Source organism: Muntiacus reevesi, chromosome 18 (assembly GCF_963930625.1).
Source record: "Muntiacus reevesi chromosome 18, mMunRee1.1, whole genome shotgun sequence".
NCBI classification, from domain to species: Eukaryota; Metazoa; Chordata; class Mammalia; order Artiodactyla; family Cervidae; genus Muntiacus; species Muntiacus reevesi.
In genome coordinates, this window is record NC_089266.1 from 11,949,401 (window position 1) to 12,014,706 (window position 65,306).

The 65,306-nt window shown below is 53.7% G+C and overlaps 8 protein-coding genes across 21 annotated transcripts in view; 2 read left to right on the top strand and 6 right to left on the bottom strand.

Annotated features, from left to right (window-relative positions):
• Window positions 1-2,905, bottom strand: part of ARHGDIA (Rho GDP dissociation inhibitor alpha) — a 6,319-nt gene extending 3,414 nt beyond the window's left edge. For both annotated transcript variants that reach the window (XM_065909417.1, XM_065909416.1), the window contains exons 1-6: window positions 2,757-2,905; window positions 1,023-1,239; window positions 838-921; window positions 434-510; window positions 292-355; window positions 1-176 (exon numbers count right to left, since the gene is read on the bottom strand). The exon at window positions 1-176 is cut by the window's left edge. In XM_065909417.1, coding sequence (XP_065765489.1) covers window positions 1-176; window positions 292-355; window positions 434-510; window positions 838-921; window positions 1,023-1,212 — 591 coding nt within the window. In that variant the 5' untranslated portion in view covers window positions 1,213-1,239; window positions 2,757-2,905. The remainder of the gene's footprint in view (window positions 177-291; window positions 356-433; window positions 511-837; window positions 922-1,022; window positions 1,240-2,756) is intronic.
• Window positions 2,906-21,574: 18,669 nt separating this feature from the next.
• Window positions 21,575-25,386, bottom strand: ALYREF (Aly/REF export factor). Its single transcript, XM_065910122.1, has 6 exons — window positions 25,097-25,386; window positions 24,493-24,624; window positions 22,868-23,015; window positions 22,252-22,315; window positions 21,974-22,151; window positions 21,575-21,880 (listed from the first exon to the last, which is right to left on the bottom strand). Exons 1-6 carry the CDS (start codon window positions 25,331-25,333, stop codon window positions 21,866-21,868), a joined length of 774 nt encoding a protein of 257 aa, XP_065766194.1. The 5' UTR covers window positions 25,334-25,386; the 3' UTR covers window positions 21,575-21,865.
• An 88-nt stretch (window positions 25,387-25,474) lies between these two features.
• On the top strand, window positions 25,475-30,844 carry ANAPC11 (anaphase promoting complex subunit 11). 2 transcript variants are annotated; one of them, XM_065910124.1, is made up of 3 exons: window positions 25,475-25,716; window positions 26,050-26,224; window positions 30,497-30,844. In XM_065910124.1, the coding sequence occupies exons 2-3, from the start codon at window positions 26,116-26,118 to the stop codon at window positions 30,640-30,642; spliced, it is 255 nt and encodes an 84-aa protein (XP_065766196.1). In that variant the 5' UTR covers window positions 25,475-25,716; window positions 26,050-26,115; the 3' UTR covers window positions 30,643-30,844. The 2 variants fall into 2 exon arrangements, with proteins under 2 accessions (XP_065766196.1, XP_065766195.1); XM_065910123.1 differs by having other exon boundaries at window positions 26,104-26,224.
• Window positions 30,845-33,091: 2,247 nt separating this feature from the next.
• On the top strand, window positions 33,092-33,670 carry NPB (neuropeptide B). The gene is made up of 2 exons (XM_065911130.1): window positions 33,092-33,346; window positions 33,427-33,670. The coding sequence occupies exons 1-2, from the start codon at window positions 33,104-33,106 to the stop codon at window positions 33,553-33,555; spliced, it is 372 nt and encodes a 123-aa protein (XP_065767202.1). The 5' UTR covers window positions 33,092-33,103; the 3' UTR covers window positions 33,556-33,670.
• Window positions 33,671-35,784: 2,114 nt separating this feature from the next.
• PCYT2 (phosphate cytidylyltransferase 2, ethanolamine) lies at window positions 35,785-43,138 on the bottom strand. 3 transcript variants are annotated; one of them, XM_065910598.1, is made up of 14 exons: window positions 42,960-43,138; window positions 40,935-41,023; window positions 40,196-40,357; window positions 39,872-39,938; window positions 39,126-39,210; window positions 38,944-38,988; window positions 38,611-38,751; window positions 38,120-38,258; window positions 37,784-37,866; window positions 37,449-37,526; window positions 37,201-37,266; window positions 36,977-37,042; window positions 36,613-36,701; window positions 35,785-36,527 (listed from the first exon to the last, which is right to left on the bottom strand). In XM_065910598.1, the coding sequence occupies exons 1-14, from the start codon at window positions 43,046-43,048 to the stop codon at window positions 36,416-36,418; spliced, it is 1,311 nt and encodes a 436-aa protein (XP_065766670.1). In that variant the 5' UTR covers window positions 43,049-43,138; the 3' UTR covers window positions 35,785-36,415. The 3 variants fall into 3 exon arrangements, with proteins under 3 accessions (XP_065766670.1, XP_065766671.1, XP_065766672.1); XM_065910599.1 differs by having other exon boundaries at window positions 38,698-38,751; window positions 42,960-43,137; XM_065910600.1 differs by lacking the exon at window positions 38,611-38,751 and having other exon boundaries at window positions 42,960-43,136.
• A 254-nt stretch (window positions 43,139-43,392) lies between these two features.
• On the bottom strand, window positions 43,393-49,676 carry SIRT7 (sirtuin 7). Of its 3 annotated transcripts, none has more exons than XM_065911167.1 (10): window positions 49,516-49,676; window positions 49,308-49,445; window positions 49,122-49,226; window positions 47,335-47,405; window positions 47,166-47,241; window positions 46,006-46,104; window positions 45,698-45,934; window positions 45,484-45,564; window positions 45,194-45,300; window positions 43,393-44,081 (listed from the first exon to the last, which is right to left on the bottom strand). In XM_065911167.1, the coding sequence occupies exons 1-10, from the start codon at window positions 49,666-49,668 to the stop codon at window positions 43,883-43,885; spliced, it is 1,266 nt and encodes a 421-aa protein (XP_065767239.1). In that variant the 5' UTR covers window positions 49,669-49,676; the 3' UTR covers window positions 43,393-43,882. The 3 variants fall into 3 exon arrangements, with proteins under 3 accessions (XP_065767239.1, XP_065767240.1, XP_065767241.1); XM_065911168.1 differs by having other exon boundaries at window positions 47,166-47,238; window positions 49,516-49,674; XM_065911169.1 differs by lacking the exons at window positions 47,166-47,241; window positions 47,335-47,405.
• Window positions 49,677-49,780: 104 nt separating this feature from the next.
• On the bottom strand, window positions 49,781-58,741 carry MAFG (MAF bZIP transcription factor G). Of its 4 annotated transcripts, none has more exons than XM_065911172.1 (3): window positions 58,475-58,741; window positions 54,652-54,715; window positions 49,781-54,554 (listed from the first exon to the last, which is right to left on the bottom strand). In XM_065911172.1, exons 2-3 carry the CDS (start codon window positions 54,685-54,687, stop codon window positions 54,102-54,104), a joined length of 489 nt encoding a protein of 162 aa, XP_065767244.1. In that variant the 5' UTR covers window positions 54,688-54,715; window positions 58,475-58,741; the 3' UTR covers window positions 49,781-54,101. The 4 variants fall into 4 exon arrangements, with proteins under 4 accessions (XP_065767244.1, XP_065767242.1, XP_065767245.1 ...); XM_065911170.1 differs by having other exon boundaries at window positions 58,471-58,740; XM_065911173.1 differs by lacking the exon at window positions 58,475-58,741 and adding an exon at window positions 57,373-57,980.
• Window positions 58,742-62,680: 3,939 nt separating this feature from the next.
• Window positions 62,681-65,306, bottom strand: part of PYCR1 (pyrroline-5-carboxylate reductase 1) — a 4,683-nt gene continuing 2,057 nt past the window's right edge. For 4 of the 5 annotated variants that reach the window (XM_065909068.1, XM_065909070.1, XM_065909071.1 and 1 more), the window contains 4 exons: window positions 65,036-65,257; window positions 64,633-64,725; window positions 64,320-64,483; window positions 62,681-63,495 (listed from right to left, as the gene is read on the bottom strand). In XM_065909068.1, the coding sequence (XP_065765140.1) occupies window positions 63,330-63,495; window positions 64,320-64,483; window positions 64,633-64,725; window positions 65,036-65,257 (645 nt within the window). In that variant the 3' untranslated portion in view covers window positions 62,681-63,329. The remainder of the gene's footprint in view (window positions 63,496-64,319; window positions 64,484-64,632; window positions 64,726-65,035; window positions 65,258-65,306) is intronic. The other variant, XM_065909072.1, reaches the window with a different exon arrangement.

Here is a 65,306-nt window from a genome sequence, read left to right on the forward strand (position 1 = left end):
GGTGAGATTCCACTCCCAGGACAGGTGGTCAGTCCTGTCATCGTCTGTGAAGCGGGACTTGATGTTGTAGCTGCCTCGAGCCAGCATGCCCTTGGGCGCCTCCTCCATGGGGGTCAGGAACTCATACTCCTCCGCCCGGGGCCCATAGCTCCCCACCATGTAGTCGGTCTTGTCAACTGCGGGGTGCAGGGAGGGCGTCCGTCAGGGAGCAGAGCCCGGCCTTCCCCCGCTCCCTCCCATGCCCCGTGAGCCCCTGGGTGGCCGCCTCCCTCCTGGTGCCCCCCCACTCACTCTTCACGCCTTTCCTGTACGTGTGCTGGATGTACTTCATGCCGGACACGATCTCTCGGTTCACCTGCAAGGAGGCACCCAAGCGGGCTCAGCCAGACTCTCCAGTCCGAGCCCCCAGCGCCCCCATGAGCCTCCTCCTTACCCGGAAGGAGATTTTTATCCGATATTCCACACCTTCCTTCAGCACAAAGGACTGCTTCTTGAAGCTCTCCAGATCACCTGCGTTTGAGAAGAACGCCATACTAGGAGGTTCAGGTAGGGGAAGCCACTCCGGTGGGGTGCCCCGTCTACCCCTCTCACACCCCCACCCCCTGGCATCCCAGGCCACACCAAACACACACACACACACCTTGGCACCCCAGGCCAGACACACCCAGACCCACCCCACCCCTAATCCCAGGCCACACCAAAGCCAGAGCCTTAAGACCACTTGGTTGCACTTCCTATGCTCCCCACAAGAGGGCACCAGCACCTCAACAAATTATTTTTAGCGGAAGCCGCAGGGTGCCAGGCAGCCCCAGCCAGGGACCTGGAGATGCCACTCACCTGTCAGGTCCAGCTCCAGGGGGCCCGGGGCAGTGCTACACACCAGGGTCAGTCGGGTCACCACAACATTGGGGACATTGGGGTCTGCAGAGTGACAGCAAGTTAGAGCTCCTCCAGCGGGGGAAGTAGTGGCGGACACCCAGAAAAGCGACAGGTGTCCACACACCCCACCAGAGCCCACTCACCAGCAGACACAGCCACACGGCCCAAGAGGGCCTCCTTGTACTTGCGCAGACTCTCGTCGTCCTTGTCCAGCTCCTGGATCTCCTGGATGCTCTTCTGGGCTGGGGGCTTGTAGTTGACTGAGTGCTCGTCCTCCTCGTTCTCCGCAGCAATCTGTGCCAGCTGCTCAGCTGTGGGCTCCTGCTCAGCCATACTCACCTCTAGCTGGATGTGAGACACCTGTGAGCAGGGTAGCAGGGGCTGTGGCAGCCTGGAGGGACCCACAGTGTGTCCCCATCTGCCCTTCTGCAGGACCTGCAAGTGATCTGCACTGGCTCTCTGCAGGTGGCCAAGCCCCCAACCTGGGCCCAAGGGGAGGTGCATGTTCTGTAACAGGAAGGCAGTTGACAGCCAGAACTTCGAAAAGGGCCCAGACACAGGCTCCTGAAGCCCAAAGGGGCCACCTCCTCGCCCTGCCCACCTCACAGGACCCTCACCCCAGCATCCAGAGCTAAATGAAAGCTGTAGCCTGCTCTCAGAGGGAACCTAGCTCCCCTGCTGCCCAGGAAGCAGCAGCACCTGGGTCCAACCACGAAGCATCAGAACCAAGTGCTGCTTCCTGCTCTGAGCTGCTCAGGACCTCCGCTTGAAGAACCCCTCTTGCTGGGTTCTCTCTGACCAGCCTGTTCCTTCGAAAACGCCTCAGCTACAAACCAAGGCCTTTGTGCAGGACATGGGTCAGTCATGTCTCACTCCAACCCAAACACAGGGCTCTCCTAGGGCTCAGATGACGGGGCTAGCCTAAGTCCCACAGGTAAGTCCTAAAATGGCCTGAAAGACACTACCTGTCTGACAAACCAATCTCTTAACTGTGAGGGTCTGTGACCTAAAATTTGGAAACTGCTGCAGCCATGTGATGGGTAGTCTCAAGATCCTCCTTCCGCCCCGGCCCCAGAAGAGCCCAGAGCAGTGCTGTCAAAGCGAGAAGTGATGGGGCAGCCACAGGACTGCCTTAGCTCAGGATGACCGTCGCACCCCATAGAATCCCTGAGGAGTATCTAAGACCGACTCAGACTAGACCCGGCGGTGTGGGAGGTGGGTCAGGGCCACCGGTTGCCAGTAAAGACAGCCAATGCCGGGACGTGCATGAGGACCAGATCTTACAAAGGGCCGCTGAGGACCCGGAACCGCCCGGCCGCCACAAGCAGGGTGGGGCCGGCTCGTTTTTCCAAGCTTCCTTGCAGCTTCCTCTGGAATTCCTCTAGAAGGCTCACGCCCTAACGTCACCCAAGCGCGGCCGCAGGCGACAAAATCATTTAAGTGCGATGGCGGGGCCCGCACTTCCGCAGGGCCTGCAATCTGGGCCAGGCGAGGCCCGGCAAGCAGGGTGGGGCGCAGGGACCTCACCTCCCAGGAGAGGAGGCGTCCCTCTTGGCCCCGGTCCGCGCGCACCAGCGAGGAGGGGGCTGCCGGGTACGAGCAGCGACCACAAAAGAGGTCTGCACAGACCCCGGCTCCCACCCCCGGCACCCGCGCCCCCCGCCTCCAGATCTCCGCGCCCCCGATCGCACGTGGGCCCGCCCTGCGCCCGGGGCGCCGCCCGCTGTCAATGCCGCCCCCGCCCTGCGCAGATTCCCCCAGCGGGACTGGCGGGCGGGGCGGGAAGCGAGAACAAAGGCGAGGCCGCGGCCTCCTTTTCCGCGGCCGCCTCGCCCGCCGTGCCCACCGCGTTCGCTGGCCCCGCCGCCCGCACTCACCGGAGGATCGTCCGCGCCGCTCTCGCGCTCCCTCCCGCACAGAATGACGAACGTCGCCGCCCCGCCCGCGCGCGCCCTGCCGGCCACTTCCGGGGTCACGCGACTTCCGCTCGCGCCGGGCGGGCCGCGGATAGCGCATGTGCGAGGAGCTGCCGGCCGCGCGCCGCCGCCATCTTGCGGACCGGCCTTGTGGGTGCGTCCGTTTGGGCAGCACAGCAGAGGAGACTGATGCAGTTGGGACTTCTGTGCCTTTTGCCACAGGCGTTTCTTAGTCCCGGGTATCCCCAGGAGTCAGCCGGCAAGCTGAAGGGGTCGGGAAGTGAGACGGTCTCGCCGAGCCCGACGGGAAACCTGGGCGCGGCATGGAATTTCTGCGAGGTGCTGGGACGCGGCGTGTGTCAGGGGCGCGTCTCCATCAGCGGGCATCTCTCCCCCCGAGGGCACGCAGCCATCACGCCGCGGGGACGAGCCGGCACAGCCGGTCCCCTCAAGGAACCGGGGTCCGCGAGTGGCAGCCGTCCAGCCTTAGGCTACCTTCGCGCCCACTCGCCGCTGTCCGCCGGAAGTTATCGTTGGACGTTCATCCACGGGTGTTCAAATAGCTCTCTCCAGGCCTTTCCCCTTCCAGACTAAGTCAGCATGCGGTCGCCCTTTAGGGAGCTCCTGGCCCAGACGCCACCCGGCGTGGCGACTGTCGGACACATCCCCACGCGTTCAACCAGCGAGCATTTTAGAGCCCGAAGCAGGGCCTATGATTTGTAGCCAGCCTGGCGGAGCCTGCGCTCCCGACGCCGGTCTAGCACGCATCTCTTCTTCGCCTCCTCTCGGAGTGCAGGACCTCAAATGCTTCACACCCGAGTCATCACAAACACACACCCCTGGATTGCGCGTGGTGGGGGGCCTTTTAGGTCACAGAACCTAATGTGAAATATTGACCTTGGTAGCTTTTGGAAATGTCTTAATTTGGGGGGAATATTTGCGAGTTTTCTGTAAGTAAGAGCCACATGGTCAGCTTAACATGTAGAAAATTGAATTGGCCAAAGGCAGAGCATTCCTATCTTGTATTTATTCCATACACGCTTTTGAGGCTTCCTGTTGGCGCACCTGAAAAGCGCGCCGCTAGACCCGGCCGCCCTCATCCTCCGTGCTACACTGCAGAATTGCTGACTGAGCAAAGTTTGTTTTTCGATAACCTAAGTGCTTTTTGAAAACTATCAAACTCTGTTATATTAGTCACCTATTGCTGTGTAAAAACATAATCTTGGAGTTTAGCAGCTTAGAACGACCAATATACACTGTCTTCACCAAGGATCAGGGAGCGCTCTGCTGGGTGTTTCTGGCTCCAGTCTAGTGAGGTTGTGGTTAAACTGTGAGCCAGGGCCCTGGTTTCAGGATCTGCAGGAATTCCAAGCTTATGCACGTGCTGTGGGCAGGAGGCTCTGATCCTCACAGGCTGTTGGTTGGAGGATTTAGTTCCCTGCTGCCCACAGCTTCTGGCTTCTCTGTAAGGCAGCTGGCTTTCCCCAGTGAGGCCTCAGAGAATTCAAGCCAGGGAAACAGCAAGTGTCCAAGACAAAGCCACAGTGCCCTTTACAACCTAGTATCAGAGGTGCCATTGCTTCTACTCTCCTGCTGGTCACGTGGAGCTTTCCCAGTACAGTGCTGGAGGGGACCACAGGGACATGAGGACAAGGAGACGTGCCGGGTCATTCAGCCATCTTGGAGGTGGCCCACCACATGGATGAAGGTAGAAAGAATGGGAAGCCCAGAGTATATACCGTCAGCTTCTGTAGGTGCCCTCCAGCTTTTCTCCAACCCTGTGTCACGGGTTTGCCCTCATCTCCTTACCACATGAGTGAGTTTGAAGCAAACCTCAAATGTCACTTTTACCATATATATTTTCGCATATATTTCTACACACAATATTCTAAGTAAAAAGGTCCTTTGGGAGTTAATAACAGCGGTACCATCATCCCACCTGCTATGTAACAAACCACTCCAGAACTTCCCTGGTGGTCCAGTGGTTAAGATTCTGAGCTGCCAATGCAGGGGGAACGGGTTCAATTCCTGGTCGGGGAACTAAGATCCCATATGCTGCTTGAAGTGATAAAATGAAAACAATAACAAAAAGATGACTATGTTGCATAGCGCTCAGCCTGGGCTGTTGGACTTCCCACGTGGCTCCTGCGGTATTTTGGCCACTGGGACTTCAAAAACAAATGTTCCAAGAAACCTGTTTTCTGTGCCTGAAGGAAGGACAGGGCCCAGCAGTAAGAGCAGGTGAGAATCAGAAATAGAGATATATGAAACAATAGCCAACATTGAGTTCACAGATCACTCAGTTTATTACACACAATTACAAAACAGGGACTAGGGGGTAGTGAACCACTCCAGGGAGAAGCTTGAGACGGAGCCCTCTAAGGATGATCTGCGTCTTTAGGCCCAGAGCCATAGGTCTCAAGACAAACATGAATGGGAAGTTGCCTTCTGCTCCAGCAGGACCTCTGGCAGTGTCCGAAATAGCTGGAACAGCTCTCAGCAGTATGGAGTAGGTTCCTCCACAGAAAGAATCTTCAAAGTAACGGGTGTAGTGGTCTCTTCTTAAGAAGCAGCAGTTAACCCTAGGGGTAGGGGTCTTGACTCTTAACAGTTGTTTTTTTTCCTTTGAGTGACATACATCATCCTTCAAGCTTCTTATCTAAAGTAATACTCTTAGTTTATCACTTAAGATACAGTGCTACAGCAGACATTTCAAAACAACTAACATGGAAGTTCACATTGGCCAGTGTGACTCTTATTTTTAACTACTTCACATATCTTCAGATAGCTTAAATCCCATGAGTTTCACACAAGGTGAATAGTAATCATAACAGAAATCACTTCATAACAGATTAGATTCCACCTCTCAATGGGAAGAGAAGCACAGGATGATGTGTGGCCTTCTACCACACACTACCTCTCAGGACCCCCCAAAGTCTCATCCCATCATGGTTTCTGGTCAGGACTCAGGTGAGGATGAATCTGGGGGTGTGGCTTCTCTTAATCTGAAAATGGGGGCTGAAGACCCAGAAGACCTGCTTTATGGCACGAGGCAAACCTATATCATCTCACTCCCTGACCATCAGAATTGTGACCATAATAAAATGTGTGTTTCACGCCAAATTTTGTAGTAATTTATAGAGCAGTAAGTACCTGGAATATCAACCAAGAAAATTTTAAAATTCTTTTTTAAAAATTATCTGTATTAAGTTTTGATTGCATGGGGTCTTCATTGCTGCCTGTGGGCTTTCTCTAGTGGCAGGCAGGGGCTACTCTTCGCTGTGATGCATGGGCTCACTGCGGCAGCTTCTCTTGTTCGGGAGCTCAGGCTGTAGGCACACAGGCTTCAGTACTTGAATCACGCAGGCTTTAGTTTCTCCCCAGCATGTGGGATCTTCCTGCACCAGGGATTGATCCCATGTCCCCTACATTGGCAGGGGGATTCCTATCCACTGTACCACCAGGGAAATCCAACAAATTTATCTCTAAAGATCTAAACATTATTTTCCTTGATTGTACTGAGTGGTTTTACTTTTGGTTAGAGCTTTGTACATGGCATTAGTTGTACTAGTATATTCATAATAGGATCATCGTCTCTGCTCCTTGCAGTGTCCTGTTGAAGGACCAGGGTCACTGGTCCTTCGAGTCTCCCACAACCCTCTCTGGATGGCAACACAACATCCAGAACTGACATTGTGTCCCTGCCCTCCATCCTTTCTGAAGGTGCAGGTTGGACTGGGAGGAGCTGGACCCTTTTGGAATGTGACACATTTCTGGGGGAGGGAGGGATGACACTGTTTTGAACGTTTTGTCAGATTAGCAAAGAATCTTAAGAGATGTGACATGACATGGCGTGGCCACACCCCAGGCACCCAGTGTGGCTGGGGAGGGCTGTGACAGTATACCTTGAACCTTAACAGTATTCTGAGGAAAGAACTGTGGCTGTGTGCAAAGATGTACTTACAAGGACTTTAAAAATATGTATATTTATTTGGCTGCGATGGGTCTTAGTTGTGACCTGCAGGAGCTTCGATCTTCCTTGCAGTGTGCAGGTTCTTTTAGATGTGGCTTGTGGGATCTAGTTCCCTGACCAAGAATTGAACCCAGACCCCTTGCATTGGGAGCAAGGAGTCTTAGCCAATGGACCACCAGGGAAGTCCCAAACATAAGGACATTTATTTCAGCATTTTCACAGTATCAAATGTTTTCATAACAAGGATCTGAAAAGCAGAGGAGATCACTGAGCAGACCCAGAGCATCTGCTGCTGCTGCTGCTAAGTCACCTCAGTCGTGTCCGACTCTGTGCAACCCCAGAGCATCTACACTTAATAAATAAACATATTAATTTAAAAACCCTGTGATGAACTAAAATTTTTACATTATTCAAATAAAAATATTTAAGACATAGAAAGTCAGCTTTACTGAGGCAGAATTTAAAAAAATCCATCAGTTCAAAGTTGACAATTCAATTATTTTTTAGTAAATTTGTAGAAGGGCATAATCCTCAGGCCAAGAAAGTTTCCCTTGCACTGTTTGTAGTTGTGCCTACTCTAAGCCCTCTTTTCCCCCAGACTCTGGCAACCACTGTCCTGCTTTCTGCATCTGTACATTTGTCTTTCCTGGACAGTTAATGTTAGTGGAATCACACAATATATAACCTTCTGGTGTCTTGTGATTTCACCTAAGGTTTTGCAGTCCATCTATAGTGTAGAATGTATACTTTGTCTTGTTTATTGTATAAGTATGGCATATTTTGTTTTGTATTCACCTGTCAGTTGATGCACTTTTGGTTTCCTTTTTGTGTGTTATGAACATTTACATTTGTTTTTGCATGAATGTTTGGTTTGCTCGTTATCTTGGGTAGATTGCTAAGAGTGGATTTCCCTGTGTTTTCCAAGGTGTGTGCATGCGTGCTAAGTGGCTTCAGTTGTGTCCAATTCTTTGTGATCCTATGGATTATATAGCCCACCAGGCTCCTCTGTCCATGGGATTCTCCAGTCAGTAATACTGGAGTGGGTTGCCAGACCCTCCTCCAGGGCATCTTCCCAACCCAGGGATTGAACTTGTGCCTCTTATATCTCCTGCATTGGCAAGTGGGTTCTTTACCTCTAGCGCCAATTGGAAAACCTTTTTTCCAAGGTAGGAAGGTACCATTTTACAGTCCTGACAGCAATGTGGAAAAGTTCCAGTTGGGCACACCCTTGCCAACACTTGTCATTGTCTGTATTTTTGATTAAAGCTGTCCTAGTGGGTGGGACATGATATTTGTGGCTTTGATTTGCATTTCCTTGATGAGTCTTTTTTGGTACAACATCTATTGAAGTTTTTTGTCCACTTTAAAATTGGGTTGTGCTATTCAGTTGCACAAGACTACTAATGGGTCCTGGATAGGAGTCCTTTGTCAGATGTATCTCTGTTACTTGACGTTGTTTTTCTTTGTGTTTTGTTTTTAAGATATATTTATTTATTTTATCATTATTATTATTTTTGTCTGTGGTGGGTCTTGGTTGCTGCACTTGGGCTTTCTCTACTTGTGGCAAGTGTGAGTTACTCTCTAGTTGTGGTGCATAGGCTTCTCATTGCAATGGCTTCTCTTGTTGGGGGGCATGGGCTCTAGGCGCAAGGGCTTCAGTAGTTGCAGCACGTGAGCTCAGTAGTTGTGGCAGACTGACTTAGTTGCTCTGTGACATGTGGAATCTTCTTGGCCCAGGTATAGAACTGTTGTTCCTTGCATTCCAGAGTGTATTCTTAACCACTGGACCACCAGGGAAGCCCAACATTGTTTTTCTTAATGACATCATTTGAAGGGCAACCTTTTAGTGAATTCTAACATCAGTTTTTTTTTCATGGCTCATGCTTTTGACGCTGTGTCTCAGAACTCTTTGCCAAAGCCAAAACTGTAAAGGTTTTCTCCTATAGTTTCTTTTATTATATGTATAATTTCAGCTTCCATTTAAGTCTACACTCTATCTTGAATTAATGTTTGTGTATAACCGAGTTAAGAGTTGAAAAGATTAATAGTTTTCACCCATTGAACTGTCTTGGCACCTTTGTTGAAATTTTATTCATCATAAACTTAAGGCTTTATTTGTCGACTCAATTCTGTTTTGTAACCTATATGTCACAACCTCTTGATAACCATAGCTTTGTAGTAAGTTTTGAAACCTGGCAGTATAGGTTCTCAACTTTATTCTTCTTCTCAAAATTGTTTTGGCTATTCGAGGTCCTTTGAATTTTCATATAAATCTTAAAATCTGTTTTCAGTTTCTACAAAAGCACTTACTCATAGGGATTGTTGTTTAGTTGCTGATTCCATGGACTGTAGCCCCAGCAGACCCCTCTCTCCATGCTATTTACCGGGCAAGAATACTGAAGTGGGTTGTCATTTCCTTCAAGGGTCTTCCCAGTGCAGGGGTCAGCCTGTGTCTCTTGCGTTGGCAGGTGGATTCTTTACCACTGAGCCACCTGGGACGCTCCATTACACTGAATCTATAGAGCAATTTGGGGAGAGTTGCCATTTTAACAATATTAAATGTTTCAACCCAAAACATGAGGTTTCTATGCATGTATTTATTTATTTATTTAAAGAAAAAAAATTTTTTGGACCAAGCCACATGGCACACTGGATCTTAGTTCCTTGACCAAGGATTGAACCTGTGCTCCAGGTAGTGGAAGCAGGGACTCTTAACCACTGTACTACCAGGGAAGTCCATTAATTAATTTTTTAACTGAAGTATAGTTGATTAACAGTGTTGTGTTTATTTTTGCTATATAGCAAAGTGACTGAGTTGTACCCATATACACATTCTTTTTAATATTCTTTTCCACTACGGTTAATTCCCAGGATATTGAATATAGTTGCCTATGCTATATAGTAGGACCTTGTTGTTTATCCATTCTATGTGTAATAGTTTGCATCTACTAACTCCAAACTCCCAGTCTATCCCTCCCCGATCCCACCCCAGGCATCTATTTAATCTTTAGTTTCTTTGTGTAGAATTTCATAGTTTTCAGTGCGCCTGTGTGCAGGTCTTGTACTTTTATTGTTAAATTTGTTCCTAAGGCTTTTTTTTTTTTTTTTGACTGCCTTGTGTGGGGCATGTGGTATCTTAGTTCCCCTACCAGGGATGGAACCCACACCCCTGCATTAGAAGCATGGAATCCTAACCACTGGACCACTGGGAAATTTTTAAGTTATTTTTAACATAACAATATCATTAACGCACTTACCAAAATTAACAATGCTTTCTAATATTATCTAATAGTTCATGTTCAATTTTTCTATCTCAAAGCTCTTATCTCAGGGGAGTTGAGGGATGGATTGGGAGTTTGGGATTCACAGATGCAAACTATTATAGATAGAATGGGTAAATAGCATTCTGTATACTGTACAGCACAAGGAAGTATAGTTGGTATTCTATAATAAATCATAATGGAAAAGAATATGAAAAAGAATATATAGGAAAATCCCTGGCAGTCCAGTGGTTGTGCATGTTCAGTTGCTCAGTCATGTCCAACTCTTTGCAACCCCATGGACTGTAGCCTGCCAGACTCCTCTATTCATGGAATTTTTCCAGGCAAGAATACTGGAGTGGGTTGGCATTTCCTACTCCAGGGAATCTTCCCAACCCAGGGATCGAACCCACATCTTTTGTGTCTGTCTCCTGCATCAGAAGGCAGATTCTTTACCACTGTGCCCCCCAAGACTGCAGTTTCACTGCTGAGGCCCCAGGTTCAGTCCTTGATCAGGGAACCAAGAAACTAAGACTCTATAAGCCCTGTGGCACAACAACAATACATGTATAAAACAGAATCATTTTGCTGTATAGCAGAAATTAACACAACATTGTAAAACAACTGTATTTAATAAAATACCTTAAAAAGGAAAAACAGAACAACCCTCTCATTTCAGTTGGTTTATTCACATCAGGATCCAGATGGAGTCCACACTACACACTTGGATGGTGTGCCACTGAGAGGTTTCTTCTCATACCAGCTGTCTGAAACCACACATCAGTGAAATTCTGACTGCTAACTGGAGTGACCCTGCAGGTTGAGAGTTCACTCCAAAGACTATCCCTGCTTCAGGCCCCAGTCATGAGCTACCCACATTTTTTGCCAACAGATTACAAATTCAGAGGCTCCCTTCACTGCTTCCTCAGGTTCAACAAACAACTCAGAACTCAGGAAAATGATTTACTTCCAAATATCCATTTATTATAAGTGATACAACTGAGGAACAGCCAAAGGGAGGAGATGTTTAGGACAAGGTATAGGGTGGGGGATGTTCCTGATGTTTCTGTGCCGTCTCCAGTTGCACCATCCTCCAAGCATTATGATGTTTGCCGACCCGGAAGCTCTTTAAACCCCATGGTTTAGAGGTTTTTCAGTACAAGGCATGACTGATTAAATCATTGGCCACTGGTGATTGACTCAATCTCCAACCCCTCTCCTCTCTGCAGAGGTCAGGGGGTAGGGGGTGGGGCTGAGAGTTCCAACCATATGTCTTTCTGGTGACCAGCACCCACCCTAAAACTATTTAGGGGCCCACCAAGAGTCATTCATTAACATAAATTGAAAAGGCGTTATTATGAATAACAAAAGAGGATCCTATCACTCAGGAAATCTCAAGGGATTTAGGAGCTCTGTTCCGGGAACAAAGAACAAAGATCAATTTATATAGTTATTATACCACATTCACTTTTTTTTTCACATTCACTTTTGATTCGTTTTCTATGCTTGTGGCACTTAGGTGAGAAGTTCCCATGGGCACTTGTGGATTTGCCAGGTGAATCCTCTAGTGTGACGTAGTGTGGGTAGTGTGGTATGTCTTCTGTTCCCCTTACATCTCAGGGGGGATGAGTCCCAGGTCAGTCTGAGGAAGTGCTGTAGGCTTCCCAGTGCTTCATCTCAGGGGACACTCTGCTGGTCCTACCTGCAGTGAGGTATGGTAGGCTCTAGGGACTGCCTGGACCACTACTGTCTATCATCACATCAGCTGCTGAGGACTCATCCCAACATGCATCATTTTATTAAGCATCACAAAATGGTAATTTTTTTTCTAACACTTTTGTGTTTCTTTTATTTATTTGACGGTGCCCGTTAGCTGCAACACATAGGACCTTCAATCTTCATTGTGTCCTGCAGGATCTTTAGTTTCAGCACATGGGATCTATGTCCCTGACCAGAGATGGAACCCAGGCAGGCCCCCTGCTGTGGGAGCTCAGAGTGTTAGCCACTGGACCACCAGGGAAGTCCCTTAGCTGGATTTCTTTTTAAAAAACCTCCAGTCATCAGCTACTTAATCCCTTCAAACTACAGTTTGTATAGAAAAAATATTTGTTTCTTTCCTTTTATTGGCCAATTTTTAGAATGAATTAGTGCTCAAGTAACCTCCAGAGGTGAACAGTAGATTTTTTTAAGTATCATTATGAACTCTTGGATGTTTATTTATTTGACCAAAAAAAAAGAAATATTAATTCTATTAAACCACTAATGGTAATCTGAATGGCTTGTTTATGATGGATTTGTATATTTAAAAAACTGGAATGCTCACACTGACTTTTATATAGATACTAATTTACAATTAGTTAACATGCTAAAACATTGTATAATTTGTTTCTACAACCTGCACAGAGAACATAAAAATTAACTCTGGCATAATTTAGACAAGATGATATATTTTAAACTAATGAGATTATCTCATTAATGGCTTATTTTCACATTAAATTTTTATTGATTTATATTGTTTATTGCTACATGCATGCTAAATAATTTCAGTCGTGTCTGACTCAGTGCAACCACATGGATTGTAACCCACCAGGCTCTTCTGTCCATGGGATTCTTCAGACAAGAATACTGGAATGAGTTGCCATTTCCTCCATGGTATCTTCCCGACACAGGGATGGAACCTATGTCTCTTATGTCTCTTGCATTGGCAGGTGGGTTCTTTACCTTTATTGCCACTTTCCCCTAAATGGTCAGTTGATTCCAGAACGACTCATTAATAATGACAGGTAATTAATGTAAACCATATAAATTTCTATGAAAATTATACAGTCCTATGTAATTCCATGACAAGTAATAAATGTAAATTACAAAAAAAAAACAGGATATGTGGGAAAGGCACAATAGAATACATAGTGTAGCAAAAGAAACTAATTGTAGTACAAATTACTCTGAAAGGGGTAGAAGAGAAGGCCTTGCCTAAGCAACTTCAGAAACTGGTACTTTCACTGAAAATCAGTACTCTATGGCTCAACAACATGGATAAACCCAATACTGTACCCAAGTTAGTAAATGCTTCTCACAGGGGTGTATGTTAGCAGTTCTAAAATCAGGCTAGGTGGATACTTAAAGGACTGACATCATTTAAGCAAATCATGTTGATAGTGAGACCCAGGTTTCTTATTGCCAGGGAAAGAATTTACAAATAAGGGGAGATGAGAATGAATCCTATGGAATTGGGTTGGAATCAGAGAACAGTAAAAACTCATGTTTTTTTTTTAAATGCATATATTCAGCTAAAAACAGAGGTGAATATTGATGTATATGCATAAATTAGTATATATATTTCCTAGCTTTGTCCTGAGAGTGCCCAGAAGCAACGACAGTCCAGTAGCAATGAGCATACCCAACACCCAGATCTTGGTTGTTAAATACCAGTCTCCTCGAAAGGAGCCAGGGAGTAGAAGGTGAGCCTGGAACCTCTTCTGGGGCCAGCAAGTCAGGAAGTCCTTTAAAAAACAAGCTCCCCTGGCAGTCCAGCGATTAAATTTGACTCTGCTTCAACTGCAAGGGGCACTGGTTCAATCCCTGGTTGAACTAAGATCCTACATGATATACACAGTGCAGCCAAAACATTTTTAAAAAAAACTTTTTTTTAAAGGAAAAAAAAAACATAAAAAAGGACATGGCATGTCAAAAAGGCATAAGTGTGGAGAAGGCAATGGCAACACACTCCAATATTCTTGTCTGCAGAATCCCATGGACAGAGGAGCCAGGCTGGCTACAAGTCCATGGGGTCTTGAGAGTTGAACACAACCTAGCGACTAAACCACCACCCAGGTGGGTGAGCTGAGAACTAGAGTCACCTGGAAGTTAAGTGGGAGGTTGGAGGGGGGTGCAGAGTTCTGTCTGGGGGAGAAAGTAGCCTTGAACTAACTGGGGCAGGGAGCTGCCAGAGAGACAGCTCAAGAAGTTGTTCCCAACAGGAGAAAGATCGAGTTCAGATGTAGGGTTAGGAAAATAGGTAATTTGACCAAAGGCAGCAGAACAAGCCAACCCAACTGGTTCACAAATGTAATTTAATTAAATGAATCCAGATGGGAACAAAAATAGACTTAGGGACCACAGAGAGATTGGAGCAGTGGAGAAGGCTCAACAGGGTCTGGCTGACCTCACCTGAAGGCTAGGTGAGGAATCTAGGACCAGGCAGAGAAGGGCTGTGAAGGCAATTGGAAAGTAGTTTCGGGAGGTTTTGGAAGGCAATCTGACTTCTCTTTGGAGGAAGTTTGAGCTGGTTGGGTTAGCAGTCAAGAGAAATGGGATTGAAAATGGAATTGGGGCCTCGGTACCCTTGGTATTGGCCCAGCAAATATTTCTTAGTTGCCACCAGACTGAAGAATCTATGTTGTAAACTCTTTGATTCCTTTAATTATGTGCTCTATATCCTTTTTTCCTATTTCTTAATAAATTATTTTGAAAAATGTGAAGAAAAAAAAAGGCATAGGAGGAACCCTAATGTCTGAGCAACAGAGTTTATCAGATTGTGACTCATAGAATCACATAAATTATAATCAGTTATCAGATTATGACTCATAGATTCAAATAGGTACAAGTCCATACTGACTGAAATAAATAACTGAATAAATGGTGAAGGGACTGTTCTTAGAATTCCAATTAATGTTGAGAGAATAGGGGAAATACAAAAAATGCAACATTAAACACTACAATAATAATTATCACACCATGAAAGTGAAAAAAAAGTGAAAGTGAAAATCCCTCAGTTGTGTCTGACACTATACATGGACTGTATAGTCCACAGAATTCCAGGCCAGAATACTGGAGTGAGTAGCCTTTTCCTTTTCCAGGGGATCTTTCCAACCCAGGGATCGAACCCAGGTCTCCCACATTGCAGGGAGATTCTTTACCAGCTGAGCCACAAGGGAAGCCCAAGAATACTGGAGTGGGTAGCCTATCCCTTCTCCAGCAGAGAATTGATACCGGGGTCTCCTGCATTGCAGGTAAACTATTTACCAACTGAGGTATCAGGGAACCCCTTATTGCACCATAGGAGGCTAAAATTAGCAGGCAAAATGGTGAGAAACAAGTATTCACTTAGTCTCAAAGTTCTTCTCCAAAAAATTTATAGATTACAAAGGAGAGAATAACTCTTCCTTCTTTATGGAGAAACCTGGCAGCTCCCACTGAATCATGCAAGCGAGGTTATAAGATGGGTAATGAGAGAGACAGACCACCATGCTGGACCCCATGGGAAACCCTTCCAATGATAATTTTGCTTGGAGTATGTAACCTTGGTCTAATCATAACAAAGCAAGACAATCCCCAATGGGACTGATCTTCAAAAAGTGCCAAGGTCATGAAAGACATGAAAAGGCTAAAAGCACTACCAGTTGAAGATGACTAGACATCTTTAGCTCAAGGCAGTGGTCCAGACATTCCTTTCCCATGTAGACGGGGAAAAGCCTTTACAACATAGACTATTAGGACAGCTGGCTAAACGTGAATAGTGAATAAGGATATGGTTCAGATAATGGTATTGTTATCAGTGTTCACATCTGATTATGTAAGATGATGCATTTGTTTTTAAAGACATTCATGTGAAAGGATTTAGGGGTAAAGTGGCACCCGCTGCAACTTACTCTCTATCAGTTTAGAAGAAACAGAGAATGAAAAGGAGTGGGGTTCCATCTGGTGGTCTGGGTGACAATCCAGGAATTCTTTGATTATCACTTCTTTTCTATACATCTGACTATATTGTCACCCTGCTTATTTAACTTATATGCAGAGTACATCATGAGAAATGAACTGGATGAAGCACAAGCTGGAATCAAGATTGCTGGGAGAAATATCAATAACCTCAGATATGCAGATAACATCACCCTTATGGCAGAAAGTGAAGAACTAAAGAACCTCTTGGATGAAAGTAAAAGAGGAGAGTGAAAAAGTTGGCTTAAAACTCAACATTCAGAAAACTAAGGTAATAGCATCTGGTTCCATCACTTCATGGCAAATAGATAGGGAAACAGTGACAGACTTTATTTTTTTGGGCTCCAGAATCACTGCAGATGGTGAGTGCAACCATGAAATTAAAAGACGCTTGCTTCTTGGAAGGAAAGTTATGACCAACCTAGACAGCATATTAAAAAACAGAGACATTACTTTGCCAACAAAGGTCCATCTTGTCAAAGCTATGGTTTTTCCAGTGGTCATGTATGGATGTGAGAGTTGGACTATAAAGAAAGCTGAGCGCCAAAGAATTGGTTTTTGAACTGTGGTGTTGGAGAAGACTCTTGAGAGTCCCTTGGACGGCAAGGAGATCCAACCAGCCCATCCTAAAGGAAATCAGTCCTGAATATTCATTGGAAGGACTGATGCTGAAGCTGAAACTCCAATACTTTGACCACCTGATGTGAAGAACTGACTTATTTGAAAAGACTCTGATGCTGGGAAAGATTGAAGGTGGGAAGAGAAGAGGGCGACAGAGGGTGAGATGGTTAGATGGCATCACCAACTCAATAGGCATGAGTTTGAGTAAACTCCGGGAGTTGGTGATGGACATGGAGGCCTGGCGTGCTGCAGTCCATAGGGTTGCAAAGAATTGGACACTGAGCGACTGAACTATCAAAATTACAAACTGACACTTGAGAACATTCCCAGTTAAATGGAGAAGTAGGCTGATGTTAATAGAAATGATTAGGGAAGATCAAACTGGGGTCTCCTGCATTGCAGGCTGATTCTTTACCAACTGAGCTATCAGGGAAGCAAACTTAGTTGCTTTATGATCCAGCAATTCTACTCCAAAACCACTGAAAACTATCTCCACACAAAAATGTGTACCTCCAAAAAAAAAAAAAAAAATGTGTACCTCAATGCTCACAGCGGCATTATTTCAATAGCCAAAAAGCAGATATAACCCAAATGTCCATCAACTGATGAATGGACAAAACAAAACGTGAACTATCCACATTTGCAGGAACAAGGGTTTCATTTGGACTGGATACTGACACAGGCTATAACAAGAGAACCTCAAAGACTGTGCTGAGTAAAGAAGCCAGACACTGAAGTCACAGATTGTATAAATCCATTTATATGAAGTGTCCAGAACAGGCAAATCCACAGAAGGTGGACAAGTGAAGGCTGAGGAACGGGAACAGTGGCATGATGGCTAAGTGGGTTTCTTTTTGGGGTGATGAGAATATCCTGGAATTTGAATGTGGAGGTGCATTTGTGACTTGGTGAATAGAGTAAAATTACTGTAAATGGGTTAACTCCATGGTATGTCAACTATATGTTAATAAAGCTCTTATTAAGAAAAACAACCTGCAGTAACAAGGGTCTCATTTGGATGGTGCTGGGAAGGTTATTCTGTATACATGGTTATCTCAAATTTTGTACTGACTGTTATTTTTTCAGATAAAAAGCCAGTGTTCTTAAGAGTATTTCACATTCCACATTCATTGAAACAGAAACACAGAAGCCCACTCCATGGCTCTGTCTTTTCAGTTATTGTTTATGGATGTCCCCCATGCCAGTCCCTAAATGCTCAGTCCTGGCAGTCCCTCCCCAGGTCAGGCTGCACCTCTGGTTGATGCCCTTCCTTCGAAGCCCAGCACAGAGGCCCCATGACCTCTGCCCTCTCCACCATCCACAGTGGGGCTCTGGCTTGTCCAGTGTTCTCACCCTAGGACCTTTACACTTGCTCTTCTCTCTGCCAGCAAGGCTCCCCTCCAAATATCCATGTGCTCACAAACTCCAGCTCACCAGCAAGGCCTTTCCCTACTCCTTAGCATCCACTGCTCTGTTTTCCTCCACAGCCTGTTACCACCTGACATCTTGTATTTCACTTTTCCCATCTTTCCCCCACTGGAATGTATATTGCAGAACAGAAAATGCTCTATGTCCTGCTTCACTTATTTCTATTGCAGTTGTTACACTATTATCGTCATTTCTTATTGTTGTTTCCTGTATTAGAGCCTTAGCTCCCTGCAAGCAAGAACACAAAACCCTTGTTGTTTAGAGAAAGCAACATTCCTCTTCTGGTCTTTCAGACCACAACGGAGTGTGACAACCGTTCAACGACTCTGGCACTTTGACTCCTGCTGGATTTCACACAATCTGCCAAGGGATAGGGCTTTCCTGCTTATCCAAGTTGCTCTGTAAACCACGTGTATCTGTGCTCAGCCAAGCAAACCAGAACACACCTGGAGCTGAGAGGCTCCTCTTCACATAACCATCCTGTCAGAGTCCAGGAACCCCAGGCCCTGTGGACATGCCACCCTCTTCCCTGGCGCTGGCTTCCTCAACATCTTTGAGATTCCTAAAGACTGATTGACTGGATGAGGCATGTGCCCACTCCTGGACAGATCATTGAACTTTCCACTCAGACCACAAGGTGGGAGGTGAGCTGGGGTACGTTCCAGTGCCCTGCAAGTGGGACAGCCCCATCCACCTGGTCTGCGAGACTGCAATCCAGCATTTGAGAAAAGAACATGAAGGAGAAACCAAGCAAAAGCACCAAGTCCATCTCATCCTTTCACTCACTCGTTCTGTACTTTCAGGGATGAAGTGCTGGCCATTGCAGGGATACCCAGCACTGCCCTCAGGTAACCAGAGCCTGGTTTGCCTTGGAGCACAGAAGCTGCCCCTACACACTTACCACCCAAGAGCACTTCCTCCCAAGCGCACCCCCACAAGAACAGCAGAGCGCATGGCCCACCTTGATATAATGCATGGTTTCCCTTTTCACAGTTAAGGAGATTGAGGATTAAAGTGGTGGGGAGGGACTTCCCCGTGGTCCAGTGGTTAAGAATCTGCCTGCCAATGTAGGGGACAGGGGTTCAATCCCTGGTCAGGGACAATTCTACATGCTGTGGGGCAACTAAGCCCATGCGCCACAACTACTGAGCCTGTGCTCTAGAGCCCGTGCTCTGCAACTACAAAGTAGCCCCCACTCGCTGCAACTAGAGAAAAGCCCATGCCCAGCAACAAGACCCAGTGCAGCCAAAAATTATTTAAAAATAAAGTGATGGGGAGGTTTCTCTCAGCTCCCTGCCAAATTGCAAGGTTTTCTGACTCGGTCACCTTCCCACCACAGGCTTCCAGCAAATATGATGTCACCCCTCCCCACTCCTGTCACCTCCAGCCCCATATCCCTACCTTTACCTGCAGTGTCCACACGTCAAGTTCCAGCTCGCAGACATCCAGCTGATAGCAACCCTTGTATGGGTCCACATCTGGATGCCTATCCACATCCGGTGTTTCTCTCTCTTAGACCCAACACTGAGCACAGCCCGTCCTTTGCCTGTTTTCTTCCTGGGACTTTCCCTTCACTAATGACACCCTCCGCCCATGTGACACCTTGGCCACCCCTTACCATGCCCCACAAGCCCCCGATTCCCAGTCATCACTCCCTCCAAACACCAGAGCCAACATCCAGAAAGCAGTCTCCCTGCCTGGCATGTGCCTGCTTAACCCAAGGCCACCTCATCAGAGAAGGCTGCCTGGCTCTGTCCAGATGGTCTGACCTCTACCAGCCACCCCTCACCACACTGCAGCTAAAGCTGAGCCCTGGCTGACCCCTTCCCATTAAGACTGGGCGAGAGGTAGGGATGAGTCACCTCAACCATCTTTCTATCAGTGCCTGGCATGGCTCAGATGGTTGAAATGGCAGCTGCTGGCTCTGCAGTGACGGCACATTAACTGACTGTTAAAGGGCCACCCCTTAATCACACTCCTTCCTTGTGACTCACTCCAGCCTTATCCCAAACATGGAAGCCATCTGAGCTGCGGACCATGGCAGCTGCTTCCGGAAGAGCCAAGGCACCGGCTGCTATTAAGGCTGGGGTGACTCTCCTGGCCCCTACTTACCCCTCCCCCTAGTCCCTATTCTCAAAAGGCTATCACCATCCCCCTCTCCTCCTGCCGCCTGTCTTTCCCAGCATCAGGGTCTTTCCCAATGAGTTGGCTCTTTGCATCAGGTGGGCATAGTACTGGAGCTTCAGCTTCAGCATCAGTCCTTCCAGTGAATATTCAGGGTTGATTTCCGTTAGGATTGACTGCTTTGATCTTGCTGTCCAACGGACTCTCAAGTCTCCAGCACAATTTGAAAACATCAGTTCTTCGGGGCTCAGCTTTATGGTCCAACTCATATCTGTACCCGATTACTGGAAAAACCATAGCTTTGACTATATGGATCTTTATCAGCAAAGTGATGTCTCTCTCTGCTTTTCAATAAGCTGTCCAGGTCTATCATAGCTTTTCTTCCAAGGAGTGTCTTTTAACATCAGAGCTGCAGTCACTGTCTACAGTGATTATGGAGCCCAAGAAAATAAAATGTTACTGTTTCCACTTTTTCCTCTTTTGTTTGCCATTAAGTGATAGAACCAGATGCCATGACCTTTCTTTTTTGAATGTTGAGTTTTAACTTTTTTCACTCTTTCACCCTCAAGGTTTTTTAGTTCCTCTTCACTTAAGACATTAGAGTGGTATATTTGCATATCTGAGGTTGTTGATATTTCTCCCAGCAATCTTGATTCCAGTTTATCCAACCCAGCATTTTGCGTGATGTACTCTGCATGTAAGTTAAATACGCAGAGTGGCAGAGTGACAGCATACAGCCTTGATAGTACTCCTTTCCCAATTTTGAACTAGTCTGTTTTTCCATGTCTTGTTCTGTTGCTTCTTGGCCTGTATACAGGTTTCTCAGGAGACAGGTAAGGGTGGTCTGGTATTGCCATCTCTTTAAGAATTTTCCAGTTTCCCTCTTGCTGGGTTGTAGGCATAACTGAGTGGCTCAAAGGCATGTCCTCAGGAGGGGAGGCCCAAAGAGATGTCCATGCCCTGCACCCCACAGGGATCTTGGCCCCTCTTGAACCATAGGAACTGCATGGCAGGTCACACTAGCATTCGGGCAAGTAACATGACCATCCTGCTCTAGTCTGTCCCAGGAGAGGTCCAGATGGGTACCAGTGTCTGCCCGCCTCCCCCAGTTCCCTGTGGGTCAAATGAGATTCTACCACAGCTCCCACTAGCTACATCACCAAGTACATAATTAAGAAAACACTGACACAGTGATCTTTCCTTTGTGACACAAAAGATGAAAAACACACGGGGATTATGTTGCAAAGTCACAACTACTAAACCCAGATTTCTGAGAACCAGAGCACCAGAAGGAAAGGAACAGCTCAACCCAGCAGTCACCTGAAATCAGCCAGAAACACAGGGCACCCCCACCTTGCCCCGCCCCTCACCTGGCAGTACAGGCAATGAACAGGTGGCTGCGTGTGGAGGACCACTGCTCCACATCCTCCCACCCAGGGGGGATGAGGGGGTGAGAAAAAGGGGTTTGGATCTGCGGGAACAGTGTGGCAGCCAGCACCCTCCTGCAGAACTCTAACCCACAGGCCAGGTGCCATGTGCCCGGCAGGCCTGCCTCATTTCCTCCTCAGATCCCACATCCCTCCCGCCAACCAGATCACACCAGCATGCTGGCTCGGGTGAGGACCCTGAGAATGGGATGAATTAAACAGTTCCAGTTCTACACACATTTCTATTTTATTATGGCAAAGGTGAAAACGCCACCTTCTCCACAACAACAACCAGTAAAATTTATCCCAAAAATAACTCAGTACAAAACAGGTCTGTTTCAGAATTTAAAAAAAAAAAAAGGGAAAAAGAAACCTTTACATGAATTTTAAATCCTATTTTAAAACATAAAAGAAACAAATCCATCATTGGCCACACAGCCCCAGTCTGTCACCCCCTCCCGCCAGGGAGCACGGACGAGACTTCTGGGTCCTGGTCCATGCACGGATTTGCCGGTCTGTTTAACTGGTGTCCATCTGAAACAGAGGAAGAGAGGTGCTCACTCAAAATGAGGCCCTCCTCCAGTTGGTCCAGGACTGACCCTCACCCAGCCCTCCTCTGTGACTTACTCTTGCATTATAAGCATCCAGCTGGGCATCTAATTCTTCTGCGGAAAGCTGCTGCTTTGAACTCCTGCCGGTGCCTCTGCCTCTGCCCCGGCTGCCTCCACGGGTGCCTCTCCGGGTGCCGCCGCCGCCACCGAAACCTCCTGAACCACGGTTTCTAGTCATCCCACCTCTGTTTACACTAGCAAGAAAAGGAAACTTTGCTCACATGCCTGGGAAGACCAGCAGCGTGAGGAGACACCCCACAGGCCAGCCCTGACTAGAGAGGCCCCGGAACTCACCTCTGTGCAGGTCTCCGCTGCGTGTCAATCTGTGAGGTGACGAGCTGAATGTTCATGGGGCGGCCTGTGGCAGAGAACACAAGAGGGCCAGCTCCTGTTAGAGAACTCTGAAGCCTGCTAGGGGGCAGCACCCTGGCCTCCATGTAAGCACTGGAAAGGGACACTGCATCTCGACGCTCCCGACGAGAGGACAGCCTGGAAATGCTGGTGGGAGAACAGCCCCACCAGCGCCTCCTCACTCCTTCTCATCCAGTGCAGCTGGGTGTCTGCCGGGTGTCCGGGGTGCCCAGGAGCAGAAAGGTACCTTTGTCTTTACGACTACAGCCCCGCACTCAAGAGTTGTACTATGGTGGTTCTGAGAAGGCTTCACAGAAGTGAATCTTCCGCAAGGAGCTGAAGGAGGGGAGGGATGTAGCTTGCTGGATGGGGATTCACAAGAGGTTGGTCCAGATGTGTGGGGCAGCATGAGAGGTGGCAGTGTGGAACAGAGACAAAGGGGCGAATGCAAAGTGTCCTCAGGCAGAGGGGACCCTACTCTTGCAGGGATGGGGCCAGCCTCTGGCTCTGCAAACTAGCTACAGCGCTGCAGCCTTTCTGGGTCCAATCCCAAACGCACCATCCAAAGGGACGCCGTTGTACTGTTTCATAGCTTTTAGTGCATCTGCCTTCCGCTCAAAGTGCACGTCAGCTGTTCCTAAACTGCGGCCAGATCGGTCGTAGTGCACAGCCGCCTTCTTCAGAGTTCCAAATTCAGCAAAGAGCTCCTGAGAGTCAGAAAGAGCAGTTGTTAGCAAAGTAATTTTTCTTCTGGTGGCCCAGGGACACTCCCTGGAAGTGTAAACTACTTTGGGGGTATTTCCCTGGGAGGAAGACATACACGTGGTTGGGCTGGGCAGTGGCGGTGGGACCTGGGGTATGGGATGGGACAGGTGGGACAGCAATTTCCCAGAGCAGCTGGGCCCGAGGGCTCCTGCCCACTTGGGAACCTGACATCTGTACCATGATGCAGGTGAAGGATCACAAAGCCCACCAATGAAGGGCAAAGATTAAGTTGCTATCTTCTTCAACAAAGGAATATTTACAACACACCCAAGGACTGTGCCAAGAAGCAGCCAAGGCCAAGATCACAGAGCAAGGGGCTCTATCCACTTGTGGACCAGCTCCAAGGGCCCTCTGAGTGGGAGCCCTGACCCAGCCCCTCCCCCAGGGCAGATTCTGGCTCACCTTTCCCTCTCCTCCTACTCAAGCCTGCCGCAAAGCCTGAAGTCAAGCGCTGCCATGGAAACTGCCCTGACCTCAGGCAGGCTGGGAGTTGGAGAGGGAACCCAGAGTGTGGGGCTACTCCGGCCGCAGGCACACAGCGGGAAGTGGAGTTCACCAAAAGCGGTTTCCAGTGGATGCCAGAAACCACCTTAAAAAAAGTGTTGAGACACTGTGAGTGCTCACTGGCCTTGCTCTGTCCTCCCAAGGCAAAGTAAATGGCTGGGCTCTGGGAAATTGAACCCAGGAAGGCCCAGTACCCTGCCCAGCCATCTCCTGGACTGACCCCCAAGATGTCATTACTTAACCATTTTAGGCAGCAAGTTTAAAGGCCTTTGGGGTTCAACCAAAAAAAGAAAAGAAAAGGAAAAAAAGAAAAAGGGGAGGAAAGAAAGAGAAGAAAAAAAAAAACAGGCTTCAACCAAAGATGTTTGAGAATCATGCCACTAACAAAACCCAGGGGGTGAGGATAAGTGAGAAGACAGGGGATGAAATTCCAAGTAAGACATAGTGCTTAAGGCAAATGGAGCCAGAGTGACGCTGGCACCATCCTGCTTCTGCGCTATATGAGGTCTACAAAGGAACCCAACAAACCATTAAAACAAGCAAAAAGTAAAGAAAGCAAGTAGCCTAGCTCTTCCAGGAACAGAAATGGAGCATTCAACCAAGCTTTTGTCAGAAGAGCTTGGGCAGAGTGCCTTCATCTACAGAACACGTCTTAGCAAGGAAGAACAGGAGCGCCTCAGACTAAGCTGGGGCCTGTCTTCCAGCACAAACTGACACACTGGTCAGGCTTTCAACTCTAGCTCGACCTCTGCTCTGCATTCCTGGAGCCCCTCACAGGGGACAGTGGCTGGCCCTTGGGTGCCTGGGAAAGCTTGTCGTCCCAAGGTATGTGGGGGGGATTCAGGGCCAAGTCCCAAATACCACAACCAATTCCGTGCGGAGTGACCCGCCCACCAAGAAACTCCAGTCCCTTACCTGAATATCAGCGTCGGACACTCCAAAATCCAGATTTGACACCAGCAGTTTCCCACCGGTCTCCACGCCGGCACCACCCCCAAAACCGCTATCGAAAAGGTCATGCTGCCATTTGTCAGGAAGTTGTTTCGGCTGAGGGAAAAGAAAACACAAGAACAGAAAAAGATCTGTGAGTCTCACTCCAGGGCTCGCCCTCGCCCCCACGGCCACAGCAAGACCCTCCCCCCATCGCGGTGGGGAGGCAGGCGCTGAGAGAGACCCGCAGCCCCCGCCTCTCGCCCGCGTCAGGCCGTACCCTGCCGCCAAGGCCACACGTCCCGCAACTTCTCGATTCCCTCCAACCAACTTCCCGCCACCGGGGCGGCCGCGCCAACGGCCCCTCAGCCCCCAGCGCCGTGAGGCCGGGCGCCCTGTTAAGACAAAGGCCGCCAGGGTCTCCGCCTTGGGGCCCGGCAGGCGTGCGACCTTCCCGCCCGCCGAGCCGGCCGGCGCCCGCGCCCCCCGGCCCCGTCGGTCGGCCGGCTGGCCGGCCGGCCGGTCGCCCGTGCGCCGCCCTGCCGGTTCGCTCCCTCGCCGCGGCCCGCCACCCGGTCTCCACACTCACCCTGCTGTAGGGCGCCGGCCGGTTCCTGCCGCCGCCGCCCGCCGCGCCGCGGGCGATAGCCGGCCGATTCCGAATGGGTCCGCCGCCTCGGTTCACTCGCGCGGCGGCCTGGGCCCCGCCGCCGCGGCCACCCTGGGAGCCGGCTCGGCCGCGGCCCCTGCCCCCGCCGCGGCCGCCTCGCTGGCTCCGGTTCAGCTTAATGATGTCGTCCAGAGACATATCCATTTTGTCGGCCATGGCGGGCGCGGAATCGGCCTCGGCTCGAGCCCGCGCGTCAGCACGTCGGCGCGTCACTTCCAGCGCCGCTCGGGGGTTTTCCGGTGCCGCGTCCTCAGAGCGACCGCGGATTGGCTGCTGGCCTTCGGCGTCTCAGGGGGCGAGGCCGCGCGTGCGCGCTGAACCAAGGAGCTCGGCGGGCGTCTCTGAGAAGTGCCGAGCCGCGGCCACAGGCGTTTATATACCTTCCCGCGCGGGGCCGGCGCTGCCAACTGAAGGCGGGTGGGGCCGCGCGCAGTTAGATCGGCGGGGGCGCGGCCGTTGGGGGCGTGGCCGATCTTGGCGCCCCCCCCTTGCCCCTCCCCCACCGCACCAGGAACCCGCACCCTAGTCCCGCGGCCCGAGTGAGTGCGGCCCGTGCAGCCCGCGCCGGGGTTGTTTCCGGGGTGACCTCGTAGGCAGCGGGCTTGGGTCTCCATCTCTCAGCCCCGTCAGTCGTGTCGCTTTCGGAAGTAGCGCACGGCGCGTTTCTGCGGTTGTTAAAGAAAGCTGACGACCCCTTCTGCGGACGCCGGGGCAGAAGTGCGGTGTTGGCGAAGGACCAACACCGGTCCTCCCGATCTTCCCGAGGACCCGGCCCCCGCCCCAGCCCCCTTGCAGACAGCTCTTATTGCCCTTCGGCGGCCACTGTTGCCTGCGCTGGACCCTCGGGGCGACACCCCTTCTTTGGTTTCCAGGTGCCGTAGCTCTGCAGACTCAGCACAGCCCGGTGGTCTCTTCCCTCCCCGCAGGCTCCTCGCGCCATGAAGGTGAAGATCAAATGCTGGAACGGCGTGGCCACTTGGCTCTGGGTAGCCAACGACGAGAACTGCGGCATCTGCCGGATGGCCTTCAATGGCTGCTGCCCGGACTGTGAGTGCCCCCTGCCCACTGTCTCTCGAGCTGTGCCTATCCTCTGGCCTTGGCGTGTCACCAGAAGTACTTGCACAGCGTTCCTGGGGTTTGGTTTCCTCTTCCCAAGAAAAGTTGATAGAGAAAAGCCAGGCTGTTTGGACCCATATTTGTACAAAGATCCCGTCAAAAGTTTTGTAAGGAAAAGAGCACAGTTTCCTATCCTGATAAAAGTCACTATGAGACACGTGGAACACAAAGATGTGTTAAGACATTTTATTTGAAAAAGTCAAGTCAACAAAAAAATGTAATGTTACAAGGTTTCCCCCTCAATCCAGCACATAAATGATGAAGAACACGTTTTCATATCTGGTTGTTTTTGCCCAGCTGTTTTAAAGTAAATGCTAAATGTCTCCTGCCTTGTCAGGCCGGTTCTTTACCACTGAGGCACCAGGGAAGGCATAGTAAATGCTAAATGTGATGCCCCACTTCAGTGCTGACTTTTACCCAGCACTGTTGTCACTTCAGACAACATATTTACTTACCGTTGCTCCTCATCCCTAGTCCTTGTTCAGATATCTTTAGTTGTCCTCAAATGTCTTTTTATTGTTGGGTGGTGTAAGCCAAGACCCAAAGTGTGATCACTTTTTCCCTTCACTACTTAATCTAGAATAGTTTTGCTTCAACTTCTCTATCGCCTTTGAGACATCTAATTATTTGTTTTTATTTTTATTTATTTATTTTTGGCTGCATAGGGACCTTCATTGCATTGGGCAGGCTTCTCTCTAGTTGTGTTCCATGGGTTCAGTTGTCTTGTATCATGTGGGATCTTAGTTCCTAGGCCAAGGATCCACATCCCCTGCATTGGAAGGCAGATTCTTAACCACTGGACCACCAGGGAATTCCCCGTAGACATCTGATTCTTTCAGAACGTGTTGTCTTGCAGAATGCCTGACCTCAGGTTTTATCAGATTTCATCTTTGCGGTGTCTGGCATTGTTCCTTTGTCTCCAGTGTGTTCTGTGAAGTGAAAGTATTTGGGTCAAAGGAGATTTTTGCACCAGTGAATGTAGTTTTTAGTCAGACCCAAGTGAACCAGAAGCAGCAGGAAGGGTCTAAGACTTTGCCTAGGGAACGAAGGTGTTCCCAAGGGAAAGGTGAGACTTGGGGACCACTGAAAAGTCAATGAACGGGCCTGTGCTGTGGGGCCATGAACATCAGAAAAGTACTAGATCTTTGCTTCTTACAGTGAAATTCAAATAAATTGAATTTTAGTGCAAATATCATTTTATCCTAGTCTTAAATCTTTACATCTGATGAGAGGAAATCTCATCACCTATGGGCTAATCCATCCTGATTTAATCAGGCTGGGATATAATCTTAGGAAATCAGTGATTGGTTCTACTTGATGAGGTTTTATGTAACAGGGTGAGAGAATAGAACACAAGGTCTGGCTTGGTTTAATCCATGCAAAACCACCCTTTTTTTGGAGGGTGGAGGGTTCAGTTGGGTCTTGTTACTACATGCAGGGGGGAGGGTTCAGTTGGGTCTTGTTACTACCAGCAGGCTTTTTCTAGTTGAGGGAGCACTCCTCTATTTGCGGTGGCTTCTCTTCTTGCGGAGCACAGGCTCTAGGCGCACAGGCTTCAGCAGTTGCATTGCTCGGGTTTAGTTGCTCTGCAGCATGTGGAATCTTCCAGGCCCAGGGATTGAACCCATGTCCCCTGCATTGGCAGGTGGATTCCTATCCACTGTACCACCAGGGAAATCCTAAAACCACCCTTTCTCAAAGGTACAACACAGGTTATGGGTAGGTACTTGCAACTTTCTCAGCAGCAGATGTGGCTTCTGAAAAGAAAAGTTCTAGGGTAGCATTTATGTGGTCATGCCCTTGACTCAGTGTGGGTGAGTGAGCCTGTGTGTCAAAGATGGCACTAGGGGTTGCATGCAGCCTGTGGAACCCAGTGTGTGGGGCTGGCTGAGGTGTGCTGACTGCTGGGAAGAGAGGGGTTTAGAGGCTGCACTTTGGATTTGCTGGTTGTGAACCAGCTGTAATGATCAAAGTGTTTGGTCAACCCAGGGTGCCTTCTCTACAGATCAAGTGATGCTGGATTTCTCTGCTGAGATGGAATTCCTACGAAGAATCCAGAGTGACTCAGACTGTGATAAACCCACTACTTGTCTCAGGGCTTTGTGAGTGAAAGTCTTATGGAGAGGATCCCACCGACACTTAGCATGAGTCACTGTCAGCATGGAAGGTGGTGTCAGATTCCCCACGAATGGACACAATGGCCAGGGTACTCCTGCCAGTAGGCTAGCTGGGCCCTGTGTATCCTCTTGCATCCTCTATTTGTAAGGTCTCTAATGTGTTAGGGGTGATTCCAAGCATAGTTCTGCTGAGGTTGGAAAGACCCTGGGTGGGGGTGAGGTGGGGGTGGGAACCAACAGAAATCAGGTGTCACACCCCGTGGGCTCCTGGCACAGGGCCGTCTATCTTGCCCTCCCACCCCAGCCTGGGAAGCAGAGTGAGCTAGATAGTTTTGTATTTTTTTTTTTTTTTTTTAAATATTATTTTATTAGTTGGAGGCCAATCACTTTACAACATTTCAGTGGGTTTTGTCATACATTGACATGAATCAGCCGATAGTTTTGTATTTGCCAGGTAAATTGTTTTTTGGTTGTTTTGTCATAAAAGATTCAGAAAAGGAGTGATGTTTTGTTTTAGAGAGGATTACTTTTAAAAGATTGCGGGTTTTGGCCGGGGGGAAGGATCCATGGAGAAAGGATCCATGTATATGTACAGCTGCGTCCCTTCACTGTTCACCTGAAATTATCACAATGTTGTTAATTTGCTACATCCCAATGCAAAATAAAAAGTTAAAAAAAAAGATTGAGAAACACTGCCCCAAACAAGAGAGTAAGAAGAAAACAGTGCCCATCTATCTGACTCCATAGGGTGAATGTACCACTGTGGGGCAAGGGCTGCTCCCAAACTGGGAAGGAGGTGCAGGTTTTCAGCAGCCATTGAAGGATATTTGAGACCTGGCACCCACACCAGCCTCCTGGTCAGCGTGCTCCCTTCAGGCACTGGCAGCTGCCCTCGTGAGTCATGTGGCTCCGGCCTCCTGTCTGTCGGTGAGATGTCGGTGGGCTGATGGAGACTGCGGAGCACCGTGAGGTTTGGACAAGCGCTCCGGTCAGGTTTCCAGCTCCTGGTGCAGCTCAGAGCAGGTGCTCCATTAGGTCTTGCGAGCAGTGTCATGTGGCTTAGCCGTGGTGTTACCTCTTTAAGTCAACTGTCCCTGTGTCTGGTGTCAAGAGAGACGACCAGGACCACAGGTGACCAGGCCAGCACTTAGGAACTACTTCGTGGGCAAGATGTCTCCTGTTCACCCCAGCTTATCTGGCTGGTGCATTGTGTGCCCTAGTGACTTCTGGATTTGGCTCATGCTTGATAGGCATGAAGGGCCCCCATGGCAATGGTTTGGGGGAATGGCTCCCCGAGAGAGGGTGGAGGCAGCAAGCTGCAGCTCCCCCCTGCTCATGGGGACCTACCTGCTTGTGGCTGGGGGAGGACATTGTGCTCTGCCGGCACCAGCTGTGTGATAGGGTTTTCTAGATCCTGAAAAATCAGAGGCTTGTTTTTCTTGATGCTAGGCATTCTTCACAGCAGTAGCATTTGCAGGTGTGTGGGCTGGAAGGCCAGCACCAGGTCCTTTGGACCTTGGAGGTAGGATAGAAATGGGAAGGAAATAGGAGGTAGTGCCATGTCACTCCCAGCTGCCAACAGGCTGGGCCATAAGCACCTGAGTCCCCGACCTGCTCCCTGGTACTGAATTGGGTCCCTGCTGCCTGGAGATGGCGACCTCTAGTTTCTAAGGCCCCAGCTCACCTCACCTTGATCAAGAGGAATGGTTTGCCGCTCAGAGGCAGGTCACCTGTGCAGGCGCCTTGACACAGTGATGTAACCTTTTTGGCATCACGGGTGCCAAATGGCAGAGCTGCAGTGTGTCTGCAGATGGGCCCAGGCCCTGGGAGGCCAGTGGTTGGGGGTTCGGCCCCAGCCAAAGCTCTTCCTGCTGCTGAGCTCCCCGAGCGCTGCTCCCACATGGAGGTGGAAGCAGCCCGGGTGGTCTTTGCAGAGGTTCATGTAGAGGCGGCTGCTCGGCCGAATCCGTGGTTTCTTTCTGGATTCCTGTCCTCTCTGAGCCCTGAGGCCACCCTAGGCACGCTTCCCCCATCGGACTTGTTCTGTGCTCTGGGTGACTCACAGGCCCTCTCATCCCTCCCACAGGCAAGGTGCCGGGTGACGACTGCCCGCTGGTGTGGGGCCAGTGCTCACATTGCTTCCACATGCACTGTATCCTCAAGTGGCTGAACGCGCAGCAGGTGCAGCAGCACTGCCCCATGTGCCGCCAGGAGTGGAAGTTCAAGGAGTGAGGCCGTCCGCGCTGCCCGATGCCCCTGCCCTCACCCTGAGATGGCCTCGCCCCCACAGTGGCTCTGGGTGGCTGTCTCCTCCACGGGGACAGTCTCCTCTGGGCTCTGACAGGGTTGAAATGAGGACTGGAGCTGCGTTTGTTTTCTCCCATCACAAGGTTGACACTTTTATCCAATAAATAAAACTCATTAAACCACCTAAGCCTGGCCGGAGGCTCCAGTGGCTTGTTTTCTTGGTGCTGAGGCAGCCTCGGTGTGCACCAGTATGAAAACTCATGAATAAACATCCCAATGCGATGCCAAGAGGCCCTGAGTCACACCCCTGGAGAAGGAACCGGGGATCAGCCGGAGGAGCCAGGGTGGGAAGAGTGGGCTTTGGCTGGAAGAGCCTGGTGGGGTAGAGAGGCCGGGGGCCTGCTCTTCAGGCTGGTGGCTGGGACCCTGGCTGGACACAGCTGGCAGGCACTGCCATGCTTCCTTCCTCTGGAAAGCTGTCCCTGAGTAGGTGCTGGCTGTGCTAAGAGGGCTTTGCCAAGGCAGCTGTGATCCATGGTCTCAGTCCCTTTCTCCCAGCGCCTTGTCAGGGCCAATGTCCTTGACATCAGGATGTGTGTCCGCAGGTGTCTGAGGGTCTCCCCATCTAGGGAAGGACAGCCCTTGGGACATCCTTTGGGCACCTCTGTTCCACCTCAGCTCCCGTTGGCTGGTGGCCTGGTGTGGGGCGGGGGCAAGGAACCAGCCCTAGGGTTTTGAGCAGCTTCTCAATGGCAGCCGCTGTAAGCTGCATGTCTTGTGAGCATGGGCACCTTCCAGTCTATTCTCGATGACCTCCCCCCACCTCGGGTCACTGCCCCGTGTCCCTGTAACGCCTTCTGCCCAGTGGGTAGCTGGTTTCTGAGCACCAGTCCCCAGGGGAGAAGGTGGGGTGGTACATGGTCTGGACCATTGTGCCCAGAGGGAAGGAACCCTCACAGAACCTGGAGGTCATATACTCCTTGCCCAGAAACCCAGCTGCCAGGGCCCTTGTACTGGTCTGTCCTGGGAAGGCACGTGGCCAGGGTGTTTGGAAAGTGTGAGCAGGAGGAGGGGCAGCTGAGTAAGCCTTATGTCACCTTCTGTGTGCCCTCCATCTTGGGCCCTTGGACTCAGCCTCCTGTGTGCTCCCATTTAGCTCTTGGGCTTTAGGCAGTAACTCTGAATTCTAAGTGCCTATGTACAGCATGTCTGGATCCATGGTCACTGAGTTCACAGACCAGTAGGAAGACGAGCCCTCACTGGGAAGTGGGCTGTGGCGGCTGCAGAGGATCCCACAGGGTGGCCTGGCCTCCGTCTGGCCTGCCCCTGCTCACCTCCCCTCCCTGGAGTTCTGCCTTCCCTGGGGAATTCTCCCTGTGACAGGAAGTACCCACATGCCTAGGGTGCCAGACCGTGAGCCGAGCCTCCAGGCTTTTAGCCCTGGCACACCAGGACAGGTGCCCTCACCCCAGGGGTCTCGAGCTTGCCACAGGTCAGACAGTCCTCCAGGCAGGCCACTCCCACTTCGCTGCCAAGTGGGCTCCTCTCCATTCTTTACTGGGTTCCAGCCTGGTCCTCCCAGGGCCTGCGTGGTCCCCTCAAGCGGGACACAGAGCTACCTGCCAGGCCCAGCACACACCCAGAGCCCAGCCATTGGCTCCGTCGCAGGAAGCTCAAGGGCTCTGCCGGGTCCTTTCAGGGCCCATAATCATCTCATCTCTTCCTCTGCCACAGTGGCACAGGGCCACAGCACGCACCTCTGCACAGCCTCACCTCTGGCCTCCCCTCCTCGTCTGTCCTGGGAGCCATCCTGCCTGTCCTGCCAGCTCTATTTGAAGACCAGGTCAGCGGTATAAAACTCTAATAGGTGTGAAATCCACCTCTGCCCTCCCCACCCTGGGCCCCCTTAGATTTCAGTGCCTCCTCCAGAAGTCTGGCCTTCTCTGGTCAGCTCCCTTTAGGGTGGGAACTGCTCCTTGTCCCCGGGGTACTGGGAGACAACTGCTCCTTGTCTCCGGGGTACAGTCCCCGGGGGGTGACTCGGGGCTGGGTCGCCGTCGGACTCGGTGAGGGCTCTGCAGCACCGCCGCCCTTCCTCCCACTGGGTCGGGACTAAGTTCTGTGGGAGGGGCCTGGGGTCTGCCTCCCAGCAAGAGTTGAGTGGGCCAGAAACGGGGAGGTGGGCGGTGGTGGGGAGGAAGGGGGCGTCGCATCCCCCCCCCCCCAAGCCCTGGACCATCTTTCTCCAGCGTGCCCCTGTGCCCAAGAGCCTCTGAACCCCGCGCGGGCTTCTTCCTCCAGGATACGGAGGCCCGTGCCACCGGCGCCCGCCCTCGAGCCCCGCCCCGCCCCGCCCCGCCCCGCCGCGCCCCGCCCCGCCCCGCCGCAGATATAAGGCGCGGATGCTAGCGTTCCGCGCCCCGCCGCTCGCTGCCACCGAGTACCCATGGCCGGGCCCGCGATGCTGGTGGCTGCCGCTCTGGCACTCTGCTTACTGCTGGCGTCCCCCGGCCTCGCGTGGTACAAGCCGACGGCGGGGCCGGGGTACTACTCCGTGGGCCGCGCTGCAGGGCTGCTGTCCGGCTTCCACAGGTCGCCGTACGCAAGGCGCTCCGAGCCCCGCGGGGGCACGCGATCCCTGGGAGGGGCCGGCACCTTCCGGGAGATGCGCCCCAACCTGCGGAGTCTCGTGAGTAATGGGCGCTGTTGGGTGCGGAGCGCTGGAGGGTGCAGGCGTCCCCTTATCCTTCCATCCCATCTCGCCCCTAGGCCGTGTGCGTCGAGGAGGTCACCCCCAACTTGCAGAGCTGCGAGCCGCTCCCTGACGGCCGCGCCACTTTCCAGTGCAAGGCGGATGTCTTCCTGTCGCTCAGCGCCTCGGACTGTCGCAGCAAGTGAGCCCCGACCCCGGCACCTGAACCCAGCCTAAATGCCCAGGGCACCCGCGGGCCCGCCCCCGCCCTGGCGCTAGATGGCACCCAGCACGCCTATCCATCCCCATAGTAAATGGCTTAATGAATAAATGACTTGCAGCCTCTGGAAAGTGGGCTCAGCGGGTGGAGTGGGCGTCTCCGGAATCTCCACACCTGTACTCTGCTCACCTAGGTGTGCAGATGCAGCCAGGTCACCCGGTTTCACGGAGACACCTGTACAGAAGTTCCTAAGAACCACTGCTGGTAAAATGCTGCTGGGAACTTTCTGTGGGCCTCAGGCCATATCAAACCCAGACATCTTCTAGAGCCCCGCAGCTGGCTCTGCAAGGCTCCGCTCCATACCCTGCCCCCTCCCTGCTTTTGTTCAGGCAGCTCCTGGATCCTCCTAGGAAGTGCTGCCTGTGTCCTCTACTAGCCATTAAGTCTACCATGCCAGCTCAAAAGTCCTACCCTGTAATAAGCCTCCCCTAAACACCCCACACCAGGACGCCCTCCTGTCTCAAATGCTACATTTTTTGAGGCCTCCCTTACTAGAGGGGCAGCTCTTGGAGTGACTCCTTTCTTGGAGCACCCCCAAAACACCTCAGAGTATATGGCATGGGACAATACTTGTGCCAAATGAATGAATGAATAGGCTGGGCCCAGCAAGAGGGGGAAGGCAGCTAGATGTGGGGCTCCGGGGCTGGGAGGGGCCGCAGCAGGGGGATGACAGAGCTGGGAGCTGGGCACAGCCCCAGCTGAGTCCTGAGTCAGGCAGCTGGCCCCTCCCAGGCCTGGGAGCTCTTTGTTCGTCCCAACCTAGACCCACAGGAAAGCGGTATCCCCAAAGCCACGGGTGCTACCATACCTGGAGAAGGGAGGGGCTATGCAGGACCATGGCTCCTGAATACAACTGCCTTGTGGCAGCCCAGCACCCCTGCCCCACTCAGGCTAATTCCCTAATTCACTTGTTGGAATCTCAGTAGGTTGATTTACACCCTGGCCCCCAATGAGGCTGACCTGAGTCCCTTAGCCTGAGCTCTGGCCCCAGAGATCTGGAGCTTGTCTCAATGACGTCCCCCACCCCATGAAATGCCTTGCCACCAGCTGGGCCTCAGGGGACCCAAGGGAGCTGGACCCACCAGCTAGCCCTTTGCTGAGGCTATAGGTGGGACCCACAATCCTGTTGCATCTGGGTGGACAAGTCTTCGGAGGCACCCATCTCCTGGACACCCAGGCTCCAAGTCTCCTCCAACCACGGTCCAGCTGGGGGGGGGGGGTGCTTCCTGGTTGCTGCTGCAGGCTGTCCCCCAGTCCTCACCTTGGGGTGCCACCCAGCAGGGGGTTCTGAGCAGGCCTAGGGCTGACTCTGGTCTCAAGAGGAATCCACTGGCTGCTCCTCTATCTCCCGCCCCGCGCCCCCCCCCCCCCCCCCCAGTCAATCTATAGGAACTGGCTGATCCCTGCCTCCCGGGGATTGGAGTGAGAAGGTCTAATACCACTGGGTTCCTGCAGCTGGGGCAGGGAGGAAAGGAAGTGGGGCAGGGGCTGCCCTGAGAGGCTATGTGCACTGACAGTCCCCCCAGCCCCCTCACTGCTGCCGCCCGCACAGGTTCTAGACTGGACCTTAAGAACCGACAGAAAGGATAGGCCCACCTTCCAGGAGTGAATGCTGGTCTAGGACTCCCATGGAGCCAAGCCACAGGGTGCTCTGGCCCCATCTGGCCCAGCAGCTGCAGGGCAGAGGCCATTCTGGAGAGAACTGGAAGAGGACTGAAAGAACATCCCAGTCCTCACTCTTGAACACCACAGAGCCATAAACCACGGCCACTGTCCCCCTCCTCCCCTAAAAAGAGGTGACTGGGGTCAGCACCCTGCAGCCACTACACCGCTCCAAGTGGGCCCTGACTTGGGTGCAGGAGACCCCAAGATTCTGTGGACCTGGCCAGGGAGCAGCCCCCAATTCCTTCTTGGATCAGGGAGCTCTATGGGGACTGCAGGGTGTCAGACTCTCATTTTCCTCATGACAGACCCGGGGGCCAAAGACACTGTTGGCCCACGCCTCTCTCCCTCTTTTGTTTCCGGCCACTGTGGGAAGCGGCAGGGGAGCCTGGATCTAAGGAGTTCCTTGCTGCGGCCATCCGCCTCCTTGTCAGGTGGCGGGGAGCAGGGCCAAGGTTTTCTGGTCCTGCCCTGAGAGATAGAGAGCTTGATGCAGAGCCCCTCCCAGCAGGTTTATTTGGTTGCACACCAGCCAGTCAGGTACAAAACCAAGAAGAGTCTCTGGGGAGGCTGGTTCAGGAAACCAGGTGCAGCGTCTGGGCACTAGGCCCCGGGGCAGAGGCCGCCCATGTGGGAGGTGGCCTGGTCTGCACCCGGAGGAGGAAAGGGGATAGCCCCCTGGGTCACTGCTCCCTGAAGCCTGTTTGAACTGAGGCAAGGCAGGTGGGAAGGCCGCCTCGAGCTGGGTGGTGGAGGGCGTATAGGAGCTTCCCGGGGGCAGATGGTGAGCAGCAGCAGGGCTGGGAGGATGGAAGCTGGGCCTTCCATGGCACGCAGGGTGGCACTCCTCTGGTCGAAGGTGCCCCCTGCCCATCCTGCCGGCTGGGCTGCTCCACTGTGCTGGATGCCTCTCTGCAACTCGGCAGGAAGGGCAGGATGGCCTACTGCAAGACAGCTACCTTGCGAGCAGGGTGACAGGCTGTGTCCTCCACACCAGCCCCTCCGTGACTGGGTGGTTGGAGAAGAGGGTACTGCAGCTTTGTTAAAAACTGAGCCAAGCTCTCAAGGCAGGGTTGGGAGAGGGCCGGCCCCTTTGAGGGCCCCTGGCATCCTCCCACCTGTCGTCAGAAGTCACAGTCGCTCTCCCTTTCGGGCTGCACTTCCTGCCGCCTCATGGCCTCCTGAAAGGCCAGCTCCTTGGCTTCCTTCTTCTGGTTCCGGGCCTCATACTCCAGCCTGGGGGCCAGATAGGGTGAGGTGTGCACCCAGAGCCAGGGCCTCAGTGCCACCCTGTGCCCCCAGCACCCCAGCCAGGACTCACCTGTTCTTGATAATCCGCTGGACGATGAGGTCTGTGGTGAGGTCGTTCCCACTGTCAACCTGGCAGAAAATGCCCCTCCTTTTGGGCTCCTAGAGGCCAGAGAGAGGGGAAGGAGGTGAGAGCTCTTCCCGGACCTTGTGGAGCCTGCACTGCTGCCCTGGCTCCGACTTCCCCCCACCCCCGCCATGGTGGACGTGGTCACTCGCACTCAGCTCCTGCCTCCTCAAACCCTGAGGCCACCAGCAAGGCAGCTGTCACCGTGCCCATTTCCCAGACAACCATGGTGAGGCACAGGGGCATCAGGTGGCTGGGAAGCACCAGACAGTGGCCACCTCGTGTCCACTGAGGGCCCTGTAGGACCCACCTCGTATGGGTCAGAGCCATCCTTGTCCGGCACGATCTCCGTCTTCCCGTGACACACCAGGTCCACCTGGGAGGAGGTAGGGGTCAGGGAATCCTCCCAGCATCACCCTACATGGTCCCCTGTTCCCCGAGTGTCCTCCCCAGGGAGGCTGGCAGGGCTCAGAGCACTGGCCTGGCCCCACTCGGCCTAGATCCTCCCTGCCCACCAGGAGCCCCCCCCCTCACCTTGAAGTGGTCCAGGAGCTCTGCTGTGACCGAGTACGGGGCCCCAATCACCACTTCAGACACGTACTGGGTGGACAGGAAGCACAGCTGGTTAACTAGGACTTGCCAGGCAGCAGGGTAGCAGCTGAGAGGGAGCATGGTGGAGCCCCAGATTCACACCCCTAGGAGGGTTCTGGGGGGTGGGGTGATGGGGAGGAGCAGCTCCAGCCTGGGAAGGACAGGCTGTTGGTCTGCCCACCGGCACTCACCCGGCAGGCCAGCACACTCAGGGTCCGCTCATGCAGGTTCATGATGGGGTAGTTCTTCCCCTTGTAGTGGTTGACCTCCTAGAGCCAGAGCAAGGTTGAGTCAGCTGGCAATTTCATTGCTGGTGTGTGTGTGTGTGTGTGTGTGTGTGAAGCTGTCCTCCCTCCCAACAATCCCTCAGGGACATCTGCTGGTATGGAGGCCATGATGGGAGGCCCACCCTGGGTTTCTCCCTGGGCAGAGGCCCAAGCTTGCCACCTCTTCCTCACTTGTACCCAACCCCATCCCTAGGAGCCCTTCCAGAGTCCCCACACTATCAGATGCCCCGGGGTGAGACCTGGTCAAAATGCAAGCCAGCGATGACGTAGGGCCTCTCCGCCAGGCCATATACCTTCTCTAGAAAATCCACATGCCCAATGTCTGCGCCCAGGTTAAGGAGCAAGGAATCAATACAGAGCAGCCGTCCACAGGAGCAGGGACTCAGTGAGGTCCCCTCCCACCCGCCTGCTCACGCCTCTCCCTGCTAACGGCTGTGTCCCTGCAGCCCACCGCAGTTCAGGGTCCTCGAGAGTCAGGGAGGCCCCTTGAGGCCCTGGGGCCCACTGGGGAGGATGTGGAGGGGCAGATAGAAGGCCTGGGGCAGGGACAAACCCCACCCAATCCCAGAGGATACGGAACAGGTCAAAGGCGCCAGCCACATAGATGACCGTCTCCCCGGGCTGGGGCTCCTTCCCTGAAGCAAACTGGATGATCTTCTGGGATGTCTGAAGAAACTGAGACACCCCTGTCCAGGGGTTCCGCCCCCCAGGGCACTGCAAGCCGAAAACAGTCTGGTCAGTGATGGAAGCCTTGCAGGCACGTTCCTTGCCTGTGACCACCCCTGGGCCTGCCCACACCCGCCTGTCCGTCTGCTCTGGGAGGCATAGGTGTAGGGTGGAGGAAGCAGGTATGGAGGTGACAAGCCGGGACTCCGAACCCCTAGCCGCTGCCGGCCACTCGCTTGATTGCTCTGGTGTTGCTCCCAGGCAGGCATTTCAGGCAGGGATGCTGAGGGCCGGCTGGCATTGCCTGGTCCACACCGAGACCCGCGTGGGTGGGGTGCCTGTGGGTGGCGGGACTGGGGTCCTGCCCGGCGGCCACAGCAGGCACTGCCACCAATAGCACCTTGGTTCGGCAACTGGCCCGCCAGGAAGAGGCCAGTGGACACAGCCCTCGTGGGGACCTGGCACCCTGAGGCCACCATCTGGTCACCTGGGAGGAGCCTTCTGAGCAAAGTGTCTCCCCGGCGGGTATCGGGTGAGGGGGCTACAGAAGGAGAGAGGACCAGGCCGCCTGGTTAGAGAACCCTCATTCACACGTGGCCCCTGGGACCAGCCAGCCAGCAAGATTGGTGGTCAGTACCCAGAAAGCAGGGAGCAGGGTAGACAGCGAGACCCCCTTTCCCCAGAGGTGGCCTGGGGGTCAGGCAGCGGCCCAGACAGTACAGGCGACACTTACCTTGCCAAAGCTGTCTGCATACTCCCGGTACTCGGAGGACATCTCCTGCACAGAAGGGTACGGGGGTGAGAGGCCTGGCCCTCCAGACGCAGCCAACCCCAGGACCCCAAAGCTTGCTGTTCAGTGCCCTCTGAGGGGCAAGGGTAGGGTAGATAATCCCTCCCTCCCAGTTCCACACTCACCTGGCTGCTGTGATGGGCCTTGGTCACCAGCAGCATGCGGCCAACGAGGTCTGTGGTGGACACCCCCTGGGTGCGTTTGCATTCTCTAGGGACAGAGGTGGGGTTGGAACTCTCATCCGGCGACACACGTACAAGGCTGCCTCCTAAGCTGCCCCACCCAAGGGTAAGGGCAACTCTGCTTGTGGCTGAATCTACCATGGTCCAGTCCCTGGCGGCCTTGCTGTGCACAGACCACGCACTTCCTCGCTATTCTTGGCTAGGACAGAAAACCAAGACCCAGGGGGTGGAGGGACCACGGTCATTTTATCAACCAAAGGACATGACTGGACAGGAGAACAGGATTATCAAGCCTCAAGTTCGCAGACCATCCAAGGGGGTGGCTCTGATCCTGTCCAGTCTGCTGACGCCCAGGTCCTGCCTCATCACACACTCTGCCAAGGGAATCCCCGGCCTTACTGCTGAATTCGAGAAGCTGGCCATGTGGCCTTTTCAAGAGTTACTCAGATAAAAGCCAGCTCCCCGTCGAACCCCAGCTCTCTACTATTCTGCAGCCACCTGAGGCCAGTGGCTCCCGTACTGGGTGACCCAGGTGCATGGCGCCCCCAGCCATCGCACCACACCAGCACAAGTCACAGGAAGCACAGGCTGCAGCCCGAACACTGCCCTCATGAGCAGAAGGTGCTCGAGGGGCCCCAGGAAACTCACTCCTCTTTAAAAAGGTGGGTCAACCAGCAGCTAGAGCTTACCTGTACCTTCCGGCCTGCTTCACTTCCTCGTAGGTGTCCCGGCCGTCTACAGTCAGCGTGATGTCATCTAAGGGGTGAGGTGCACAGGAGAACACGGCATTTAACCCAAAGCCACGAAGACCTCCAGGCCCATACCTTCACTCCAGGCCTGCCCCAGTGTGCGTACACTCCTTTCTGGGGAAGGACCCAGAGCTTCCTCAGACCCTCAAAGGGCTCCATGCTCCCCCAAGTGTGAGGAGGCCAGCACCTCCGGACACCCCTCTGATGGTCAGGTCCCGAGCTGCCCGAGTCCCCAGCCCCTGGGATTAAGTCCCGCCCACTCACTGCCGTGGACGCAGAAGTCACAGTTGTACTTGTCCAGAGTCTCCAGAGTGGTGACGTAGGGGGCTGCTGGCACCACCTCGTCCACCCACTTGATGGCCTGCACCATCTTGTACCTCTCCTCCTGAGTGAACACCGGGGGCCCCTTGTGCTTGGCGATCTCCTCTAGGGAGAGAGAGGAGGACAAAGGACAAGGTGGGTGACTCTTGGAGGGCTGGCCACAGGCTTGCCGGCCCCTCCTCAGAAGTCCCCTCCCAGCACTGAGCAGGGTCTGCAGTCACACAAGGGCTTATGGAGGGAGGCTGTCTCTGACCGGGTCCTCAGCCCATGAAGTACCAAGCAGCCCTGCTGTCCTCTGTGAGCTGGTAGAGGCGCTGGGGATGTTCCTGCTGGGAATCGCACGCCACCCCCCACCTCAGTGGACTAGAGTTCCAGGTACAGTCTGGGTTCCCTTTGATAGCTGGGTACTCTACTCAAAGGCCGTGGGACCCAGAAAGTGGGTAGGAAGTGAGTGGCATACCCAGATGGATCCACTGGGCACCCCCTACACCCAAGCTCATGACAGGATACAAGACAGGAAAGCCATGGGCGGCCTGACCTGGGTTGGGGTTAGGGTGAGCTTGCAGAGCTGTGCTAATAGGGAGGATGGCCTAGGCCTGGCCCTACCCTCCACGGGCACCTGTGGAGTTTGTCACAGGCACGGGGTTGGGGGTCGGGTGGTGGGCACAGCAGCCCGGCTTACCATCAGTGTGCACACCCACGATGAGGTGGTCACCCATGGCCCGGGCCTGGCGCAGCTGGTTGGAGTGGCCATAATGTACCATATCGTAGCTGTGGAGAGCACGGGGCTGTCATCCCCGTGTTGGGGGTGCAGCCTTGTTCCTCTGAGTGTCAACAGGAAGCCCGCCAAGAAGCCACCATCGGAACTGCCCCCAGGGTCCCGGTTGGGCTTTCAGAGAGAGGGGTGCTCAGTTCTCCTTATCACCAGTCCCTGGGCCCAGGGTCAGATTGACCAAGCATGACTGTGCCCAGGGACAGGTCTGGGGACCCTGAGGACTGGTGAGGACACAAAACAGTCCCTGCTCCCCACACCTGGAACAGTGCTCTGCCCTCGGCTCCCATGGGCTGTCCCTTTAAGGTGCAGTATAAACTGGTGATAATTCAAGGGTACACTGGACTCTGTACTACCCTGAGACAGCCACACAGTCCCTGGAGCCAACACATAACGAAGTCTAACCAATGACATAGGGCGACTGCTGGCTTTAGAAGTCCTGCCTGCTCCTCATGGCCTCTGGAAACTCAGTAAGGCTCTGCTCCCTGTAACCAACTCTGACTTCCAATCAGTGAAATTGACCTTTCTGTGAAGAGACGGGAATAGACTAGTAAGACGAGAAGAAAACCACCTCCCTGTCACCTGGGGTTCTAGAGCTTTCATCCTCAAATTCAGGTCTGGTTAAGAGAGAACTCTTAGCTGAAGGCCACACATGGCATCACAGCCCCACTTGAGTTGTCATGTGTGTGGGGAGACCCCCACATCTCTGTGGGGTCAGGGGTGGACCCTCACGCTTGCTCGGCTTCCTCCCAGCCTTGTACTGCCTTCTGAGTAGGTGGAGCTGTCCCTGCTTCTCCAGGTGGCCAAGGCCACCGGGTGTACAGAACCATTCTACCCAACACCACGTGCTACCACCACCAAGCCCCAGCAGACGAGCCTGTGGGGCACAGTACTCTGGTCCTGGGCTAAGGGAAGAAGGGAGTCTAAATTCAGGAGCCTGGCTGGCCCTTGTGCCCACCAGACAGGCTGGGCAGAAGGAGGGGTGCATAGCACAGAATCCAGGGTGGTCCTGGGTCCAGGCCATACCCCAGTCACTGTGGCCTGCTGGGGGTGGGGCCAGGCCTGGCCAGGGCCAAGGTCAGAGTCCACAGACACGAAGCCACATCCCCTCCCCAAGGTGACTCAGGTGCAGGCACAGAAGTATGGCAGCCCCGTACGCTGGCTGCTGAAGCCCTGGACTTGCTTTCTTTTTTTTTTTGGGGGGGGGGGGCTTGCTTTCTCTGCTTTCATCAAATAAAGGTCTGAGGAAGTAGTCAAGGTGGCAAGTTACCACTAGACGTTCACTTTCCTCTTAGCCCTCAGCAGCCTCAAACCTATCTTAACACCACCAATCCAACTGTCTGGCTTGCCAAAAAGAGAGAACAGTTGGGCACTGTAACTCTCCTCAGATGGATCCAGGAGCCTGAGGACTTCACTAGGGTCTTACACGGATTGGCCAATGCCTGCACTGACACTTGCCCAGACACCCAGGAGAATCTTCCAGGTTTTGTCCTGGGCAAGGTGGGGACTGGACAGGGAGAACTCTGGGAAGACATTTTGGGTGTACGGCTCCCTCGGAGGAAGAGTTCCTAAGGCACTGAAATGATTAAAGCCACCAAGGTTAGACCCGCAACTCTGGCCACTATTGTGCTCAAATCAGGCAGGTGGGACCGCCTGGCTGGGTGTCCGGCTTAAAGGCAAACGTGGGCAAAGGAGCACCCAGGAAAGGTGCTCATGTAGGGATCCGCAGAAAGCCTCCAGCGACCCTCAGCCGTGCTGCCCGCGGCAACTCGGGTCCAGGGTTTCTTCCGCAGCCTGTGACTCCTTTTGCCCGCCGCCCCGAGCTCGCCGGCCGCCCGATTCCGGCGAAAGCGGCCACAGCGGTCACCACTGCCGCGGTCACCACTGCCGCGGCCGCGGCCCCGCCCCCGCCCCGCCGTCCCCCGCCGCGCTCACCAGCCGTCGCACCACACCCGCACAGCGCGCCTGGCCCTCGGGCCCAGCCGCTTGGCGCCGCCCGCCTCCCCGTGCCCGTTCCGGATCATGGCCCGGTGGCGGCAGCGAGACACTGCCCCGCCGGCTCCCGACTCCGAGCCGCCGCAGCCCGCGCACGCACGCGCCGTCACGCGGGTCTCACCCGCTTCGTGCGGCCAATGGCGAACGTCGCCCCGCCCCCCGCGGAACCCCTCCCTCTCACCACACACGCGGCCAATGGCGAACCTCACTCAAGCCGGATTCCGCCCCTCCGCTCCCGACCAATGACCTGTGCCCAGCATCCCTTAGCGCCCACCTGGCAGAGGGGCGGGGCAGGACCACGTGGGGCGCACCCGCCCCTTTAGGCGTCTCCTCCCACCCACCGCTTCAGGAAGGTAGTAGCTGACAAGGGAAGGACAGTGCAGAGATGTTTAATAACAATAAAAAGGCTTGTTGAGAGCCAAGGCTCAAAAATCACCCCTTTGCAGCATACTCAATACAGAAAAAGGCTTCTATAAACTTAACGTTTTCAGTAAGAAGTAGTAGAAATTGGGTTGAGGCCCCTGAGACTGGCCTGGTGAATGAGGTAAGGCAGCTTTGTGCTTCCTCTTTGCAGGCCAGGTGTGAAATAACCGGAGTTCTGTTCTCACAGAGGGTGTGACTGCCACCTCTTTAGGAAGAGGCCGCTTGAGCGAGGCCTCTTCCATCATTAGGCCCATGCAGGGGGCAACCACAGCAGTGCAAGGGGGCTTCCCACGAGGACAAATGGCTAAACATGTCAGGGTGAAAACATCACCCCCAGAGAATTCTCAGGGGCAGTCCTGGCATTAACGGTGCCAGCTGCCCCTGAACAAGAGTCCCGGCCATTTTCAAAGTGCCATCATTGTTCTTGGTCAAGCACCAGGTTACGTTACTTTCTTCCTTTTTGTGCGTTTGGTGCAGCCCCTGCCAAACCAGCCACCCAGGATGGGGGCTGAGCTAAGTGGTGCACCCCGGTCCCCAGGCCCAGGTTCCTCTCGGCTTCTGCACAGTGACTTGCGACTGTGGCTGCCTTCTTCACCAGCACGCAGGGGAGTCGCCAGGGAGAAGATGGGGTCCTGCCACCTACGTAAAAGGGAAAGCTGGGTCAGGTGTGCCAGGGAGCCCCTCGCAATCACAACCCGCCCCAGGACGAGAAAGCTGACTGAGGTCACCCTGCATCCCTCCCGTGTCTTAACTGTGGGTGAGCTGTGCTCAGTGGTAGCTCCAGAACATCTGTGAGAGGGGTAAGTTCCCCGAATAACTCAAAGGCCAGGACCCAGACTAGCCCGGCCTCTGCAGAACTCACTCCTCCTTGGTGCTTGAGGGGGCTGTGCACACAGGGGGTGGGGAGGCACTAGCCCCAGGAAGGACGAGTCACTAGCCAACCCTGGGCCCCACCTTTTCACTCATACGGCCAGGGACAGGCAGACCAGACCCTCTTCCCCTTCCCAGACAGCAGGACTTGACAGGAGGAAAGCTGACTAGGGAGGTGCGGCCTCAACACTACACCGTGACGAGATCATGTGTCTGAGATGTAGAACCACATATTATAAACTTAAGATACAGATAAGCACTGATAAAGAAAATGAGCTAAGTTAATGTGAAAAAAAAAGTACAGTACACAATAGGCCCACATTACAGAACACCACAAACATAACATACAAGAATTGCCAGGCCCAGAAGGTGAAGGGATCCTTAATTCTTGAACCCTTTGATTAAAAGAAGTTATTGATTTCCCCTATAAGACCCTGGAAATTCACAGAGAGAGAAAGTGTAAACTTTTTACTCAATACACACACCACGTCTAAATTATCACAAATTCTGTATTAAGACACAATTTGTTTAAGCTTCCCCAAAGTATTCCAGTTCCCCAAGCCAAGTGCACCCAGATCCTGAAGAGCAGAGTTGCTGAGAGCACATCCCTTCAAGGCACCTTCCCGTCCAGGCTGCCTGAGGGGAAGGGGGGACATCCAGGCATACCCTGGCAGATTCCCTCTCCCCGCAGGAATCACACCAGCCAGGACATCTCAGCCAATGCTGGGGCTGGGCCCTGCAGAGGCCACCACGCCGCAGTCACGCCTCAGATGCCAGCTGCCACACCTCAGAGCTTTCTCTATGCTCAGCTCACAGAAGACGACAGACACAGCCCATCCACACAGGGGCAGGGAAGTGGGGGACGTGCCTGTACCCCTCACCTGCTGTAGCGGGGGATCTCCAGGCCCAGCTCGTCCATGAGGAGCTGCATGACGTCATCACACTTGCCGTGCAGCTTCAGGGCAGCCCAGTCATCCTTCGGGGTCCACTGGGGACAGGAGAAGGTGAGTGAGGACAGCACCTCACTCCTTCCCAACAGCCTGCTGGCCTTGGACCCTGTTCAGTCAGACCTCCAAGGTGCATGACTGTGGGACACAGATGTCCCAGGGATGGCTGGCTCTCCTGTTCTAAGGCCCAGGTCTGAGGAGGCGGCTCTGAGCACCTGAGTTACCTGCAAGTTCACAATGTAGAGCTTGGGCCGCCGGCTGGGGGGCTTGGTCATACACCAGAGGTGCGGATACTTCTTTAGAACCTGTGGGAATGGACAGATGGACAGACCACACACATCCCAGAGAAGGAGGATACAGGAAGATGGGGTCTAAGGTTGAGCTGACCAGCTGCAGGCAGGTTCACCCCTGTTCCCATCCACGGTGCTATTTGCATACCTTTAAGCTGGAGCCTAAACACAGGATTGTGTCTGCTTTGCTGGCAGCCTCGGTGGCTGCCTCCCAATTCAGAGGCTGCCCCAGCGTCCCCCTCTCCCCAAAGTGCACGATGGTGTCCCTGAGTTGGCCTCCACACTTGTGGCAGGTGCGGCCGGTCTGGTGCCGGTGCAGGGCAGTGCGCTCCGTCACATCAAACACTCGAACATACTCCCTATTGGGAGTGCAGGCTGTGCAGACCTGAGGAGGGTAGGGTCTGTGAATGGGAGCCACTGGCCTGCCCAGGCCCGAGTCCCCGAGGGATCGCTCACTTCAATGTACATGTTCCCGTGGAGCTCTGACATAGCTGAGCGAGGCAGCCCGCTTCGCAGGTGGAGCCCGTCGCAGTTCTGAGATACCACATGCTGCACCTGGAGGGGCAATAGCGGCAGTCAGCAGCAGGAAGTGAGGGGCGGCACTCAGGTGTGAAAGCATACCAAACCCTGCTGGTCCCAGAGCCCCCAGGCCAGCAGAAACTCCGACCTTGCACAAAGCACTGAAGGCAAACCCAGAGCAGCAGACTGGTCCCAGCAGGACTCAGGAGGCTCTGATGAGGAGGGCACCAGGCCCACCCCCAACCACTCAGAAGCACTAGGAACCCCCAGGAAGGCAATGTTTGCACCACCTTCTCTTGGCTGAAAAGGGGCTCAGGACCCAGACTGATGCTTTTGGTCCTTGAAGCCCTAGAGGTTTGACCCCTCTCCCACTCAGCAACAGGTGCTTAGCGGAGGATCTCCAGAGGCTTCTTACTAGTTTGCCCTGTTATCTACGTGGTTCCTGAGATCTGTGGAAAAATGCAAGAGAAACACGAGGGGAAGGGGCTACCCTCACAAGCTCTTGGCCTAGGTGGACTCTCTGTGTGATGATTCAGCAAAGAGGCTACCCTTGGAGTGGAAACACAGGAGAAATAGATGGCAGCTCAAACCAGAATCTAAACTGCTTGGTGGGCGCTCATCAGGGGTACCACTAGCTGACAGAGGTAGTATGCAACTGTCACCTGGGCACCAAGGTGGCCCTCTGGATCCTACTCATGGACCCAGCAAGTACAATCAGTCTTCTATATCCGAGGGTTCTACATCCGCAGATTCAACCAACCGAAGATCAAAAATATCTGGGGGGGGGGGGGGGGTGGGTGGGTGGGAATATTCAGGGGAAAGAAATCCAGAAAGCTCCAAGAAACAAAACTTGAATTGGCCACATACTGGCAAGAATCTGCATAGCATTTACATTGTATTTATACCAGTTTAAATAGCACTGACATTATATTAGGTTTTATAAGTAACTCATACATGATTTACAGTATAGGAGAGGATGCACAAATTACACACAAACACTCTGTCCTTTTTATACAAGGGACTTGAGCATCTGCAGCCTTTATTATCTAAGGGGGATACTGAAGGATGGCTGGACACTAGCCACTCTGGGCTCTTACCAGCTTCTGCTCATGTAAGCGGGTGATGCTCATGTGGGTGAGGGTTGGCTCAGCCTCACTCAGGTCAGCAGCACTGCTAGGTGGAAGGGAAGCAAAGATGAGGGGAGTTGCAAGGACAGGTGCATGTGCCCTGTTCAACCAGGTAGAAATGCTGTGCTAGGTTGCTCACCTAACACTTCTTCCTTTCTGAAGCAGCGTCCACACACCATTAGGGCCCCGGTAATCTGGGATAGAGGCTGCCTGCAGGTTCAGAAAGGAGATAAGCCCAGTGAAAAGATCACTGGAGGCACTGACAGAATTCCCAAGAATTTCTCTCAGTACTTCCCAGGCTGGCCCACAAACTGGTCAATTCGTTCCATAAGCTGAGCATTTCCTAGTCTAACATCCACCCAGATGGAGTGCACCCCTAGTGGCTTCTCCGCTCCACTAGGACCCCTGCCCCGACCTGTTCCAGCTCATCCTTCTAAGCTCCAAGGAGCCTTGTTCATGCTGATAGCCTCTTTACCATGTAGTCCAGCCTGGGCTCTGTGGACAGGTCTGTCCTCATACTGAGGGGGAAGACTGATCAGGCTCATCAGTATGTCCCCAGGGTCTAGCCAGTACTCAAGGGTTAGCAAACAGTGAACACATAAGTGGAACACTCCACCCTCCAAGTTCTCACATCCTGATGCTGTAAATGGTTCTTGGCCTACCTTCACAAAGGCCAACCTCTTCAGACAAGATAAACGTTACTGAATTTCCCAAGTTTCCAATCCACTGAAACAGAGCTACCCCAAGAGAAGAAAACAGTGTGCCAGGATCAAGGTAGCCTGTGCTTCCCCAGGCTGTGAGTGACCTCCCTTGTGGGGAGCCCTGTCTCTTCTCGGGTGCTTAAGCTCAGAAAAATGCCCATCCTGACCAGAAATTCATATGCACATGGAAAATGGGAACCTCAAACAGTAACACTCAGAGCAAATTAATGAACAGCATGTGGTTTTAGAAGCTGCTTACAAGTCTTTAAAAAGTGATGTCATTGCTTTCACATAATCACATGATAGGAGGTCACATGTGCCAGGGTTCCAGGTGTTGGTAAGTTAAAGCAATTAACATACCTTACACATTTTCGCTATTGGGCCTCTTCAGTCATCCCTGCATGGAGTGTCTTACTTCACAAGTGCCTGTAAAATCTTACCCACCCTTCAAGGCCCAGACTCAATGCCATGCCACCTCCCAGAGAAAAACAATCAGATGGGTTTTCCAGCTGAAACCAGAGGGTGTATTTGGATTTTCATTCTAGGGGCCTAGCACAGCCAGCCTCACATTAGTCATTTGCTTATACGGCTTAGTATCACCACCTATGGACTCTTTATGGAAATCTTTGCTTATTCACCTCTGCTGGGCCTACATGCAGGTCACACTCAACTTGCACCCAGCAATTAAAGCACGTGCTATCCACACTATCCAAGCTAGTCACATTCAACTGCCCAGGTAGCTTCTCTATAAAACTTACCAAAACCCATAGCATTTCCCTTCCTTATCTAGTGCACTCGAATGTGTATTGCCTTGTGTTCTATTTACCTTACTTTAACCTTCAGAATGAAGGTAGTTCAGGGCTTAGCTCTGCCCACACAGCCTTCGGACAAGCACCAAACGATCAAGTCCTGTTTTTATCACTCTTCCTTTCCTGTCTCTAACTGAGTATAATGCAAACTTCAAATATTTTAAAACGTCTATCTACTTAACGAAGATCCAAATGAAGTCATTTCGAGTTTCTCTAAAAAAGTAAAGACGCTCAGCAGGCGCTTTTACATTAAGTTTTTGCAAATCGGTACCATTGCTTAACAGAATACTGTGCTCAGTGCTGGAGTCAGACACCCAGAAGGGGGCGCCCCCCGCCTGCCCAAGCTCCAGCAATCCGTGTTTCCCAGGACCTGGGAGCCGATCCAGGGCGCAGTCGTCCCCGCCTCGGGTCCCTACCGTGCTGATCCCCGCGCCCGTGTAGACGACCAGGTATTTGGCATTGCGGACGGCGCTGGCCAGCTCCCGGACTTTCCTCTGCAGCTCCTCCGGGTCGTCGCACACCTGCCAAGACACCGAGGCCGGTCGTGAGCCGGCCCCGGCCCGCCCGCGCGCCCGCCCAGTCCGCCCGTGCCCGGAACTTGCCTCCTCCTGCCGCCGCTTCAGGCCCTCGCGCCGCCTGCTCCGGCCCTGCAGCTCGGTCACCAGGTCCTCGCTCTCGGCCAGAAGCCTGCCCTCCTCGGCGCTGCGCTCGGTGGCCGCCTTCCTCAGGATGCGCGACACCTGCAGGCGCGGGGCGGGCGGTGAGGGCGGCGCGGGCTAGGGACGCGGCGCGGGGCGGGCGGCGGCGTACCTGGCGGAGGCGCTCTCTCTGTTGCTCCTCTCGCAACCTCCGTACCCTCTCCGCTGCCTTGCGCTCGGACCGGCTCAGACCCCCGGCAGCCATCGCTCCCGAGGAGACTCGCGCTTCCGCTTCCGCCTCCCGGCAGGCCACGCACCAACGCATGCGCGCGAGACCCGCCCCGCCCGCGCATTGCCCCAAGGAAACACCTGCCAGTCTCTTTAAAAGGTGTTTATTGATCATATACAAAATAAAGAAAACCTTATATATCACAAACATACACTATGTACAGCAATAAATACCCGGGGCCTGGCCCAGTGCCGCCCCTCCTGGACAATAATTTAGCAATAAATACTGCACAGGGCAGGGAGAGCACGAGGCCGCAGCCGCCCAGGTCAGCCAGGGTGCCCCAGTGAGGCCCTTCCCCACCTGGATCTTCAACAACCCCCGCCCGCCCCGGCAGATCCCAGCGTACCCCCGGCCCCCCCACTTCCTGTCTTTAGCCTTAGGCAGTTAGGGCAGGTAGGATCTGATCAACTCTGCTCGGCCCACCTTCTCAGTGCCAGGAGAGCAGCAGAGCTGGACACACTGGACAGCCCTTATCCTGCTGCCCTAAGATGCCAGGAGAAGGTTTTCTGTACCCACTCCCGTTTGGTTAAAGGCTTCAGGGACTAGCAGTTTGAAGGGATGTGGAGAGGGTGGGGCTGGGACACAAGGTTGTTAGAGGGGTTCCCCTTCACAGGTCACTAGGGACGGCTCTCCTAACACTCCAGCTCAAACTGGAGGGACACCCACATACCAAGGCTGCTGCTCCAGGTTGGGGTGGAAATATGTGCGACTGGTCCAACAAGTATAGCACATGCTCAGGACACAGACCAGAGCAAGACAAGCTACCAGTCTCCAGGGCACACCCTTGCCTCTTCCCATCGGCTTCAAAACCAGAGAGCTAACAGGAAGGCAAAAACCTGCTAGGAAGAATTATTCGGTGGCTTCTGGGGGAAAAAATCGTTAATGTGTTGGTTCCTTTCACCAAACCACAGCCTAAAAAAGTAACTTACAAGATCCTAGAGCGGAAACAGTGCTGCAGGCTGTGGCTTCCCAGCTGTGGACGGAAGCTTTGGCCAACCAGCCACCCCAGAGAGGGAAGCAGCAGTGACATGATGGGACTTGACCATCTGTCCCAAAGCAGGCTGCAGTGGATCAGAGCTGCAGGCCCAGGCACTGACCACTGAGGCTGCTGCTGATGGTCAGGGTTGTGCCCAGACCTGGAAGCCTGGACCAAGAATAGAAAAGCCTCCAGGGAGACCTGGCACCTGGCAGAAACCAGCACACCACCCAGCAGCCATGGCTTCTCCAATGCAGTGAGTGTAACCTGGAGCAGTGGCCAAGAGCCCCACGGAGGGCTCCCTGGAGCCATAACTCTGGGCAGAAGCTGACCTGTTCCCAAAGGGTTCGCCTCTGAAATCTGAGTGTCCATGTTGGGACAAGGGAAGACTGGGCAAGGGCAAAGTGTAGGAAGGTGCACATTATGGTTTACTTAGCGGACAAGTTTGGGAGACTTGGCCTGAGCCAAAGTCCTCAATTCGCTGTGTCAAAAAGTTGAGGAGAAAGAGAACACGACACACTCACAGTAGGAAAAATGAATTAACGAGAATCAAAAAGACACCAAACAGCCACATGTGGACACAGGATCTACTGTCAAGAACCAAAATGAAGTGGGGGAGGGGCAGAGAAGCCCCAAGAAGCTGGCTTAAGGGGAGCAAGATGCTCCCCAGATCCAAGGAAGAGTTGCTCCAAATCCAAAAACCTCAAAAGGAAGCATAGCCTCTCAAATCCAGATGTGTCTGTAAACCAAACCAAGGACCTGTAATTCTGTTCAGCACATGCCCACCCACAAACCTTCCTCTCTCCAGGTCTACAGCATGACAGGAGTGCACAGAAATAGAGGCTCCACCTCCAGAACAAAAGTGGGGACTGTACTTGGACACGGAGAGCCTGTCCCTCCCCTTGTCCAGGACAGGGCATGATCTCTCTTTAGGGATTCTTATGATGTGATTCCAACTTGCTGCTACAAGCAACATCAACCACTCTCTTCTGGACCTTAGGTAGACAAAGCCAGACTGCAGGGAGCCAAAGGAAGCCACTAAGTGTTCAGAGTCAATGGTCAAAATCTCCATTGCAAGCCAACCTGGGTATAGCCAGGAATGTCTCTGAGTTTCTAGGGTCAAGATCAAGCCCAACAAGACAACAGAAGTAGACAGCCCAAATTCCCCAGAGTTTAGGCATGCTGCATCAAACTCTGGGATGAAGATTCTACCGTCTACAAGGTTAAACCCTGCCAGGCCACATTGTTTTTCTTGTCACCAGCCCACTTCTGTGCTTTTTCCAGGGGTTCAGGGCCCCCAGAGAAGCCAGCCAGCAACCCCAAGTAGTAGCCAAACCCCACATGGCCAGAGTCAGGGGAGCAGCCTCTTGGGGGGTGGGGCAGGCACCACAGACAGCCCCCATCATGTGCCTACAAGCAGCTGCCCAAGCCAAGTCTGAGACTAGCTGCCTCACTGAGTTGCCATGACGGGAAGGTGGGCTCAGCCCTGGGGAAGCACCTCCACAAGCCGAGCAGTGGATCCCTGGAAGACACAGACCCCAAAGGGCGGTGAAAGAAGGCCCAAAGCCAAGAGCTGCCAGCATGTTTGGGGGGAGAAGAGGGACAGGACTTGGCCCTGGAGACCATAGCCCTTGTCTGGCACTGGTGGGGACCCCCAGGCCTTCAGGCAAAGAGAAGGGACTGCTCCAGGTGGGCCCCGAAACCACCTGGCTCTGCCTGGGAAGCACCGTCCCGCAGCATGGAAACAGCTCTGGGATGAGTGGGCAGTGGGTCCCTGGACTTCCCCTGCTGAGGCCCACCTGAAACCCACAGGAACAAATCTCCGATTGGTGGCTGGAGCCCAAACACGGTGACTGAAGGCCAGAAGGAAGACAGCCAGGGGCAGCTTGGCCCTGGCCTGATGGGCACCCACAGTGACTCCTTGATCCCTGCGAGCCCCCACCCAGGGTCAGAGGCCGAGGATAAGGAAGTAGTGCGGGGAGCAGTGGGGTGGGGTGCCCAGGATAGCCCCCCTTTTCACCTACACTGCCGCTGGATCAGCCCAAGCCTGAGACACACATGCGAAGCCAAGGGTCAGCCTGGGGTATGGCAGAACCCTGCAACTGACCCCCCCGCCCGGGGCTCAAGGTGAGTGCCAAAGCAGAAGAGACAGGGCTGGCGGCGCAGACCCCCAAGCTCCACTGGAGCAGGTGCAGCCCGGCACGACAGCCTGGGCCTGACAAGTCAGCAGAAGCAAAACCACAACCAAATCCAAAAAAACAAACACGGGAGAACAGACACAAGAAGTGACACCCACAGGTCAAAGGTCACCAGAAGCACCAGCACGTGACGCTGCACAAGACCTCACCAGGCACGGACGACACCACGGCACCGGCAAGAGACGGAAGCAGGAAGGGGCAAGGGAGTAAGTCACTTTCGGTACAATTGCAAAAGAGATAGCAAAGAGGACGTCAGGACGCGCCTTCTGGTCGCTCGCGGCTTGGCTTTTTTTTTTTGTCTTTTTTTTTAAACTAAGTTTTATAAATAACGTCTGATAACTCTGTGTATATAAAAACTAAACTCCAACAGCCACAAAGACTTGTCTGTAAGTTTACAAGAAAGGATTTTTTTTTTCTTTTTTTTAAACTAGCAAAGTTTCTATTATACTTTCTTCCCTTTTCCATGTATATGGTCAAATGTTCTTGCTTTTTTTTTTTTTTTAAAAAGACAGTTTTATAAATACTCTGCAGCTTTTTTTTTCTCTAGCTTTTAAACATATAATTTAATAACTTCGTAAAAGGAACTTCTCTCTTTTAAATAAAGGGCTATGTAACCACACAAACAGGTCATGTAAACAGTGACACGGGACCCATCGAAGGACACTGGACACACCCTTCACGCTCACAACCAGTGATTTGGTCTTGTTCAGTGCAACACGTCAGGCGTGAGTGCCAAGGCCCCTGGCCCACAGCCACACGACGTCCCATTCCCCCTAGCGCCAGACTGGTGGCCCGCCTGTCCAGGGCCCTCGGGGACAGCCAATCCCGTCTAGGCCTGCGGGCTGGACTGAGAGTGAACCTCCTGGCCTCCTGCTAACCTGGTGGCCTTCAGAGCCTGTGGGTCACTCCATAGTGAGAACAGCCTCTCCTGCCCTGCAGCCCTCTGTGCTCGAGGGAACATGCCCCAGAGAACCCGCTTGATTTTCCTCTGTCCACTCCCACAGGCTGACTCGACTCCAAGCCCACCTGCCCGTGGTACACAGGGGGCGGGGGCGACCCCACGTCACCGCCAAACTGACCAATCCCAACGTACAAAACACACGATGACAAAGACGAGATCAAAGGGGCTCAGCCCAGCGCCCCTGGGGTGCAGGTTGTGCTTTGCAGGGAAGGGAGGAGGTAGGAGAGGAGGAAAAGGAGAGAAGAGGAAGAGGAGGGAGGAAGAAGGGGACAGGGCTGCCGAATTTGCCATGCGCCTACTGGCCCCTTGCAGACCCGCCTGGCCAAGTGTGTCCCTACGACCGGGCGTCCGTCTTGGACTTTACTATTGTGATGACACTGGTGGCAGCCACCTTGCCGGGGACAAGGGGCCCCAAGCCAGCAGCAAGGGGACCCCGAGCTGGCGCCACAGGGCTTCGGGCCACGGTCCTGGCGAAGTTCTGCAGGGCCTCGTACTTGGAGCGGAGGGCATCGAGCTCCAGCTTCATGCTGGCGTTCTCAGAGGCCAGCTTCTCCACCTCCTGCTGCAGCTCCGCCTTCTGCTTTTCCAGCTCCTCCTTCTGGGTCACCCGCTTCACACGGCAGCTGGCAGCATAGCCGCGGTTCTTGAGCGTGCGCCGGCGCTGCTTCAGCTGGATGATCTCCTCCTTCGACAGGCCCCGCAGGTGCTGGTTCAGCTCCCGCACCGACATGGTCACCAGCTCCTCGTCCGTCAGGCTGGTGCCATTCTCTCCCGGCTCCCGCTTCACCTGGGGAGGGCACAGCGCACGAGGTCGTGGGCCAAGTGGAGGCCATCCACCCCTGTGCCACCCCAGCCCTGAGACACTGCCCACCCTATCTGCTCACCTTCAAGGCCTTGTTTCCTTTATTGGGGGTCGTCATAACCCGGGGGGCACAGCAAGCAGGCACTCTGCGAGACAGGGAGCGAAGGTCAGGACCCTGGAGACCACACCCTTTCCCTCCCCAATCCACACAGTCTTGAGCCCCCCTGATACCCTCTGTCTACCCAGGGGAACACACCCAGCCCCGCCCCCCCCCCCCTAGCCTCACCCCTTGCCTGCCCCTTCCCTTTGATACCTGGCCTCAGAGTTGGGTTGCTCCCAGTCCACCCTGCCCCTAGGGAACTAGGTGGGAGGCTAGGAGGGTCAGATGGGGGAAGGGGAACTGAAGGGCTATTAGGGAGGCAGAGGCAAGTAAAGGGGCCGGGAGTGGAGGGGTAGAGATTAGAAGGATGCGGGAGGGGCCAGCCTAGAAGGAAGCCGGGAGCTTTAAAAATAACCCCAGTGTGCCCCAGAGCATGGCTGTTCCTGGCGAGTCATGCTGACTCAGCACATCGCTCCCGCTCTGCTCTCACCGGCCTGGCACTCCCCGAGGCCGCCAGCCAACACAGCCCCAGGGGACTGGCAGCAGTAAGCTGCTGGGGCGGTGAAGGCCAGCCTGGCCAACAGCAGGTGAGGGTTGGGGCCAGGGTTCTACCTCCCCTAAGCCGCCTGGGACAAAGCCCTGCTCCGGTGAAGGCTCAGTGGGCTGTCCCCACTAGGGACTGGAGCAGAGGGGAGGATGCAGAAGACTGCCAATTCTCCTAGACTGTTCACTTTGAAGAGTAGCAAGCGGAGTTGTCCAAGCCGCTCTGATTTTGTCTTTAGCACTGGTGGGAGCTCCCCACCCTCCTGGCAGCAGACACTCCTGCCAGGGGAGCCAAGCCCCACGTCCCTCCGCCCTCTTTGTCCACCTCTGCTGCTGATGGAGTAACCATCCTGTGGCTTTGGTTGCAGCTTTTTGTGCCCCTGCCCCACCCCATCCAGGGTATTTCACAAGAGTGCCCACAACTGACCCCCCAGGGGCCTGCTCAACCCTTTCTGGCCAGTGACTATTCTCTGGCTCCCTGGTTGGGGTCCCCACCCACAGGGCAGGGAACAAAACCCAGAGGGCCCCCTCACCCACCCACTTGGTCATCTTTTCTGCATCTTGCCCTCACTTTCTGCAGCCCTCCCAAGCATATTTCTCCTCATTTGAGTCCTGGGATTCCTGGCTCACTGGACCACCTCTGTCCCCTTGATCCCTCCGTGACCTTCCAGGGTAGATGCAGGGAAGTAAATGGAGGCCTAACCAGGACTGTGGTGCCCTCCTGGAGAGGTTATGGCGTCACTGCTCTTCCAGAGCAGAGGAGCTGGAGGTCACGAGGTCTTCAGGGCCCCATGCCTACCACAGGAGCCAGGTCCTCCAGGTGGAGCCAAAAGGGCTCTCCCAGCTCTGAGTCCGGGTCCAGAGTCACTGAATTGGTCCTGCCACTGTCAGCGTGAAGGAAAAGCCCTGGCACCAGCTTTTCTCACGCGCCATCCTCCCCCCACCCCCAAATGCTGAGCATACGGTGACTTCCTGAAGAGATCACACAGAAAAGTGCCGAGCATGGCGGCTGGGAGCTGAAAAGTGCCTCCTCGGCAGATTTCACCCTCCACAGAAGCCCTGAACTCAGCACAAGTGTAGCCAATCGCCTCCTAATCAAAGGTGTGCCTGTGCGCAGCTCGTGAGGGGGAGGGGCTGGTCTTAGCAAAGCAGGGGCTTCCAACCTCCTGGCCTGGTCTCCGCTATCTGCAAACTCACACTGCTGGGACGGAGACAGCTTTTGGGCAAGGGATGAGACTGATGGCTCAGGGCACCACAAGAAACCAGAGGGAGGGGATTTCAGAGGCCAGATCAACGAGAACCTTTACCCTGTTTCTCGTCTCTGCTTCCGCTAAGGCTGAGCACACCTTGTGGAGAAGGCATGGGTGGTCCCAAAGGCAGGAATCCACCAAGGTACCCAGGGCCACTCATTCAAGCTGAGCCAGCCAGAAAGGGGAGAGAGAGCTCCATCCTCTTTCCCGGGTGTGGACAGCAGACAGGAGGCCAGTCTACCCCTGCTCCTTCTCTTGATTGCAAACACCAGTGGCCAAACTGCCCTGGCAGGTAAGGCCTTGGTCACTCTGGCACCCTCACCTAGTCCACTGCACTCCCACCCTGCCCTTTAGACCAACCTTCTCCAGAAGCCCTTTGTAAAAAGTCTAAAACTTAATTTCGACCAGAGCATAAGTAGCTAAGAAGAATCTACATGTTCCTGGGGCATAAAATTCCAGCCAAAAGATCACCTGAAGTGTTAAAACACCTGGCATCTATAAGCCCAGGGATGGAGAAGGAGGAGGATAAACCACAAGGTCAGCCTTGGCTAGCCATGAACCCCTGGGCAAGAGCAGTCAGCTCTGGTCTAGACGGAGTGCCCCCCTAACCCTGAGACCAGGAACCACTTATACACCCAGGAAAAGTAGCTCAGGCCACACCACCCTCAGGCTGTCACTCCCCAGAAGTCCCTCCCTACCACTGGCCTGACACCCAGCAGGGCCACGTTCCTCGCTAACCTGCACAGTACTGAGCCCCAACCTCAAGTGGAAGCACTCTGGGGTGACTGGGATTCGTCAACTCCTGCCATCCACACCAGTCCACTTGTTATGCCCTGAAGGCTAGGCACCCTCAAAGTTCCACCACTCAGACCCCAAGGCAAGGCTGTGAAGAAAGCCAAAGCCTGCTCACCAGACACCTCACTCCCCTGAAGTCTAAGTCCTTCTGCTTCCTCTCCTTTGCAATTTCCTGGTAGAGCTGCACCGACTTGCCCCTTGAACTGTCCACTGTCACGGAGGACTCAAGTACAGGCACCCCTCCTTCTCCCACTGCCTCATGTCTTCCCACCTGAGGCAGCCCGGCCTGGCCAACCACACCAGCCATAGGGAAAGCCTACTTCCCAGCCCGCTAGGACGGCCCCCCCTAAGCTCCTCCCCTCTTCTCAGAACTATTTCCCAGTTTGGGGAACTGTCCCAGAGGCGGGTCAGGGACCAGCAGCCTGAGAAAAGCCTGCCTGGCAGGGGATGGACAGACCAGGGGCTTCACCCTCTACCCTGGGATAACCCGCACCGTGACCGCTCCGTTTACTCCTCACCCTTCTATCGTAAACTCACGTATCAGTCTAAACTTAAGCTGGCGCCCCAGCCTGGGGCCTGGCCCCTTCTCACTTCCCAAGGTTTCCCTCTCACCGCTCGTTTCCCGGCCTCTCAGGCCCCTAGCTCAAATCCCCCCAGGCATTAGGACGAGCATCTAGTGACCTCATGCTGATGACTCAGCAAGTCTCCCTCTGGGCTCTGGCACGCGTGTGACGGAGCGAAGCCGGCGCGGGCAGGGTCTTCCCAGCCCCCCCCACGTGCCGCCTCCTCCCCCCAGCCTGCCAAAGACCCCGCGCCAGGGAAGCCTTGACACAGCACCTGATGAATCAGCAGCTCAGGCCAGGGCCGCCGAGCTCTTCCGCGGAGCCCTGGGCGCCCTACTCGACCCCACCCTTTCCTCCCGCCACCCCGGCCGCCCCTCCCTCCAGGACGCCCCGGCTTTACCTAACCAGCCCAGAACACGCCCCGCCTGCCCCTGCGCCCACCCCAGCACCCCCGGCTCAGGGGCCAGGAACCGCTCCTGACCGGTGGGGAAATCGAGGCACGGGCCGCCAGCAAGGCACAGGCAGACCCAAAGACCGAACTACCCGGCCCGCGCCGCCGGGAGGAGCCGCAGCCCCGCGAGCACCCGTCCCCGGCCTGGAATCCCCGGCCACCCTCCGTCCGGCCCTAGCCCGGCCGCCGCCGCACTCACCCACCACACTGCGGGCCCGGCGGGCCGAGGCCGGGGCGGGGCGGGGCGGGCACTCCGAGGCCGCGCTGGGCTGGCCGAGCGAGTACTCCGGGCCCAGAGTGGGGGCTCGCCGCTTGCGCGGGCCGCGCCGAGCGCGCTGGGAAGGCCGGGCTGGACCAGGCTCGGGGCTCGGGATTCTCCGCCGCCGCCGCCGCCACCGCCGCCACAGCCACCGCCGCCGCCGCTCCACAGACGTCACATGATGTTTGGTCACGTGGGCTCCATTCATGAAGCGGCGACGCGACCGGCTGGGGCTTAAAGGGGAAGACGCGGCGGCGGCGGCGGCGGCGGGGGCGGGGCACGCCTGCACTGCGCCTGCGCGCCCTGGCACGGTCGCCTGGGCAACGCGCGCCGCGCCCGGCGGGTGAGGTCTCGCGGGACTAGCCCAGGAGCGCGCTCCCGGCCAGCCACGCCCCCTTCGAGGCGGGGCCTGGCGATCCTGCTCAAATACTCTTCTGTGCCTTGTGTGCAGGACATTTCAAAGGCCACGTGTCCAGGGCGCAGGTGCGGATCAGAGGTCCCACGCATAACGGAGAAGATTCTCACGGTAGTTCTGATGCCGCCTGTCAGACTCTGCATGCATTGCCTCCATAACTGAAGCGGGCCTCAGCCCTGCCAGGAACATTGGCCTGGCTCACAGAAAACCCATATACTCCGGGAGGTGAAGGGCTTGTCCAGGATTCAAAACTTAGTTCTGTCACTTCCAACATCCTTCCTGTAGTGTAATCTGTCTTCACCCAACATCCCGAGACCCTACAAGGACTCAGGCGGTCCCTGGAATGCGTCTAGCTCAGAGTGGGTGAGGGGTAAACATCTGTTGAATTAACAGTTGATGTAGAAATTGTAGCTTTCCTTTCCTGTTTCATCGGCATCTGCCTGGAACTCAGGTCACCGGTCCATGTCTGCTCCTGAACTTTCTGTAAGTTCTCACGACTCTTAAAAATTCCCAGAGAAGCTGATTCATATCAATGTATGACAAAACCCACTGAAAAATAAAAAAATAAAAAAATAAAAAATAAATTAATTAATTAAAAAAAAAAATTCCCAGAGAAAAAGGTGACAAAAGGCAGACAGGAAATTGAAGGGATCCAATTTCTACTTTGAAATTCTGTATTTACCTTCTCAAGTGTAAAGCCAGGAAGGGGGACCTACCCTGCCAGGCAGGTCAGAGGGATCAGGTGAGCTGAAAGAAGGATGAGTGACAGAGGGGTTGCCTGTCCTCAGGGGGATTCAGTGCTACTGAATGAATGATGGAGGCCAACCCAGGAGGCCCCCAAAGCCAGGAGACATCAAGGTGTCAGCAGCTCTCTCTCCCAGACTCTAATTCCCTCAGAATCCCAGAGGACCTTGTCACCTACTTTGCAGGGTTGCATGTGGTTGTCTTATCATCCTGTCTGTGTTCTTTAGGGGCAAGGCGTGTCCCCCTGCACCGGGTCTAGCCTGAGTCTCACAGATTATAGGGCCTTAATATACTCAGGGAGAGACTTCTAAAGCCCTCAACTCTTCTTTTTTTATTTTTTCTTCTTTTTAAAATTTTTCTTTATTTTTGATTGTGCTGGGCCTTCATTGCTACGTGGGTTTTTCTCTAGTTGCGGCAAGTGAGGGCTTCTTATTGCAGTGGCTTCTCATTGCACAGCACAGGCTCTAGATGTGTGGGCTCTGTAGTTGTGACTCTTGGGCTCTAAAGTACAGCCTCGGTAGTTGTGGCACACAGGCTAAGTTGCCCACAGTATGTGGAATCTTCCCGGACCAGGGACTAAACCCACGTCCCCTGCTTTGGCAGGCGGATTCTTAAACCACTGGACCACCAGGGAAATCCCACTCTCGACTCTTAATGTACTAGACCACAAAGACTTGCTCCTGAGGCCAAGAAAGAGGTCTTCTTGGACCTCTCACATCCTCACCACCAGCTGCAAGCTCTTCTTCTGTCCTGCTCTACTTACGTCTGCTCATACTTGCAGGGATTTCTCCAGGTGTCACTTCCTGCAGGATACCAAACACCTCATAGCGTTCTCCCCACATCACACCCCTTCTCGGGCCTATGTGGCTCTGCCACAATTCCCCACCTCTGGCCTTTGTGGTTGGAATCAAGGTTCACAGACCTGCTGGCTGAAACCCAGTGTGTTCTTCACAGGGTAGCACAAAGCTTGTTGCAAAGCTCATCTGGATCCCTGTGCTTCCTCCGAGACTGTGACAGGTGATTCCTTACTTTGGAACCACCTTCTGGCTTTCTCCAAATCCCAGACCAGGGCACGTGTGGGAGCAGCAAGACCCCCTCATCTTATTGGTAGACACCTGACACACAGGAGGCGCTCTAACAGTGAGACTGACCTTGACTTGAAGGGCACAGTCAAGGAGAGGTTTTGGTCCTGGGCAGATGTGTGGCTTGTGCGACCATCTCTTCCAGGACATGTTTTCCCCAGAGTGATGGTGCCAGGGTCTCCTTGCACTGCCAAGTACTCTGCCAGGCAAGGCCCATAGCTCACTCATGCTTCTACCCACCAGCATGGGGTTCCAGGGGCTCATGCCCTAGGGGGGCCCTGCAGGAACTCCAGGCCTCATGAGGGCCTTGGGCACTTGGTACGTAGTGAGTGACTGCGACTCTGGAGGCCACCCTGACAGGGACAAGGGAATGTGGTCTTGCCCTTGTGTGTGTGCATGCTCAGTTGTGTCTGACTCTTTGTGACCCCATGGTCTGTAGCCCACCAGGCTCCTCTGTCTGTGGCATTTTCCAAGCAAGAATGCCGGAGTGGGTTGCCATTTCTTCCTCCAGGGGATCTTCCCAACCCAGGGATCGAACCTGAGTCTCCTGTGTCCCCATCATTGGCAGGTGAATTCTTTACAACTGAGTCACTGGGGAAGCCTTAACTGCTGTAGTCTTGCCCCTTAACTGCTGTTTTTTCTGTCTCCCGTAGATTTGGAAGGCCATGTCCTTGTCCCCAGAGTGTTCCCTTCACCCATCACATTTGCACAGGGCTTTGGTTCTAAGTGGGCCCAGAGGAAGGAAATGAACCAGAGTTGAGACCTTGTAATGCAGTTCCTGGAAAACCTCTGCCCAGGGGCTCTCCTGGTCCCCTCCCATCGCTTCACCTGGATGCCCCCTCCACCAACACCCTACAGATGCCCAGTCTTGGTCCTCTGACATACTCACTTAGGTGTGTGTGAGTGTGAACCTCTGGAGGCAAGGGGCCTTGTCTTCATGCTCAGTAATTTGTTCATCAAACAAATGTGAGCCCTCTTGGCCCCAGAAAAGGTTCTGACCCTCAGCAGCTCCTCTGATCTTGTGGGCCTCTGATGATGGATAATTTTAAGTCAACCTGACTGGGCCATGGGGTGACCAGATACTATTTCTGCCAGGGTGTTTTTCTATGAAAGTAACATGTAGAGCAGTAGACCAAATTAACATTTCTTTTTTTTTTCTTCAAATTAATATTTTAATCAATTAAACAGATTGTCCTCCTAATGTGGGTGAGCATCACTGAAGCAGTTGAAGCCCTGAATAGAAGACTGACTCTGCAGAGTAAGACAGAATTATCCATCAGCCTACTTCAGACCTCACCTGCCTACATCAGTTCTTCCTACCTGATGGCCTTCAAATCAAAATACTGGTTCTCTGTGGGTCTCCAGCCTGCCTGCTTGACTCCATAATTATGAGCCAATTTCTCATGATAAATCATGATATGAGCTTTGCAACATATATAAAACATGATAAATCCTGTTTATATATATATGTGTATATGTGTATAAATATATATATAAGCCATTGCCTACTGGTTATTCCTCTGAAGAACTCTAACACATCTTCCTAGGGGGCTTCTTCCTTACCTGCCCTTGGCCTTGCCTGGGTGAGCTGGGGAGACATGTATCCCCACCAAACCAAGAGGTGCAGAGTACTGAGGCTGGTACCCCTCACCCCCACAGCAGGGTCTGCCAAGATCAGCTATGGTGCCAGTTTCCTGTCATGCCTCTAGTGACTTTCCCCAGAAGCCCTCTCACACTCTGCTCACTGGGAGACTCAGCCCCACCAGCCAGGCTGGCTGACTTGGAATGTAGGGTTCTGCGCATGTGGGTGGCCAGCCTTCAATGTTATACCAGACAGCGATGACCCTCCAGCACAGGTGGGAGCCTCCCTCCCCGTGTGGGGACAAAGTTACAAGTCCAGGCATTGGGGATGGAAACCAATTTATTTAATCTAAAAAGTTAAGAGACAGAGCTGACAGCATCTGTGGGTCAGGCCAGGAAAGGGAGATGATGGCATGAGTGTTGGGGCCTCAGGAGTCCAACCACCTGAGGAGCCTTTTTCTCAAATGTCGTGCTGGCCAAAAACCATGGGCCCTCCTGTGGGATGTCGGGGACCCTCTGGTTCTTCCCACACTGAGGAAACAGTTATGAGTGGGAAAAGGGCAGATGTTCTCCTTGGGTGGGCCTTCATGGTAGGGGTGGGAGGTGGGGTGGGGCCTTGACCTTTGTACTCAAGGCGAAGCCAGTTAATGCTGAGGGGGGCGGTAAAGCCCCCTCAAGCCTCCTGAGCTTTGGAGGAAGGTGGTCCTGACATGGTTTGGGGATGGAGGAATCGGGAGGCTGAGGTCAGAGAATCCTTGTTTTGGACCAGGACACACTTGGGGGACCATGGAGGTTCCCACTGGGAGGTGATGTGCCCCATCCCTGACTATGACTCGCTGATCCGAGTGGACCAAGTCACGGGCAGTGTGGATCAACATGAGGACACCCTGTGCAACCTGGGGCTAGATACTCCCAGCGCAAGAGCTGCGAGCCCAGGAGGAGAACGCGGAGAGTGGTCCGCAGGCAGGCTGGACCCCTTAATCCTTCTTGCCTGCTGGGGCCATGCTGCGGGGCAGCAGCTTGGAGTGGCCAGAAGGGGCCAGCGAGGCGCCGGGAGGGGAGTCCAGTTTCACCTTGTCCAGGATGGTTTTCTTGATGGCAGCTGGTGAGACCTTCTCCTGGTCGGCCATGGACTGCAGCTCTCTGGGGAGACAGTGAGGAGGGCTGTGTCCAGGGCCCCGCCTCCTTCCAAGCTCAGGGGCCCAAGAGGGAAGTGGGAGGAAGCCCATAGCTTCCAGTAGGAAGCTGCTAAGCTGTCACTCCTACCTCAGGGCCTTTGTCCCTGCAATGCCCTCTACCAGCGATCCCGCCCCTACACTGCCATCCAGCTGCCGCTCACCGCATTCAGGTCAGCTCAGGGTCACCAGATCTACCAGCAGCACCTGAGACACAGAGCCCTCTTGTCCCTGAGCATGGGACACAGGCATCATCTGCCTCCCTTGCAGGCTGGCATCCAGAGAGCAGTGCTGTGTTCTAGCCTCACTATCAGACAGTGGTAGAGAAGCCCAGGCACTTGGACTGGACAGCAGGTGGGGTGCTGAGAAACAACCCTGTCCATCCTGCAGACCTGAACTTGCAACAGGGACTCTGAGCCAAGATGCCACACCGTGTCCGTCCCCTGCTCTTTCAGCTTTCACTGCTGTCGTTGTGCTAGTACTTCCTGCACATCTCTCTCTCTCCCCGCAAGGCCAAGAGGAAGGTGGTATTGTCAGCCCCACAGAGATTTCCTCCTGGCCTGCCTCCCTGGCTTGGATGACCACCCCAGTCAAAAGGCCACAAGTGATGAAATAACATGAGCAGAGCCTGGGCCCAGGAGGCAGCGCCTCCTCACAGGATGATGGGGGATGGTGAGGGATGCTGTACACTGCAACCCCAGGGCTCCCTGCGCCCTGCCCACTGCCAGGCCAAAACTCAGTAACCATCTGCTGAGTCAGTGACAGAGTGGGTGGGCAGTGGCTGAGGCCCACCGTGTGCGGGTGCAGGAGGCCTCCACAGCATTGATGAGCAGAGAGCGAAAGCCCCCGCTCTCCAGCACATGCAAGGCATGGATGGTGGCCCCGCCTGGTGAGCAGACGTTGTCCTTGAGTTGGCCTGGGTGCTGTTCAGAGTCCAGTAGCATCTTGGCAGCCCCCTAAAGCCAGAGAGAGGGGCTGAAGGTTGTGAGGGTACTGCCCCCCCATCCCAGCCACACCCACTGACTCTCCACCCATCCACCCCAATGCACCAGTCTTGGTCCTGGCAAGGAGTGGCCCCCACCAGAGGGTCAGAAAAAACACTAACCAGCAGAGCCTGGGCCCCAAGGCGGACTGCCAGGCGTCTTGGAAGTCCCATCTTCACGCCTCCATCAGCCAATGCGTCCAGGGCTGTGAATGCCTACAGGGAGAAAGCACTTAAGCTGCTGTCCCAGGCCCATTCTCATTTTCCTCCGGGCAGTGCTTAGGACAGCAACCCCAGGGAACCTCATGGCTCCCCGTGCCCTACCCACTGCCCGGCCAGAGCTCTATAAACATCTGCTGTGCGAATGACCGAGTTGGTGGGCAGTGGTTGAGAACCACTGTGCGCAGTGGGTCTGCAGTAGCTCTGCCCGCAGAAGCCCAGAGCAAGGAGGAGGGTGGAAGATGGGGAGACATGCCCTGAGGTCCTGGGAACTGCCTACTTGCCCCTGCCCCTCCCCAGTTCTCACATAGGCTGGGCCACTGCCGCTGAGCCCCGTGACAGCATCAATCAGGTCCTCCTCCACCTCCGTGCAGAAGCCCACACTGCTCATGAGCTGCTCCAGGAGCCTGCCATCCTCCACCTGAGCGTGGGTGCCTGTTGCATACACCGTGGCCCCTTCCCGCACCACGACTGGCGTGTTGGTCATGCAGCGGATGACTTTGGGAGCTGGCTGGAATGCCGTCAGCTTCTGGAGGAGAAACCAGCTGTGTGTCCATCCCGGCCCCTTGCCCTGTGGG

Bases quoted from the DNA above. Each gene is read 5' to 3' on its own strand.
- ALYREF (XM_065910122.1), bottom strand. From the start codon at position 25,333: ATGGCCGACAAAATGGATATGTCTCTGGACGACATCATTAAGCTGAAC. The intron at 22,316-22,867 runs GTGCGTTTGGGA...TCTCTGCCACAG, and splicing joins CAACGGCGTCCCTTTGGATG to GCCGCCCCATGAACATTCAG. The intron at 22,152-22,251 runs GTGAGTTCCGGG...TTTTCTTGCTAG, and splicing joins CAGCGGAGACCTGCACAGAG to TGTAAACAGAGGTGGGATGA.
- SIRT7 (XM_065911167.1), bottom strand. From the start codon at position 49,668: ATGCGTTGGTGCGTGGCCTGCCGGGAGGCGGAAGCGGAAGCGCGAGTC. The intron at 45,935-46,005 runs GTGAGCGATCCC...TACCCTCCTCAG, and splicing joins ACGGGAACATGTACATTGAA to GTCTGCACAGCCTGCACTCC. The intron at 45,565-45,697 runs GTATGCAAATAG...CCATTCCCACAG, and splicing joins GTTTAGGCTCCAGCTTAAAG to GTTCTAAAGAAGTATCCGCA.
- NPB (XM_065911130.1), top strand. From the start codon at position 33,104: ATGGCCGGGCCCGCGATGCTGGTGGCTGCCGCTCTGGCACTCTGCTTA. The intron at 33,347-33,426 runs GTGAGTAATGGG...TCTCGCCCCTAG, and splicing joins GCCCCAACCTGCGGAGTCTC to GCCGTGTGCGTCGAGGAGGT.
- MAFG (XM_065911172.1), bottom strand. From the start codon at position 54,687: ATGACGACCCCCAATAAAGGAAACAAGGCCTTGAAG. The intron at 54,555-54,651 runs GTGAGCAGATAG...TGCCCTCCCCAG, and splicing joins AAGGAAACAAGGCCTTGAAG to GTGAAGCGGGAGCCGGGAGA.
- PCYT2 (XM_065910598.1), bottom strand. From the start codon at position 43,048: ATGATCCGGAACGGGCACGGGGAGGCGGGCGGCGCCAAGCGGCTGGGC. The intron at 38,752-38,943 runs GTAAGTGTCGCC...CTCCTTCTGTAG, and splicing joins ATGCAGACAGCTTTGGCAAG to CCCCCTCACCCGATACCCGC. The intron at 38,259-38,610 runs GTGCTATTGGTG...TTCGGCTTGCAG, and splicing joins GGGCCAGTTGCCGAACCAAG to TGCCCTGGGGGGCGGAACCC.
- ANAPC11 (XM_065910124.1), top strand. From the start codon at position 26,116: ATGAAGGTGAAGATCAAATGCTGGAACGGCGTGGCCACTTGGCTCTGG. The intron at 26,225-30,496 runs GTGAGTGCCCCC...TCCCTCCCACAG, and splicing joins CAATGGCTGCTGCCCGGACT to GCAAGGTGCCGGGTGACGAC.